Source organism: Procambarus clarkii, chromosome 62 (genome assembly GCF_040958095.1).
Source record: "Procambarus clarkii isolate CNS0578487 chromosome 62, FALCON_Pclarkii_2.0, whole genome shotgun sequence".
NCBI classification, from domain to species: domain Eukaryota; kingdom Metazoa; phylum Arthropoda; class Malacostraca; order Decapoda; family Cambaridae; genus Procambarus; species Procambarus clarkii.
In genome coordinates this window covers 2,118,276-2,189,967 of record NC_091211.1, presented here as the reverse complement: position 1 = coordinate 2,189,967, position 71,692 = coordinate 2,118,276, and the positions used below count along the sequence as shown (strand labels likewise).

Genomic DNA, 71,692 nt, shown 5'->3' with positions numbered 1-71,692 from the left:
GCTGGTCCAGTTGCCACTGTTGTCACCTCTGCTGGTCCAGCTGCAACTGTTGTCACCAATGCTGGTCCAACTACCACTGTTGTTGTCATCATTGCTAGACCAGCTTCCACTGAATTTGTCACCCGTGCTGGTCCAGCTGTCCCTATTATTGTCACCCGTGCTGGTACAGCTGTCACTATTATTGTCACCCGTGCTGGTACAGCTGTCACTATTGTTGTCTCTGGTACAGCTGCCAATGTTGTTTTTGTCACCCCTGCTGGTCTTGCTGCCTCTGTTGTTGTCCCCCGTTGCTGGTCCAGCTGCCTCTGTTGTTGTCACTGCTGGTCCAGCTGCCACTGTTGTTGTCTCCACTGTTGGTCCAGCTGCCTCTGTTGTTGTCACTGCTGGTCCAGCTGCCACTGTTGTTGTCACCACTGTTGGTCCAGCTGCTATTGTTGTTGTCACCCCTGCTGGTTCGGCTGCCACTGTTGTCATCACTGCTGGTCCAGCTGCCACTGTTGTAGTGACCCCTGCTGGTCCAGCTGCCACTGTTGTCACCACTGTATGTCCAGCTGCTATTGTTGTTGTCACCCCTGCTGGTTCGGCTGCCACTGTTGTCATCACTGCTGGTCCAGCTGCCACTGTTGTTGTCACCCCTGCCTGTCCAACTGCTACTGTTGTTGTCAACCCTGCTGGTCCAGCTGCCACTGTTGTTGTTGTCAACCCTGCTGGTTCGGCTGCCACTGTTGTCATCACTGCTGGTCCATTTGCTATTGTTGTTATCATCGCTGCTGGTCCAGCTGCCACTGTTGTCACCACTGCTGGTCCAGCTGCTATTGTTGTTGTCACCCCTACTGGTCCAGCAGTCACTTTTGTTATCACCACTGATTGTTCAGCTGCTAATGTTGTTGTTGTGACCACTGCTGGTCCAGCTGCCACTGTTGTCACCCCTGCTGGCTCGGCTGCCACTGTTGTCATCACTGCTGGTCCATTTGCTATTGTTGTTGTCATCGCTGCTGGTCCAGCTGCTGCTGTTTTTGTTGTCACCACTGCTGGTCAAGCTGCCACTGTTGTTGTCAAACCTGTTGGTCCAGCTGCTACTGTTGTTGTCACCCCTGCTGCTCAAGTTGACACTGTTGTTTTCACCCTTGCCTGTCCATCTGCTACTGTTGTTGTCAAACCTGCTGGTCCAGCTGCCTCTGATGTTGGTGTTAGTTCTGCTGGTCCAGCTGTCACTGTTGTTATCACCCCTGCTGGTCCAGCTTCCACTGTTGTTGTCACCCCTGCCTTTCCATCTGCTACTGTTGTTGTCAACCCTGCTGGCCCAGCTGCCACTTTTGTTGTTGTCACCATTATTGGCCTAGATGCCACTGTTGTTGTCACCAAAGCTGGTCCAGCTGTCACTGTTGTCACCCCTGCTGGTCCAGCTGTTACTGTTGTCACCACTGCTGGTTCAGCTGCCACTGTTATTTTCACCCTTGCTGGCTCAGCTGCCACTGTTGTCTCCTCTGCAGGTCCATCTGTCACTATTGTTGTCACCCCTGCTGGTACAGCTGTCACTATTGTTGTCACCTCTGTTGGTCCAGCTGACACTGTTGTTGTCACTCCTGCTCGTCCAGCTGCCACTGTTGTCACCGCTGCTGGGCCATCTGCCACAATTGTTGTCAACCCTGCTGGTGCAGCAGCCACTGTTGTTGTCACCGCTGCCTGTTCATCTGCTACAGTTGTTGTTACCACTGATGGTCCAGCTGCCACTGTTGTTGTCACCACCAATGGTCCGGCTGGCACTGTTGTTGTCACCACTGCTGGGCCCCTGCCACTGTTGTTGACACCCGTGCTGGTCCAGCTGCACCTGTTGTAGTGACCAGTGATGGTCTAGCTGCTACTGTTGTTGTCACACATGCTGGTCCAACTGCCACTGTTGTCATCCCTGCTGCTCCAGCTGCTACTATTGTTGTCATCTCTGCTGGTCCAGCTGCCACTGTTGTTGTCACTACTGCTGGTCCAGCTGCCACTGCTGTTGTCACCCATGTTGGTCCAGCTGCCACTGTTGTTGTCACCTCTGTTGGTCCAGCTGACACTGTTGTTGTCACTCCTGCTCGTCCAGCTGCCACTGTTTTCACCACTGCTGGGTCATCTGCCACTGTTGTCACCCCTGGTGGTCCACCTGCTACTGTTGTGTTTGTCACCACTGCTGGTCCACCTGCTGTTGCTGTTGTCACCACTGCTAGTCCAGCTGCCACTGATATTGTCACCTCTGCTTGTCTAGCAGCCACTGTTGACACCCTGCTGGTCCAGCAGCCACTGTTGTCACATCTGCTGGTACAGCTGCTACTGTTGTTGTTGTCACCCTTTCTGGTCCAGCTGCCACTGTTGTTGTTGTTGTCACCACTGCGAGTCCATTTGCCGGTGTAGTTGTCACCCCTGCTGGTTCAGCTGCCACTGTTGGTTTTGTTGTCATCCCTGCTGGCTAATCTGTCACTGTTGTCATCACTGCTGGTCCAGCTGCCACATATGTTGTCACCGTACTTGTCCAGCTGCCAATGTTGTTACCCCTGCTTGTCCAGCTGCTACTGTTGTTGTTATTGTCACCCTTGCTGGCTCAGCTGACACTGTTATCTCCTCTGCTGGTACAGCTGTCACTAGTGTTGCCATCTTTGCTGGTGCAGCGGTCACTACTGTTGTTGTCACCACTGCTGGTCCAGCTGTCACTGTTGTTGTCACCCCTGCTGGTCCAGCTGCCACTGTTGTTGTCACCCCTTGCTAGTCCAGCTGCCACTGTTGTTGTCACCACTGCTGGTCCATCTGCCTCTGTTGTAGTGACCCCTTCTGGTCCAGCTGTTACTGTTGCCACCACTGCTGGTCCAGCTGCCACTGTTGTTGTCACTATTGCTGGTTCAGCTGCCACTGTTGTCACCACTGCTGGTCCAGGTGCCACTGTTGTTGTCACCACTGCTGGTCCAGCTGTTACTGTTGCCACCACTGCTGGTCCAGCTGCCATTGTTGTTGTCACCATTGCTGGTTCAGCTGACACTGTTGTCACCACTGCTGGTCCAGCTGCCACTGTTGTTGTCACCATTGCTGGTTCAGCTGCCACTGTTGTTGTCACAACTGCTATTCCAGCTGCCACTTTGTTGTCACCACTGCTGGTCCAGCAGCCACTGTTGTTGTCACCACTGCTGGTCCATGTGCCTCTGTTGTAGTGGCCCCTGCTGGTCCAGCTGCAACTGTTGTCACCTTTGCTGGTCCAGCTTCTACTGTTGTTGTTACCCCTGCTGGTTCAGCTGTTACTGTTGTCACCACTGCTGGTCCAGCTGTTACTGTTGTTGTCTCCATTGCTGGTTCAGCTGCCACTTGTCACCACTGCTGGTTCAGCTGCCACTGTTGTCACCACTGTTGGTCCAGCTGCTACTGTTTTCGTCACCACTGCTGGTCCAGCTGCCATTGTTGTCACCACTGCTGGTCCAGCTGCCACTGTTGTAGTGACCCCTGCTGGTCCAGCTGCCACTGTTGTCACCACTGTTGGTCCAGCTGCTATTGTTGTTGTCACCCCTGCTGGTTCGGCTGCCACTGTTGTCATCACTGCTGGTCCAGCTGTCACTGTTGTTGCCACCAATGTTGGTCCAGCTGCCTCTGTTGTTGTCACTGCTGGTCCAGCTGCCACTGTTGTTGTCACCACTGTTGGTCCAGCTGCTATTGTTGTTGTCACCCCTGCTGGTTCGGCTGCCACTGTTGTCATCACTGCTGGTCCAGCTGCCACTGTTGTAGTGACCCCTGCTGGTCCAGCTGCCACTGTTGTCACCACTGTTGGTCCAGCTGCTATTGTTGTTGTCACCCCTGCTGGTTCGGCTGCCACTGTTGTCATCACTGCTGGTCCAGCTGCCACTGTTGTTGTCACCCCTGCCTGTCCAACTGCTACTGTTGTTGTCAACCCTGCTGGTCCAGCTGCCACTGTTGTTGTTGTCAACCCTGCTGGTTCGGCTGCCACTGTTGTCATCACTGCTGGTCCATTTGCTATTGTTGTTATCATCGCTGCTGGTCCAGCTGCCACTGTTGGCACCACTGCTGGTCCAGCTGCTATTGTTGTTGTCACTCCTACTGGTCCAGCAGTCACTTTTGTTATCACCACTGATTGTTCAGCTGCTAATGTTGTTGTTGTGACCACTGCTGGTCCAGCTGCCACTGTTGTCACCCCTGCTGGCTCGGCTGCCACTGTTATCATCACTGCTGGTCCATTTGCTATTGTTGTTGTCATCGCTGCTGGTCCAGCTGCTGCTGTTTTTGTTGTCACCACTGCTGGTCAAGCTGCCACTGTTGTTGTCAAACCTGTTGGTCCAGCTGCTACTGTTGTTGTCACCCCTGCTGCTCAAGTTGACACTGTTGTTTTCACCCTTGCCTGTCCATCTGCTACTGTTGTTGTCAAACCTGCTGGTCCAGCTGCCTCTGATGTTGGTGTTAGTTCCGCTGGTCCAGCTGTCACTGTTGTTATCACCCCTGCTGGTCCAGCTTCCACTGTTGTTGTCACCCCTGCCTTTCCATCTGCTACTGTTGTTGTCAACCCTGCTGGCCCAGCTGCCACTTTTGTTGTTGTCACCATTATTGACCTAGATGCCACTGTTGTTGTCACCAAAGCTGGTCCAGCTGTCACTGTTGTCACCCCTGCTGGTCCAGCTGTTACTGTTGTCACCACTGCTGGTTCAGCTGCCACTGTTATTTTCACCCTTGCTGGCTCAGCTGCCACTGTTGTCTCCTCTGCAGGTCCATCTGTCACTATTGTTGTCACCCCTGCTGGTACAGCTGTCACAATTGTTGTCACCTCTGTTGGTCCAGCTGACACTGTTGTTGTCACTCCTGCTCGTCCAGCTGCCACTGTTGTCACCACTGCTGGGCCATCTGCCACAATTGTTGTCAACAATGCTGGTGCAGCAGCCACTGTTGTTGTCACCGCTGCCTGTTCATCTGCTACAGTTGTTGTCAACCCTGCTGGTCCAGCTGCACCTGTTGTAGTGACCAGTGATGGTCTAGCTGCTACTGTTGTTGTCACACATGCTGGTCCAACTGCCACTGTTGTCATACCTGCTGCTCCAGCTGCTACTATTGTTGTCATCTCTGCTTGTCCAGCTGCCACTGTTGTTGTCACTACTGCTGGTCCAGCTGCCACTGCTGTTGTCACCCATGTTGGTCCAGCTGCCACTGTTGTTGTCACCTCTGTTGGTCCAGCTGACACTGCTGTTGTCACTCCTGCTCGTCCAGCTGCCACTGTTGTCACCACTGCTGGGTCATCTGCCACTGTTGTCACCCCTGGTGGTCCACCTTCTACTGTTGTGTTTGTCACCACTGCTGGTCCACCTGCTGTTGCTGTTGTCACCACTGCTGGTCCACCTGCTGTTGCTGTTGTCACCTCTGCCTGTCTAGCAGCCACTGTTGACACCCTGCTGGTCCAGCAGCCACTGTTGTCACATCTGCTGGTACAGCTGCTACTGTTGTTGTTGTCACCCTTTCTGGTCCAGCTGCCACTGTTGTTGTTGTTGTCACCACTGCGAGTCCATTTGCCGGTGTAGTTGTCACCCCTGCTGGTTCAGCTGCCACTGTTGTTATCACCCCTGCTGGTCCAGCTGCTACTGTTGTTGTCACCCCTGCTGGTCCAGCTGCCACTGTTGTTGTCACCCCTGCTGGTCCAGCTGCCACTGTTGTTGTCACCACTGCTGGACCAGCTGCCACTGTTGTTGTCACCATTGTTGGTGCAGCTGTCACTGTTGTTATCACCACTGTTGGTCCATCTGCTACTGTTGTTGTCACTTCTGCTGGTCAAGCTGCCACTTTTGATGTCGCCCCTGCCGGTTCAGTTGCAACTGTTGTGGTCACACCTGCTCTTCCAGCTGCCCCAGTTGTCATTACTGCTGGTCAAGCTGCCACTGTTTTTGTCACCACAGTTAGTTCAGCTGCCACTGTTGTCACTACATTTGGTCCATCTGCAAACGTTGTCACCACTGCTGGCTCAGCTGCCACTCTTGTTGTCAAAACTGCTGGTTCAGCTGCCACTGTTGTTGTCCCCCCTGCTGGTCCAGCTGCCACTGTTGTTGTCATCCCTGCCGGTTCAGCTGCCACTGTTGTCACCACTGCTGGTCCAGGTGCCACTGTTGTTGTCACCACTGCTGGTCCAGCTGTTACTGTTGCCACCACTGCTGGTCCAGCTGCCATTGTTGTTGTCACCATTGCTGGTTCAGCTGACACTGTTGTCACCACTGCTGGTCCAGCTGCCACTGTTGTTGTCACCACTGCTGGTCCAGCTGCCACTTTGTTGTCACCACTGCTTGTCCAGCAGCCACTGTTGTTGTCACCACTGCTGGTCCATGTGCCTCTCTTGTAGTGGCCCCTGCTGGTCCAGCTGCAACTGTTGTCACCATTGCTGGTCCAGCTTCTACTGTTGTTGTTACCCCTGCTGGTTCAGCTGTTACTGTTGTCACCACTGCTGGTCCAGCTGTTACTGTTGTTGTCTCCATTGCTGGTTCAGCTGCCACTTGTCACCACTGCTGGTTCAGCTGCCACTGTTGTCACCACTGTTGGTCCAGCTGCTACTGTTTTCATCACCACTGCTGGTACAGCTGCCATTGTTGTCACCACTGCTGGTCCAGCAGCCACTGTTGTTGTTGTTGTCATCCCTGCTGGCTCACCTGTCACTGTTGTCACCACTGCTGGTCCAGCTGCCACTGTGTTACGGCCCTATTGGGTCGCAACTGGGTTCTTTCTCTGATGTTATTAGAAATTGGGTATCCGGCCCCAAGTTAGTAGTGGCTTTCAAGGGGTGTGTTCCGTAACGCAAGTAAATTAAAGGAGAAGGGAGACAAAGGCACTAAACTTAAATATATTATTACACCACCACCATAAATAAATATATAAACCGTCACACGCGGTTACTATGACTACACTTATGTACAATGACTTCTTCTTCTCCCGAAGACTCAGGATGTTTCACGGTGCTCAAGACGAGTAGCCCTGGTCCTCTTCTTGTGGCCTCACGATGAATCCTTAGATTCCCTAGGCGAGTCTACCCTGGCCACAGGCCAGCCAAATCACAGTCCCACTGGGTGCACCATCGTGGAGGCCTTCAACCACAAATCCAGCCTGTAGCTGGCAGGTTCCAATCAGCTTTGCTGCGTAGGCCACTCCACGACCGATACTAGGGTTGCAAGCCCTAGGCAGGAGCCTCGTGTGATACCGTTGATCACTCTCCTCACCACAACACCCCAGTGGCTAGTCTTCTCCACCAGTCAGCCCCGGGTACGACAATTCCTGGTTCTGCCACCTCACAGGCAGGCTAACACAACAGTGTTCATCCGGGAGGGGGGGGGGGGGGTGACTCACAGCTGCTGCAGCAAACACGTGGAGATACTATGGCTGCCTTGGGTAGACTGCCCATCGTCCAATCCAGCAGTCCCAGGTCGACTCTGTAATCAGACACGTCATCAGAACTAGTTACACTCTAGGGCACCTCACTTACAGGCTTAGACGCAAACGCCCACCTATCCACTCCATAGATGGCGTTGCTGTTTAAGCGTCACCTCACCAGAGGTCAGCAGCGGCTATGTCACGAGCTGATTAGGACGGGAAACCAGCCCCTGTGGCCTGTATATCTCGTCCTCACTAGATGGCGTCGTCCAATTGGAGGGGGTTTCGGGAGCTGACCCACAGATGGCGCGGTCGTCACTGCTCCGTGCTCGGACGCTGGGCTCGGGTCCGTAACACACTGTTGTTGTTGTCACCTCTGCAGGTCCAGCTGCTACTGTTGTTGTCACCACTGCTGGTCCACCTGCTGTTGCTGTTGTCACCCCTGCCGGTCCAGCTGCCACTGTAGTTGTCACCCCTTGCTGGTCCAGCTGCCACTATAGTTGTCACCACTGCTGGTCCAGCTGCCACTGTTGTTCCCAGGAAACAATTTTAGGTTGGCACAACGTATCTGGAAAGTGTTGGAAAGTATTGGCAACGTTTGTTTTCACGCATTAAATGCATAATTATGAGTGGATGTAAATAAGTTTCTGAAACATATCGCACGAAACGTTGGCTAAAAAAAAATTGAAACCTTGTGGCAACCTTTAATGTTTCATAATCGTAGTTTTTTATTGCTGTTATTTATATAAATGTAGAAATATAAAAGTATATTTCTACATTTAGTAAAAAGAAAAGATCATAATAAAGGTTAATTCATAATTTTTATTCATTTTTTTAAGAAGAGCTCGAGGAGGAGGGAGGCGGAGATCGAGGAGGAAGGAGGAGGAGGGCGAGGAGGAGGAAGGAGGAAGGAGGAGGAGGGCGAGGAGGAAGAAGGAGGAGAGCAAGGAGGAAGGAGGAGGAGGGCGAAGAGGGAGGAGGAGGAGGCGAGCGAGGAGGAAGGAGGAAAGAGGAGGAGGAAGGAGGAGGAGGGCAAGGAGGAGGCGAGTAAGGAGGAATTGGAAAGAGGAGGAGAGCTAGGAGGAAGGAGGAAGAGGGCGAGGAGGAAGGAGGAAGAGGGCAAGGAAGAAGGAGGAGGGCGAGAAGAAAGGATTAATAGGTCGAGGAGGAAGGAGAAGGAGGAGAGCAAGGAGGAAAAAATAGGAGGAGGAAGGAAGAAGAGGGCGAGGAGGAGGAGAGCGAGGAGGAAGGAGGAGGGCGAGGAGGAAGGAGGAGGAGGAGGAGTGCGAGGAGGAAGGAGAAGGAGGGCGAGGAGGAGGGCAAGGAGGAAGGAGGAGGAAGGCGAGGAGGGAGGAAGGAGGAGGAGAGCGAGATGGAAGGAGGAGGAGGGCGAGATGGAAGGAGGAGGAGGGCGAGGATGAAGGAGGAGGAGGGCGAGAAGGAAGGAGGAGGGCGAGAAGGAAGGAGGAGGGCGAGGAGGTAGGAGGAGGAGGGCGAGGAGAAAGGAGGAGGGCGAGGCAGAGGAGGAAGGACGATGAAAAAGAGGAGGAAGGAGTAGGTCTAAGAGGAAGGAGGAAGAAAGGGGAGAGGAAAGGAGGAGGGGGGAAGGAGCAGGACGTCTGGGGGGGAAAGGGGGGAATTAAGTAACGGAGGAGAAGAGCAGGGGGAGGGGTAAGAGAAGGAAGGGGAAGAGCAGGGGGAGGGGTAAGAGAAGGAAGGGGAAGAGCAGGGGGAGGGGTAAGAGAAGGAAGGGGAAGAGCAGGGGGAGGGGTAAGAGCAGGGGGAGGGGTAAGAGAAGGAAGGGGAAGAGCAGGGGGAGGGGTAAGAGAAGGAAGGGGAAGAGCAGGGGAGGGGTAAGAGAAGGAAGGGGAAGAGCAGGGAAGGGAGGGGGTGATGGTCACTACCCGCGGGTATAAACACTGTCCCACCCGGGTGATGGTCAGCTGGGTACTAGCTGGCCGTCGCCTGGTGGGACCCACATCACAGCCGTCGCTGCCTCACCAACCTGCATGTTCACTTAATAATACTAATTTAATTCATTAGTAAAGTGAAATTAATGTAAAACATTATTATCTGATTCTTTATTTTTCTTGTTGTATTTTATGAAGATGAACACACCATAGTCATCTACCAAGACATGCCTGTATAATTCAGCGCCCTAACACGTCATGGCAACTCTGTAGGCCTATAGTGTACATGCCCCAGCCGTCACACAGATCCTGTTACACTCCCTCCCCATCTTCTCCTCCCCACCTTCCTCTTTTCCCTCCTACCCTCTTCCCCCCTCCTCTTCCCCTTCCTCCTTCTCATTCCCTTTCTCTTACCCCTCCTCTTTCCCTTCCTTCACATCCCCCCTTCTCTTACCCCCCTCCCCACTCCTCATCCCCCTTCCCTTACCCTTCCCCCTCCTCCTCCCCCTTCTCTTACCCCTACCCCATTCTCTTTCCCTTTCTCTTACCCCCTCCCTTCTTCCCCCTCCTCTTCCCATTCCTCCTCATCCCCCTTCTCTTTCCCCCTCCCCTCCTCCTCATCCACCCTTCTCTTACCCCTCCCCCCTTTTTACCCCCTTTCTTTTACCCCTCCCTCTCTTCTTCCCCTTCTCCTACCCCTCCTCTCTCCCCCTCCTCCTCATCCCCGTCTGTTAGCCCTCCTTTTCGCCCTCCTCCCCATCCCCCCTTCACTTACCCCTCCCCCCTCCTTACTGCCTCGTTCTCTTACTTCTTCCCCCTACCCTCACCTCCTCCCCTTCCCCTTCCTTCTCATCCCCCTTCCCTCACTTCTCCTCTTCGCCCTCTCCCGTTTCCCTCTACTACTTCTACCCCTGCTATTCTCCCCCCTCCTCTTCTCCGTCACTTAGTTCCCCCCCTCCCCGAGGTCCTCCTCCTTGCACCTCCTCTTTCCCCCTCCCCCCCTCTTCCTCCTTTCTCCTAGACCTACTCCTTCTCTTTCCTCCTCGTTCTGTTCCTTACTCCTCGCCTTCCTCCTCCTCGCCCTCTTCCTCCTTGCCCTCCTCATTCCACCTCTCCTTCCTCCTCGCCCACCTCCTCCTTCCTCCTCGCCCTCCTCCTCCTCCTTCCTCCTCGCCCTCCTATTCCTCTTTCCTCCTCGCTCTTCTTCTCCATCCTCCTCGTCCTCCTTCCTCCTCGCCCTCCTCCTAATTCCTCCTTCCTCCTAGCCATCCTCCTCCTTCCTCCTAGCCCTCCTCCTCCTCCTTTCTCCTTGCCCTCCTCCTCCTCGCCCTCCTCCTCCTCCTCCTCCTCCTTCCTCTTTGCTCTCCTCCAATATATAAGACATCAAAACGTTTTCAGATTCTTTCACGCCACTTTCCAGCAACATTTATAATTTATATCAATTATTTTAAGGAATAATACATAAATTATATATTTAAACATGATATTAGTGTTTAGTGGAATGCATAAGGAGTCAAATTGTGTTAAAAAGAGCGATTTTTAGAAAATTTGAAAAACTATTTTTTTCTGATCATACAATAACTAAATGTATTTTGAAGGTTTCATTCATCCATTAAATATCATTCACAATTTATTAATGAATATTACAAAAAACACCATATATTCTATATTTAAACATGTAAAAACAATCTGTAATACATTAGGAACAAAATAGTTGTAGAAAAACAATTTATTATTAAACCTATGTGTTTGGATTTTTGGATTAAATTAAAAGTTTCTCAAAGGCTCTCCTGCACCATTCTCAATGCAAGTCATTCCTACACCTATGGGAAGAGATAGATAAACGTTTTCTATATGATTTGTGTTTGCTGGGTTGTCACCACTGTTGGTCCAACTGCCACTTTTGTTCTCACCACTTCTGAGCAAGCTGCCACTGTTGTTTTAACGACAGTTGGTCCAGCTGCCACTGTTGTTAAAACCCCTACTGGTCCAGCTGCCACTGTTGTTGTCACCACTGCTGGTCCAACTGCCACTGATGTTTTCACCCCTGCTGGTCCATCTGCCTCTGTTGTAGTGACCCCTGCTGGTCGAGCTGCTACTGTTGTTGTTACCACCGCTCGTCCAGCTGTTACTGTTGTCACCACTGCTGGACCAGCTGTTACTGTTGTCACCACTGCTGGACCAGCTGTTGCTGTTGTTGTTGTCACCACTGCTGGTTCAGCTGCCACTGTTATTGTAACCCTTGTTGGCTCAGCTGCCACTGTTGTCTCTTCTGCTGGTCCATCTGTCACTATTGTTGTCACCCCTGCTGGTACAGCTGTCACTATTGTTGCCATCTATGCTGGTCCAGCTGCCACTGTTGTTGTCACCCCTGCCTGTTCATCTGCTACAGTTGTTGTCAACCCTGCTGGTCCAGCTGCTACTGTTGTTGTTGTTACGACTGCTGGTCCAGCTGCCACTGTTGTAGTCACCAGTGATGGTCTAGCTGCCACTGTTGTTGTCACACATGCTCGTCCAACTGCCACTGTTGTCATCCCTGCTGGTCCAGCTGCCACTGTTGTTGTCATCTCTGCTGGTCCAGCTGCCACTGATTTTGTCACCACTGCTGGTCCAGCTGCCACTGTTGTTGTCACCCATGCTGGTCTAGCTGCCACTGTTGTTGTCACCTCTGTTGGTCCAGCTGCCACTGTTGTTGTCACCCCCTGCTCGTCCAGCTGCCACTGTTGTCACCACTGCTGGGCCAGCTGACACTGTTGTTGTTGTTACCACTGCAGGTCCAGCTACAACTGTTGTTGTCACCACTGCTTGTCCATCTGCTGTTGCTGTTGTCACCCATGGTGGTCCAGCTGCCACTGTTGTTGTCACCTCTGTTGGTCCAGCTGCCACTGTTGTTGTCACCCCCTGCTCGTCCAGCTGCCACTGTTGTCACCACTACTGGGCCAGCTGACACTGTTGTCATCCCTGGTGGTCCACCTGCTACTGTTGTGTTTGTCACCACTGCTGGTCCAGCTGCTACTGTTGTTGTTACCCCTGCTGGTCCAGCTGTTACTGTTGTCACCACTGCTGGTTCAGCTGCCCCTGTTGTCACCACTGCTTGGCCAGCTGCCACTGTTGTCACCTCTGCTGGTCCAGATGCCACAGATTAAACACACAAAGGACTACCATGATGGTGAAATATGGATCTCAGAGTACAATCTTTTCAGATGTGATAGGAAACACCGGCTTCAGGGTGGGGTCAGCCTCTACATCAAAGACACACTCATCTGTACTGAGCTGCTAAACACCTCAAATGATATGGTGGAAGTGCTGATAATCAAAATAGAGATTCTAAATGTAGTTATTTTCCTTGTATATAAGTCACCGGAGGCAAACCCCCAGCAGTTTAAAGACCAACTAATGAAAATAGAACACTGCTTGGAAAACCTCACTAATCCAGCTCCGAACATCATCCTGCTGGGGGACTTCAACCTAGGGCACCTGAAATGGAAGCACCTGGCTAATACAGTAATATCAGAAAGAATACCAAGAAGTAGCCTAAATGAACAGGCACATGCAAATGACCTGCTACGGATGTGCGACAGGTTTGTCTTAAACCAGCAAATAGTAAAACCAACTAGGAAGGAGAACACGCTGGACCTCATTTTCACTAATAATGATGAATTGATCAGGAACATAATGATTACAAATACCTGTTACTCAGATCACAACTTAATTGAAGTTATGACAACCATGGGGAGTAGACCTTCAAAACCAGTCCAGATTCTCGGTGGAGATTTCAGCAAATTCAACTTCAATAATAAACAGATAAACTGGGAGCAAACAAACCAGGATTTCACAGAAATAAACTGGGAAGAACAGCTAGAAAATGCAAACCTGAACCAATGCCTGGAAAAAATATGCTCAGTAGCACTAGAAATATGTTCAAACCGCATACCCCTAAGAAAAAGAGAAAGAGATGCAGATTGGAACGGGAACGTCGTTCCCTATATAGGCGAAGAAAACGAATCGCGGAACAACTTGAGAGTCGCACCTTATCTCAAGAACGCCAAAGAAGGTTAGGTAGAGAAATAGAAACAATTGAACTCAAGCTATAAGAATCATACAAAACCCAGGAGAGGCAAAGAGAGCAAAAGGCCATCAGTGAAACAGAGAGAAATCCGAAATATTTTTTCTCCTATGCAAAATCAAGATAAAAAACCACATCTAGTATCGGGCCCCTGCGAAAGGGAGATGGAACTTTCACCGATGACAACAAAGAAATGAGCGAGCTACTGAGGAAGCAGTACGACTCTGTTTTCAGTGAGCCATTAAACGCACTAAAGATTCATAACCCAAATGATTTTTTCATGGATATGATACCAACATCAAATCATATATCAGACGTCACCCTATCCCCGCTAGATTTTGAAGAAGCCATAAACAGTATGCCTATGCACTATGCACCAGGCACGGATTCTTGGAACTCCATATTCATCAAGAACTGTAAAAAACCACTATTGCAGGCCCTCCACATTCTGTGGAGACAAAGCCTAGATACTGGCGTTATTCCTGATATACTAAAAACAGCAGAGATAGCACCACTTCATAAAGGAGGAAATAAGGCAGAGGCAAAAAATTACAGACCGATAGCACTAACATCGCACAATTTAAAAAATTTTGAGAGAGTGCTAAGAAGTAAGATCACAAAATACATGGAATCACAGCAACTCCATAACCCCGGACAACACGATTTCAGAACAGGGCGCTCTTGCCTGTCGCAGTTGCTGGACCACTATGACATGGCATTAGATGCTATGGAAGACAAACAAAACGCTGATGTAATTTACACAGATTTCGCAAAAGCTTTTGATAAATGTGATCATGGCGTTATTGCACATAAAATGCGTTCAAAAGGAATTACCGGAAAAATAGGCAGATGGATCTACAATTTCCTGACCAACAGAACCCAATGTGTAATAGTCAACAAAATAAAATCCAGCGCATCAACCGTGAAGAGCTCAGTCCCCCAGGGTACTGTGCTTGCTCCAGTACTTTTTCTCATCCTCATATCGGACATAGACAAGAACACAACCTATAGCACTGTATCATCCTTTGCAGATGACACTAGGATCTTCATGAGAGTAGGCAACATAGAGGACAAGGCAAAACCTCCAGTCAGATGTAGATCAGGTCTTTCTATGGGCTACAGAAAATAATATGGTGTTTAACGAAGATAAGTTCCAGCTCATGCGCTATGGAAAAAATGAAAATATAAAAACGGAAACCACGTACAAAACTCAGGCAAATCATGACATAGAACGAAAAGGCAATGTAAAGGATCTGGGTGTACTCATGTCGGAAGACCTTACCTTTAAAGAACACAATAAAGTAGCCGTCACAACTGCAAGAAAAATGACAGGTTGGATAACAAGAACTTTTCACACTAGAGATGCTATACCCCGATGATGACACTTTTCAAAACGCTTGTGCTCTCTAGAGTGGAGTACTGCTGAACAATGACAGCCCCTTTCAAAGCTGGAGAAATTGCTGACCTGGAGAGCGTGCAGAGATCCTATACTGCTAGAATTCACTCAGTAAAACACCTAAACTATTGGGACCGACTAAAGAGCCTAAATCTGTACTCCCTTGAGCGCAGGCGGGAGAGATATATAATAATTTACTCGTGGAAAATGTTAGAGGGGCTGGTCCCAAACCTGCACACATAAATAACATCACATGAGACCAGAAAACATGGCAGGATGTGCAGAATACCCCTGTTGAAAAGCGGAGGTGCAACAGGTACTCTGAGAGAGAACTCTATCAACATCAGAGGCCCGAGACTGTTCAATACGCTTCCACTACACATAAGGGGCATAAGTGGCCGACCCCTCACAGTGTTCAGGAGAGAACTGGATAAGCACCTCCAAAGGATACCTGCTCAACCAGGCTGCGACTCATACGTCAGGCTGCGAGCAGCCGCGTCCAACAGCCTGGTTGATCAGTCCAGCAACCAGGAGGCCTGGTTGACTACAGGGCCGCGGGGACGCTAAGCCCCGGAAGCACCTCAAGGTAACCTCAAGGTAAGGTAACCATTGCTTGTTCAGCTGCCACTGTTGTCACCACTACTGGTTCAGCTGCCACTGTTTTTGTCACCACCGTTGTTTCAGCTGCCACAGTTGTCACCAACTGTTGGTCCAGCTGCTACTGTTTTCGTCACCAATGCTGGTCCAGCTGCCTCTGTTGTTACCAATGCTGGTCCAGCAGCCACTGTTGTTGTTGTCACCACTGCAGGTCCAGCTGCTACTATTTTTGTCACCACTGCTGGTCCACCTGCTGTTGCTGTTGTCACCACTGCTGGTCCAGCTGCCACTGATGTTGTCACCCCTTGCTGGTCCAGCTGCCACTATTGTTGTCACCACTGCTGGTCTAGCTGACACTGTTGTTGTCACCACTGTTGGTCCAACTGCCACTGTTGTTGTCACCCGTGCTGGTCCAGCTACCACTGTTGTTGTCACCAGTGATGATCTAGCTGCCACTGTTTTTGTCACACATGCTAGTCCAGCTGCCACCGTTGTCATCCCTGCTGGTCCAGCTGCCACTGTCGTTGTCATCTCTGCTGGTCCAGCTGCCACTGCTGTTGTCACCCCTGCTGGTCCAGCTGCCACTGTTGTTGTCACCTCTGTTGGTCCAGCTACCACTGTTGTTGTCATCCCTGTTCTTCCAGCTGCCACTGTTGTCACCACTGCTGGGCCAGCTGCCAATGTTGTCACCCCTGCTGGTCCAGCTGCTACTGTTGTGTTTGTCACCCCTGCTGGTCCAGCTGCTACTGTTGTGTTTGTCACCCCTGTTGGCTCAACTGCCATTGTTGTCACTACTACTAGTCCAGCTGCTACGGTTGTTGTTGTCACCCCTGCTGGTCCACCTGACACTGTTGTTGTCACCACTGTTGGTCCAGCTGCCAATGTCGTTGTCACAACTGCTGGTCCAGCTGCCACTGTTGTTTTCACCCCTGCTGGTCCAGCTGCCACTGTTGCAGTGACCCCTGCTGGTCCAGCTGCCACTGTTGTCACCACTGCTGGTCCAGCTGCTACTGTTGTTGTTACCCCTGCTGGTCCAGCTGCCACTGTTGTCACCACTGCTGGTCCAGCTGCTACTGTTGTTGTTACCCCTGCTGGTCCAGCTGCTACTGTTGTTGTTGTCATCACTGCTGGTCCAGCTGTCACTATTGTTATCACCACTGCTGGTCCAGCTGTCACTATTGTTATCACCACTGCTGGTCCAGCTGCCACTGTTGTTGTTGTTGTCACCACTGCTTGTCCAACTGTTGTTGTCACCCCTGCTGGTTTAGCTGCTACTGATGTTGTCACCATTGCTGGTTTTGCTGCCACTGTTGTCACCACTGCTGGTTCACCTGCCACTGTTGTCACCACTGCTAGTCCAGCTACCTCCGTTGTTGTCACCACTGTTGGTTCAGCTGCCACTGTTATCACCACTGTTGGTCCAGCTACTACTGTTTTCGTCACCACTGCTGGTCCACCTGCCACTGTTGTCACCACTGCTGGTCCAGCAGCCACTGTTGTTGTTGTCATCCCTGCTGCTTCACCTGTCACTGTTGTCCCCACTGCTGGTCCAGCTGCCACTGTTGTTGTTGTCACCACTGCAGGTCCAGCTGCAACTGTTGTTGTCACCACTGCTGGTCCATCTGCTGTTGCTGTTTTCACCCCTGCTGGGCCAGCTGCCACTGTTGTCACCCCTGCTGGTCCAGCTGCCACAGTTGTCACATCTGCTGGTACAGCTGCTACTGTTGTTGTCACCCCTACTGGTCCAGCTGCTACTGTTGTTGTTGTTGTCACCCTTGCTGGTCCAGCTGCCAATGTTGTTGTTGTTGTTACCACTGCTAGTCCAGCTGCCCCTGTTGTTGACACCCCTGCTGGTTAAGCTTCCACTGTTATTGTCACCCCTGCTGGTCCAACTGCCACTGTTGTTGTTGTCACCACTGCAGGTCCAGCTACAACTGTTGTTGTCACCAATGCTTGTCCATCTGCTGTTGCTGTTGTCACCACTGCTGGTCCAGCTGGCACTGATGTTTTCACCCCTGCTGGGCCAGCTGCCACTGTTGTCACCCCTGCTGGTCCAGCTGCCACAGTTGTCACATCTGCTGGTACAGCTGCTACTGTTGTTGTCACCCCTACTGGTCCAGCTGCTACTGTTGTTGTTGTTGTCACCCTTGCTGGTCCAGCTGCCAATGTTGTTGTTGTTGTTACCACTGCTAGTCCAGCTGCCCCTGTTGTTGACACCCCTGCTGGTTAAGCTTCCACTGTTATTGTCACCCCTGCTGGTCCAACTGCCACTGTTGTTGTTGTCACCACTGCAGGTCCAGCTACAACTGTTGTTGTCACCAATGCTTGTCCATCTGCTGTTGCTGTTGTCAACACTGCTGGTCCAGCTGCCACTGATGTTGTCACCTCTGCTAGTCCCGCTGCCACTGTTGTTGTCACCACTGCTGGTCCAGCTGTCACTGTCGTTGTCACCATTGTTGGTGCAGCTGCCACTGTTGGTCCAGCTGCTACTGTTGTTGTCACCCCTGCTGTTCAAGCTGCTACTGTTGTTTTCACCCCTGCTGGTCCTACTGCCACTGTTGTTGTCATTCCTGCTGGTCCAGTTGCCATTGTTTTTGTCACATCTATTTGTCCAGCTGCTACTGTTGCTGTCACCCCAGCTGGTCCTGCTGCCCTGCTGTTGTCACCTATGCCTGTCCATCTGCTACAGTTGTTGTCAACCCTGCTGGTCCAGCTGGCACTGTTGTTTTTGTTACCACTGATGGTCTAGCTGTCACTGTTGTTGTCACCACCACTGGTCCGGCTGGCACTGTTGTTGTCACCACTGCTGGGCCCGTGCCACTGTTGTTGTCACCCGCGCCGGTCCAGCTGCCACTGTTGTTGTCACCAGTGATGGTCTAGCTGCCACTATTATTGTCACACATGCTGTTCCAGCTGCCACTGTTGTCACCCCTGCTGGTCCAGCTGCCACTGTTGTAGTCATCTCTGCTGGTCCAGCAGCCACTGTTGTTGTCACCACTGCTGGTCCAGCTGCCACTGCTGTTGTCACCCCTGCTGGTCCAGCTGCCACTGTTGTTTTCAACTGTGTTGGTCCAGCTGCCACTATTGTTGTCACCCCTGCTCGTCCAACTGTCACTCTTGTCACCACGGCTGGGCCAGCTGCCACCGTTGTCACCCCTGCTGGTCCAGCTGCTACTGTTGTTGTTGTCACCACTGCTGGTCCAGCTGCCACTGTTGTCACCACTGCTGGTCCAGCTGCTATTGATGCTGTCACCCATGCTGGTACAACTGTCACTATTGTTGTCATCCCTGCTGGTCCAGCTACCTCTGTTTTTGTCACCACTGCTGGTCAGAGCTGCCACTGTTGTTGACGCCGCTGCTGGTCCAGCTGCCACTGTTGTTGTCACCACTGCTGGTTCAGCTGCCACTGTTGTTGTTGTCATCCCTGCTGGCTCACCTGTCACTTTTGTTACCACTGCTGGTCCAACTGCCACTGTTGTTGTTGTCACCACTGTAGGTCCAGCTGCTACTGTTGTTGTCACCACTGCTGGTCCACCTGCTGTTGCTGTTTTCACCTCTGCTGGTCTAGCTGCCACAGATGTTATCACCCCTTGCTGGTCCAGCTGCCACTATTGGTGTCACCAGTGCTGATCCAGCTGTCATTGTTGTTGTCACCACTGTTGTTCCAACAGCCACTGTTGTTGACACCCGTGCTGGTCCAGCTGCCACTGTTGTTGTCACCAGTGATGGTCTAGCTGCCACTGTTTTTATCACACATGCTAGTCCAGCTGCCATTGTTGTCATCCCTGCTGGTCCAGCTGCCACTGTCGTTGTCATCTCTGCTGGTCCAGCTGCCACTGCTATTGTCACTACTGCTGGTCCAGCTGCCACTGCTGTTGTCACCCCTGCTGGTCCAGCTGCCACTGTTGTGGTCACCACTGTTGGTCCAGCTACCACTGTTGTTGTCACACCTGCTCTTCCAGCTGCCACTGTTGTCACCCCTGCTGGTCCAACTGCTACTGTTTTGCTTGTCACCACTGCTGGTCCAGCTGCTACTGTTGTGTTTGTCACCACTGCTGGTCCAGCTGCCACTGTTGTCACCACTGCTGGTCCAGCTGCCACTGTTGTCACCACTGCTGGTCCAGGTGCTATTGATGTTGTCACCCATGCTGGTACAGCTATCACAATTGTTGTCACCCCTGCTGGTCCAGCTGACACTATTGTAGTTGTCACCCCTGCTGGTCCAGCTGTCACTATTGTTGTCATCCCTGCTGGTACAGCTGTCACTATTGTTGTCACCCCTGCTGGTCCCGCTACCTCTGTTCTTGTCACCACTGCTGGTTAAGCTGCCACTGTTGTTGTCACCCCTGCTGGCTAACCTGCCACTGTTGTAACCACTGCTGATCCTGCTGCCACTGTTGTTATCACCACTGCTGGTCGAGCTGCCACTGTTGTTGCCCCCCCTGCTGGTCCAGCTGACACTGTTGTTATCACCACTGCTGGCTCAGCCGCCACTGTTGTTATCACCCCTGCTGGTACAGTTACCACTGTTGTTGTCACCACCGCTGGTTCAGCTGCCACTGTTGTTGTCACCCTTGCTGGCTCAACTGCCATTGTTGTCACTAATACTGGTCCAGCTGGTATGGTTGTTGTTGTCATCACTGCTGGTCCACTTGACACTGTTGTTCTCACCACTGTTGGTCCAGCTGACACCCTGGTTGAAACCCCTGGTGGTCCAGCTGCCAATGTTGTTGTCACAACTGCTGGTCCAGCTGCCACTGTTGTCACCACTGCTGGTCCAGCTGCTACTGTTGTTGTTACCTCTGGTGGTCCAGCTGCGACTGTTGTCACCACTGCTGGTCCAGCTGCTACTGTTGTTGTTGTCAGCACTGCTAGTCCAGCTGCCACTGTTGTTGTCACCCCTGCTGGTTCAGCTGCTACTGTTATTGTCACCTTTGCTTGTTCAGCTGCCACTGTTGTCACCACTGCTGGTTCAGCTGCCACTGTTGTCACCACTGCTGGTCCAGCTGCCTCTGTGGTTCTCACCACTGCTGGTTCAGCTGCCACTGTTATCACCACTGTTGGTCCAGCAGCCATTGTTGTTGTTGTCACCACTGCAGGTCCACCTGCAACTGTTGTTGTCACCACTGCAGGTCCACCTGCAACTGTTGTTGTCACCACTGCTGGTCCATCTGCTGTTGCTGTTGTCACTACTGTTGGTCCAGCTGGCACTGATGTTTTCACCTCTGCTGATCCAGCTGCCACTGTTGTCACCCCTGCTGGTCCAGCTGCCACAGTTGTCACATCTACTGGTACAGCTGCTACTGTTGTTGTCACCTCTGCTGATCCAGCTCTTACTGTTGTTGTTGTTGTCACCCTTGCTGGTCCAGACCCCACTGTTCTTGTTGTTGTTACCACTGCTAGCCCAGCTGCCCCTGTTGTTGACACCCCTGCTGGTTAAGCTGCCACTGTTATTGTCACCTCTGCTGGTCCAGCTGCCACTATTGTTGTTGTCACCACGGCAGGTGCAGCTGCGAATGTTGTTGTCACCACTGCTTGTCCATCTGCTGTCGCTCTTGTCAACGCTGATGGTCCAGCTGCCACTGATGTTGTCACCTCTGCTAGTCCCGCTGCCACTGTTGTTGTCACCACTGCTGGTCCAGCTGCCACTGTTGTTGTCACCATTGTTGGTGCAGCTGCCACTGTTGTTGTCACCACTGTTGGTCCAGCTGCTACTGATGTTGTCACCTCTGCTAGTCCCGCTGCCACTGTTGTTGTCACCCCTGCTGGTCCTGCTGCCACTGTTGTTGTCATTCCTGCTGGTCCAGCTGCCATTGTTGTTGTCACATCTATTGGTCCAGCTGCTACTGTTGCTGTCACCCCAGCTGGTCCAGCTTTCCTGTTGTTGTCACCCATGCCTTTCCATCTGCTACAGTTGTTGTCAACATTGCTGGTCCAGCTGGCACTGTTTTTTTGTTACCACTGATGGTCCAACTGCCACTGTTGTTGTCACCACAACTGGTCCGGCTGGAACTGTTGTTGTCACCACTGCTGGGCCCCTGCCACTGTTGTTGTCACCAGTGATGGTCTAGCTGCCATTGTTGTTGTCACACATGCCGGTCCAGCTGCCACTGTTGTTGTCAACTCTGTTGGTCCAGCTGCCACTGTTGTTGTCACCCCTGCTCGTCCAACTGCCACTCTTGTCACCACGGCTGGGCCAGCTGCCACTGTTGTCACCCCTGCTGGTCCAGCTGCTACTGTAGTTGTTGTCACCACTGCAGGTCCAGCTGCCACTGTTGTCACCACTACTGGTCCAGCTGCTATTGATGTTGTCACCCATGCTGGTACATCTGTCACTATTGTTGTCACCACTGCTGGTCCAGCTGCCACTGTTGTCACCAGTGCTGGTCCAGCTGCTATTGATGTTGTCATCCCTGCTGGTACAGCTGTCACTATTGTTGTCACCCCTGCTGGTCCAGCTGCCTCTGTTTTTGTCACCACTGCTGGTCCAGCTGCCACTGTTGTTGTCAACAATGCTGGTTCAGCTGCCACTGTTGTTGTCACCCCTGATGGTACAGTTGCCATTGTTGTTGTCACCACCGCAGGTTCAGCTGCCACTGTTGTTGTCACCCCTGCTCGCTCAACTGCCACTGTTGTCACTACTGCTGGTCCAGCTGCCACTGTTGTTGTCAACAATGCTGGTTCAGCTGCCACTGTTGTTGTCACCCCTGATGGTACAGTTGCCACTGTTGTTGTCACCACCGCAGGTTCAGCTGCCACTGTTGTTGTCACCCCTGCTCGCTAAACTGCCACTGTTGTCACTACTGCTGGTCCAGCTGCTACTGTTGTTGTTGTCACCACTGCTGGTCCAGGTGACACTGTTGTTGTCAACACTGTTGGTCCAACTGCCACTTTTGTTCTCACCTCTGCTGGTCCAGCTGCCACTGTTGTTGTCACCCTTGCCTGTCTATCTGCTACTGTTCTTTTCAACCCTGCTGGTCCAGCTGCTACTGTTGTTGTTGTCAGCATCGCTGGTCGAGCTGCCACTGTTGTTGTCACCCCCGTTGGTCCCGCTCCCACTGTTGTTGTCACCACTGTTGGACCCCCTGCCACTGTTGTTGTCACCCGTACTGTTTAAGCTGCCACTGTAGTTGACACAAGTGTTGGTCTAGCTGCTACTTTTGTTCTCACCTCTGCTGGTCCAGCTGCCACTGTTGTTGTCACCCCTGCTCGCGCAACTGCCACTGTTGTCACTTCTGCTGGTTCAGCCGCCATTGTTGTTGTCACCCCTGATGGTACAGTTGCCACTGTTGTTGTCACCACCGCTGGTTCAGCTGCCACTGTTGTCACTACTGCTGGTCCAGCTGCCTCTGTGGTTGTCACCACTGCTGGTTCAGCTGCCACTGTTATCACCACTGTTGGTCCAGCAGCCATTGTTGTTGTTGTCACCACTGCAGGTCCACCTGCAACTGTTGTTGTCACCACTGCTGGTCCATCTGCTGTTGCTGTTGTCACTACTGCTGGTCCAGCTGGCACTGATGTTTTCACCTCTGCTGATCCAGCTGCCACTGTTGTCACCCCTGCTGGTCCAGCTGCCACAGTTGTCACATCTGCTGGTACAGCTGCTACTGTTGTTGTCACCTCTGCTGATCCAGCTCTTACTGTTGTTGTTGTTGTCACCCTTGCTGGTCCAGACCCCACTGTTCTTGTTGTTGTTACCACTGCTAGCCCAGCTGCCCCTGTTGTTGACACCCCTGCTGGTTAAGCTGCCACTGTTATTGTCACCTCTGTTGGTCCAGCTGCCACTATTGTTGTTGTCACCACGGCAGGTCCAGCTGCGACTGTTGTTGTCACCACTGCTTGTCCATCTGCTGTCGCTGTTGTCAACACTGATGGTCCAGCTGCCACTGATGTTGTCACCTCTGCTAGTCCCGCTGCCACAGTTGTTGTCACCACTGCTGGTCCAGCTGCCACTGTTGTTGTCACCATTGTTGGTGCAGCTGCCACTGTTGTTGTCACCACTGTTGGTCCAGCTGCTACTGATGTTGTCACCTCTGCTAGTCCCGCTGCCACTGTTGTTGTCACCCCTGCTGGTCCTGCTGCCACTGTTGTTGTCATTCCTGCTGGTCCAGCTGCCATTGTTGTTGTCACATCTATTGGTCCAGCTGCTACTGTTGCTGTCACCCCAGCTGGTCCAGCTTTCCTGTTGTTGTCACCCATGCCTTTCCATCTGCTACAGTTGTTGTCAACAATGCTGGTCCAGCTGGCACTGTTTTTTTTGTTACCACTGATGGTCCAACTGCCACTGTTGTTGTCACCACCACTGGTCCGGCTGGAACTGTTGTTGTCACCACTGCTGGGCCCCTGCCACTGTTGTTGTCACCAGTGATGGTCTAGCTGCCATTGTTGTTGTCACACGTGCTGGTCCAGCTGCCACTGTTGTTGTCAACTCTGTTGGTCCAGCTGCCACTGTTGTTGTCACCCCTGCTCGTCCAACTGCCACTCTTGTCACCACGGCTGGGCCAGCTGCCACTGTTGTCACCCCTGCTGGTCCAACTGCTACTGTAGTTGTTGTCACCACTGCAGGTCCAGCTGCCACTGTTGTCACCACTACTGGTCCAGCTGCTATTGATGTTGTCACCCATGCTGGTACAGCTGTCACTATTGTTGTCACCACTGCTGGTCCAGCTGCCACTGTTATCACCACTGCTGGTCCAGCTGCTATTGATGTTGTCATCCCTGCTGGTACAGCTGTCACTATTGTTGTCACCCCTGCTGGTCCAGCTGCCTCTGTTTTTGTCACCACTGCTGGTCCAGCTGCCACTGTTGTTGTCAACAATGCTGGTTCAGCTGCCACTGTTGTTGTCACCCCTGATGGTACAGTTGCCACTGTTGTTGTCACCACCGCAGGTTCAGCTGCCACTGTTGTTGTCACCCCTGCTCGCTCAACTGCCACTGTTGTCACTACTGCTGGTCCAGCTGCTACTGTTGTTGTTGTCACTACTGCTGGTCCAGGTGACACTGTTGTTGTCAACACTGTTGGTCCAACTGCCACTTTTGTTCTCACCTCTGCTGGTCCAGCTGCCACTGTTGTTGTCACCCTTGCCTGTCTATCTGCTACTGTTCTTTTCAAAACTGCTCGTCCAGCTGCTACTGTTGTTGTTGTCAGCACCGCTGGTCGAGCTGCCACTGTTGTTGTCACCCCCGTTGGTCCCGCTCCCACTGTTGTTGTCACCACTGTTGGACCCCCTGCCACTGTTGTTGTCACCCGTACTGTTTAAGCTGCCACTGTAGTTGTCACAAGTGTTGATCTAGCTGCTACTTTTGTTCTCACCTCTGCTGGTCCAGCTGCCACTGTTGTTGTCACCCCTGCTCGCTCAACTGCCACTGTTGTCACCTCTGCTGGAGTAGTAGGGTGTAAGACTCACAGGGGAATTTTTTTTTCTGGGAGAAAATTCCCCTGTGAGTCGTGGGGGTTTCAGGTGAATTTGGAAATTCCCCTGTGAGTCGTGGGGGTTTCAGGTGAATTTGGAAATTCCCCTGTGAGTCGTACATCTCACAGACGATTTTTTTTTTTGGCGAGAGGACCCCTGTGAGATGTACATCTCACAGACGATTTTTTTTTTTCAGGCCAGAGGACCCCTGTGGACTGTACAGTCCACAGGTAACTTTTTTTTTTTTCTTGGAAATATCCCGCGTGTGAGCCAGGGTTTTCAGGTAAATTTTGTCAGTCACAGATTTTAGAAGTATGGAATTCTTATGAGAAAAATAATTTCCGAGACTTAGAAGTTTGTTAAGGTCTTATGGGAGAAATTCAAATATCGAATGTAGCGCTTTAGGGTTTTCAGGAGAACTCTACGGACATATTTTATATGTTTTCAACTTACAAAAATCGTCTATGTAAGCCATAGTTTTTCAGGTAAATTTAGAAAATCACCTGTGCGGACCAAGGTTTTCAGGTCTCGTACCTCACATCACCTCCCTCCCCCCTTACCTCGCAATCTCTCGCGTCACCTTTATTTACCTTACGCCCGGCCAACCAGACGCTGCATACAGGTTACCTCTTGTCTTATCTTCTCCATAATAATATCTGGACCGTCCCTCCACTCTCTCTCTCTCTCCTTTCATTCAGTTCAGCTATTTTCCAACATTGTATGTTTGCTCCTTTTCATTAAGCAAGTCAGTTTTACACAAATAAATCGTGTTAGTAAGCATGTTCTAGCTCACGTTCCCCGCCTTAGTCCCCTGTCGTATAATGAATACTATCATTCCAATCCCTCTAAAATTTAAAAATAATCATATTTCAAACGTATTTCAATACAGTAATTTAGTTACCGAGCTCCAGCGCTTGTCCCCCGCCTTAGCTCTCTCTCGTATCTTCGTTAATACCTATTAAAATTCCCTGAAATTTCTACCCGCTGTATTTCAGACATAGTTTAGTAAATGCAAACAATTATCAAACTCTAGCTCTTGTCCCGAGCTTAGTTCATTTTTACAAGATCGTTAATACCTATTCAAATTCCCCGAAATTTCTACCCGCTGTATTTCAGACATAGTTTAGTAAATGCAAACAATTATCGAGCTCCAGCTCTTGTCCCCAGCTTAGTTCATTTGTACAAGATCGTTAGTAACAGTCCAAATTCCCTGAATTTTTATCCCTCTGTATTTCAGACACAGTAAATAAGATCAAGTCCATTACCGAGCTCCAGCTCTCGTACCCCACCTTACTCCCCTCGCGTGTCTTCAGTAATATCCTATCAAATTCCCTGAAATTTATACTCTCTGTATTTCGGACATAGTAAATAGGATCCAAACAATTATCGAGCTCCAGCTCTCGTCCTCCGCCTTAGTTCATTTATACAAGATCGTTAGTAACAGACCAATTTTCCCGAAATTTAAAGCAGACATACTTCAAAGTTAGTAAATAAAACCAAGTAAGTTATCGAGCTCCAGCTCTCATCCCCGCCTTAGTTCTCTCTCGTATATTTGTAAATAACCCATCAATTTCCCGAAATTTAAAAGCAGACATACTTCAAAGTTAGTAAATAAGATCAAGTCAGTTACTGAGCTCCAGCTCTCGTCCCCACCTTAGTTCTCTTTCGTATCTTTGTAAATAACCCATCAATTTCCCTGAAATTTTTACCCTCTGTATTTCAGACATAGTAAATATGAAGTAAACAATTATAAAACTCTAGCTCTTGTCCTCTGTCCAAGCTCACTTTTGTAAATTCATTACTCTCAGTCCAAATCCCCCTGAGATTTAAACACCCAACTACATTTTCAGACATAGTAAATAAAAACCAGTTCAGTTATCAAGTTTCAACTCTTGTCCCCCCCAGCTTAGTTCATTTTGTACAAGTTCTTTATTTTCCAACTAAATCACCCTGAGATTTAAGATCACCTTATTTCTAACGTAGTAAAATTAATCCGGACATTAGCCAAGCTCCATTTCCTCAGCCTTAGATCATCAGACATAAATATATTCGATCAAGTCCGTCTCCAGCCTAACTCTTATCCGAGTACACACATAACCCCAACCTGTGTAATTATCTTTCACCCCCTCCCACCTTCCTCCATCTCATCTCATCTCACCTTATCCTTTCCCTCCCTTACCTTCTCATCCCCAACTTATCCAAACCTTCAATAATCGTACTGTATTTGCATATTTTCTCTTTATTCACTGTGTTCTTCGTATTCTCATCCGTGTTCACTCCATGTTCTTCAAATGTTCACAGTCCCATTCAGTTCATATTTTCACAAGTATCTCCATTTTTTCTGTAATCTTTCTCTTAGTCTCATTATGTTCTCTACAAATTCTAGTCATATTTTCTATGTTTTCATGTTCATCATATGTTCTCTGTATAACTTTTATACTCAATATTCATGTTCTCAATGTTCTTAGCTTGTTCTTCACATGTTCAGTGTTCATTCTTTGTATTCCCTATGTTCCTTATCATGTCTTCATATTCTCTATAAGTTCATATTCCCTGCATGTTCACTCTATTCATCAACTTTTTCTTACATGTTTTCTGTGTTCACCGTATGTTCACTGTGTTCATTCCCCTACATAACCTCAATTTTTTATGTTCTTTGTTTCTTTAAACTAATTTGTTTCTTCCATTCACTAACTAGTTCTTTGTCAAATATTAGCATCAGCAATACAGTTTCCTCAACAATTTTAGTCACCAAGTTTTTATTAGCAAAACTATGTCAAAGTAATTCTCGTAGTCAACTTAATAGTTCTACCAGCCATGTTCTTAAACAAATCTACACTTTATTCAGTTCCAAATTTACAAAGACAAACCTTTCTTGTAACTTCTTAACTAAAACTCTTTCCCCAATCAACTAAAACATAGTCACTTTCGTCATTTTTCAACTAAACTTATTATCCAGTCAACTAAAAATAGTCAGAAATAGCCTCGTTCAACACTGTTCTTAACTAAAACAACCTTTCTCTTAGCTAAAAATTGTCAAAGGAAACTTCTTTCAGCACTTTCTTAACAGCCGCTACGTTTCATCAAGTAAGAAAAAATTGTCAAAGGAAACTTTCCAAAACTGTTCTTAACTAAAAATCTTTCGCCAATCAACTAAAACATAGTCACTTTCGTCATTTCTCAACTAAACTTATTATCCAATCAACCAAAAACAGTCAAGATTAATCTCATTCAACACCGTTCTTAATTAAAACAACCTTTCTCTTAGCTAAAAATTGTCAAAGAAATCTTATCATCACTGTTCTTAACTAAAATAACCTTTCTCTTAGCAAAAATAGTCAAGGGAAACGTTTCCAATACTGTTCATAACTAACTTTATCCATCGTCATTCAACTAAAAATAATAACTTTCATCATTTCCTAACTAAACTTATTCCATAGTCATCAGAAAATAACCGTGTTCATCATATTTCATTATCATTTCTTGTCTAAAAAAATTATCCGCCAATCATCAGAAAAGTCATGTTCATCATGTTTTGTCTTTTTGCTTAACTAAAATTATGTTTTGTCAAGTAAGAAAAAATAACCAAAGATATCTTTCATCGCTGTTCTTAACTGACATTATACTTTGGGGAGCACAAAAAATAGTCTCCCTCGTCATGTTTTGTCTTTTTCCTTAACTAAAAGTATTCATCAGTCAACTAAAAATAGTTACTTCATTCATGTTTCCCTGTCGTTTCTTAACTGAAATATCACTTCTCTCATTTAAAATAGTCATGTGTAGCCTCTTTCCAACACTGTTCTAACTAAAGCAACCTTTCACATCGCTAAAATAGTCATATTCATCATTGTTCCTAACTAAAATTATATGACGTTAAGTAAGAAATATAGTCAAATCATTTAAAATAGTCATGTGTAGCCTCTTTCCAACACTGTTCTTAACTAAAGTAACCTTTCACTTCGCTAAAATAGTCATATTCATCGTTGTTCCTAACTAAAATTATATGTCGTTAAGTAAGAAATATAGTCAAAGACACTCTTCGAGACATCAAGGACTTACTCAAAGACATCAAAGTTGCACTCAAAGACATCCTTTGAGACATCAAAGACATCCTTTAAGACTTCAATGGGACTCTTCGAGATATCAAAAGACACTCTCAAACACTCAAAAATTTACTTGCATCCTCAAAGTTATTCTCAGAGGCATAAAAGTCATTCTCAGAGCTATCAAACTTGTTCTCGACGCCATCAAAAAGTATTTTCTCGTTCATCAAAGTTAATCTCAGAGTTAACAAAGGTAATCTCTAATTCACCTTCGTTCTCCAAAAGTTGTTTCAAAGACATCAAAGTTAATCTCAGAGTTATCCAAAGATATTCTCATGTCCACAAAAGTTATTCAAAGAGACGTCAAAGTTAATCTCAGACATCTTCGTTCATAAAAGTTATTCTCAGAGACATCTAAAGTTATTCTCAGAGACATCTAAAGTTATTCTCTAAGACATCAAAGTTATTCTAAGAGCTATCAAAAGTTATTCTCAGTCATGATATGTTATTCTCTAAGTAACCTTCCATTCATCTAAGACATTCTCTATGTCCTGAAAGTTATTCTCTAAGACAGCAAAGTTATTCTCAGTCATCAAAGTTATTCTCTATGTCATCAAAAAGTTATTCTCTGAGCTAACAAAATACTACTCATGTTCTCAGAAGTCATTCTCAAACTCGTCAAAGTTATTCTCAGAGTCATCAAAAGTTGTTCTCTAAGACATCAATGTTGTTATCTACGACATCAAAGATGTTCTGTAAATCATAAAAGTTTATCTTAACTCACCTTCGTTCATTAGAGAAACTTTCCAATCCATATTCGTTGACCCGAGTTATTCTCAGAGTCATCAAAGCGATCTCTAATTCATCTTCGTTCTCCAAAAAGTTGTTCTCTAAGACACCTTCATTCATCAAAGAAACTCTCCTTCTTCCATCATGTTATTCTTTAAGACATCTTCAGTCATAAAATTTTCTCTAACAAAATGTAACTAGTTCAGCTTTTCATACCAAACCTGCACTTGTTAAAATATATTTCCTTAGTCGCTTTACCCTAAAACTGTTCTCTGAACTACACTGTTCAAACCTACGTAACCTATCATCTCCACCCAATGTTACTTAGTTAACTTAACCTGCATAACCTAACTTTACCTATCTTACCTTACCTTACCTATCTTACCTAACCTAACCTAACTTTACCTATCTTACCTTACCTATCTTACCTAACCTAACCTAACTTATCCTGCTTAACCTAACTTACCTATCTTACCTAACTTTACCTATCTTACCTAACTTAACCTGCATAACCTAACTTTACCTATCCTAACATATCTTACCTTACCTTACCTATCTTACCTAACTTTACCTATCTTACCTAACTTAACCTGCATAACCTAACTTTACCTATCCTAACATAACTTACCTTACCTTACCTATCTTACCTAACTTTACCTATCTTACCTAACTTACCTACATTACCTAACTTAACCTGCTTAACCTAACTTACCTAACCTTACCTAACTTAACCTGCATAACCTTACCTTACCTATCTTACCTAACTTACCTACATTACCTAACTTAAACTGCTTAACCTAACTTATTTAACTTATCTTACCTATCCTAACGTAACCTAACTTGCTTTACCTAACTTAATCTTACATTCCTAAACTGATGTATCCTAACTTATCTAGTCAAACCAGACATGATCTAACTTACATAATTATTCCTTCTTGTCTTTTGTGTTTCGTCAATCATTGTCTCATATTCATTTACTCATTTCATTAGTTAATTTCTCAAATGGTCACTTATGCATTTCAAGTGCTATTTGTTAGAGATTGGATATTTAAGCATTTCAAAGAATTTTTGTTATATATGGGCATTTACTCATTTCATTAGTTAATTTCTCAAATGGTCACTTATGCATTTCAAGTGCTATTTGTTAGAGATTGGATATTTAAGCATTTCAAAGGATGTTTGTTATATATGGGCATTTACTCATTTCAAGGGTTAATTTCTCAAATGGACGTTTTTGCATTTCAAGTGTTATTTGTTTAAGATTTGGTGTTTAACCATTTCAAAGGATTTTTGTTATATATGGGAACTTACTCGTTTCAAGGGCTAATTTCTCAAATGGTCATTTTTGCAGATCAAGGGTTATTTGTTAAAGTTCATCAAGTTGCTCATAAGTTGTATTTATTATGTTTGTTATCATATGTTCTTATTCCCCAACCCTTTAACCTAACCTTTCAGATGTAGTTTATTTGGTAGGTTCTATCATATGTTCTTATTCCCCAACCCTTTAACCTAACCTTTCAGATGTAGTTTTGTTTCTCCTTTTTGTATATTTTTACCCAAACCCACCATCCCACTTAACCTTCTTTCCTTCTTTTACTTTGTTTCTCCTACTCCTTCTATCCCCCTTTCTCTTTATCTCCCTCCTTCTAACCCTCCTTTTCTATCTCTCTCCCTTATTCTCTCTCTTCCTCCCCCTCTCTCTCCCTCATTTGCTCAAATGCTCTCTTCTTTCTCAAATTCAAGTCTTAATGCCCCCATTCTCACACCCTCACTCTCATTCACTTAGTTTTTCTTTTTCTCAAATTCAAGTCTTAGTGCTCCCATGCTCTTCCTCCCCCCCTCTCTTACTCTTTTCTCCTCTTTTCATGCTCTCACTCACTTGCTCTCTTGTTTTTCTCAATTTCAAGTCTTAGTAGATCTGATTCTTTACTATTGTAATTTTATTTTTACTAAGATAAAGAATGAACTTATATGTGAAATCAAAGTAAAAGAAGGAAAGAAGGTTAAGTGGGATAAGTTAGGTAAGATAGGTAAGGTAAGGTAAGATATGTTAGGATAGGTAAAGTTAGGTTATGCAGGTTAAGTTAGGTAAGATAGGTAAAGTTAGGTAAGATAGGTAAGTTAGGTTAAGCAGGATAAGTTAGGTTAGGTTAGGTAAGATAGGTAAGGTAAGATAGGTAAAGTTAGGTTAGGTTAGGTAAGATAGGTAAGGTAAGGTAAGATAGGTAAAGTTAGGTTATGCAGGTTAAGTTAACTAAGTAACATTGGGTGGAGATGATAGGTTACGTAGGTTTGAACAGTGTAGTTCAGAGAAGAGTTTTAGGGTAAAGCGACTAAGGAAATATATTTTAACAAGTGCAGGTTTGGTATGAAAAGCTGAACTAGTTACATTTTGTTAGAGAAAATTTTATGACTGAAGATGTCTTAAAGAATAACATGATGGAAGAAGGAGAGTTTCTTTGATGAATGAAGGTGTCTTAGAGAACAACTTTTTGGAGAACGAAGATGAATTAGAGATCGCTTTGATGACTCTGAGAATAATTCGGGTCAACGAATATGGATTGGAAAGTTTCTCTAATGAACGAAGGTGAGTTAAGATAAACTTTTATGATTTACAGAACATCTTTGATGTCGTAGATAACAACATTGATGTCTTAGAGAACAACTTTTGATGACTCTGAGAATAACTTTGACGAGTTTGAGAATGACTTCTGAGAACATGAGTAGTATTTTGTTAGCTCAGAGAATAACTTTTTGATGACATAGAGAATAACTTTGATGACTCTGAGAATAACTTTGCTGTCTTAGAGAATAACTTTCAGGACATAGAGAATGTCTTTGATGAATGGAAGGTTACTTAGAGAATAACATATCATGACTGAGAATAACTTTTGATAGCTCTTAGAATAACTTTGATGTCTTAGAGAATAACTTTAGATGTCTCTGAGAATAACTTTTATGAACGAAGATGTCTGAGATTAACTTTGACGTCTCTTGGAATAACTTTTGTGGACATGAGAATATCTTTGGATAACTCTGAGATTAACTTTGATGTCTTTGAAACAACTTTTGGAGAACGAAGGTGAATTAGAGATTACCTTTGTTAACTCTGAGATTAACTTTGATGAACGAGAAAATACTTTTTGATGGCATCGAGAACAAGTTTGATAGCTCTGAGAATGACTTTTATGCCTCTGAGAATAACTTTGAGGATGCAAGTAAATTTTTGAGTGTTTGAGAGTGTCTTTTGATATCTCGAAGAGTCCCATTGAAGTCTTAAAGGATGTCTTTGATGTCTCAAAGGATGTCTTTGAGTGCAACTTTGATGTCTTTGAGTAAGTCCTTGATGTCTCGAAGAGTGTCTTTGACTATATTTCTTACTTAACGACATATAATTTTAGTTAGGAACAACGATGAATATGACTATTTTAGCGAAGTGAAAGGTTACTTTAGTTGAGAACAGTGTTGGAAAGAGGCTACACATGACTATTTTAAATGATTTGACTATATTTCTTACTTAACGTCTTATAATTTTAGTTAGGAACAATGATGAATATGACTATTTTAGCGATGTGAAAGGTTGCTTTAGTTAGAACAGTGTTGGAAAGAGGCTACACATGACTATTTTAAATGAGAGAAGTAATATTTCAGTTAAGAAACGACAGGGAAACATGATGAAGTAACTATTTTTAGTTGACTGATGAATACTTTTAGTTAAGGAAAAAGACAAAACATGACGAGGGAGACTATTTTTTGTGCTCCCCAAAGTATAATGTCAGTTAAGAACAGCGATGAAAGATATCTTTGGTTATTTTTTCTTACTTGACAAAACATAATTTTAGTTAAGCAAAAAGACAAAACATGATGAACATGACTTTTCTGATGATTGGCGGATAATTTTTTTAGACAAGAAATGATAATGAAATATGATGAACACGATTATTTTCTGATGACTATGGAATAAGTTTAGTTAGGAAATGATGAAAGTTATTATTTTTAGTTGAATGACGATGGATAAAGTTAGTTATGAACAGTATTGGAAACGTTTCCCTTGACTATTTTTGCTAAGAGAAAGGTTATTTTAGTTAAGAACAGTGATGATAAGATTTCTTTGACAATTTTTAGCTAAGAGAAAGGTTGTTTTAATTAAGAACGGTGTTGAATGAGATTAATCCTGACTGTTTTTGGTTGATTGGATAATAAGTTTAGTTGAGAAATGACGAAAGTGACTATGTTTTAGTTGATTGGCGAAAGATTTTTAGTTAAGAACAGTTTTGGAAAGTTTCCTTTGACAATTTTTTCTTACTTGATGAAACGTAGCGGCAGTTAAGAAAGTGCTGAAAGAACTTTCCTTTGACAATTTTTAGCTAAGAGAAAGGTTGTTTTAGTTAAGAACAGTGTTGAACGAGGCTATTTCTGACTATTTTTAGTTGACTGGATAATAAGTTTAGTTGAAAAATGACGAAAGTGACTATGTTTTAGTTGATTGGGGAAAGAGTTTTAGTTAAGAAGTTACAAGAAAGGTTTGTCTTTGTAAATTTGGAACTGAATAAAGTGTAGATTTGTTTAAGAACATGGCTGGTAGAACTATTAAGTTGACTACGAGAATTACTTTGACATAGTTTTGCAAATAAAAACTTGGTGACTAAAATTGTTGAGGAAACTGTATTGCTGATGCTAATATTTGACAAAGAACTAGTTAGTGAATGGAAGAAACAAATTAGTTTAAAGAAACAAAGAACATAAAAAATTGAGGTTATGTAGGGGAATGAACACAGTGAACATACGGTGAACACAGAAAACATGTAAGAAAAAGTTGATGAATAGAGTGAACATGCAGGGAATATGAACTTATAGAGAATATGAAGACATGATAAGGAACATAGGGAATACAAAGAATGAACACTGAACATGTGAAGAACAAGCTAAGAACATTGAGAACATGAATATTGAGTATAAAAGTTATACAGAGAACATATGATGAACATGAAAACATAGAAAATATGACTAGAATTTGTAGAGAACATAATGAGACTAAGAGAAAGATTACAGAAAAAATGGAGATACTTGTGAAAATATGAACTGAATGGGACTGTGAACATTTGAAGAACATGGAGTGAACACGGATGAGAATACGAAGAACACAGTGAATAAAGAGAAAATATGCAAATACAGTACGATTATTGAAGGTTTGGATAAGTTGGGGATGAGAAGGTAAGGGAGGGAAAGGGTAAGGTGAGATGAGATGAGATGGAGGAAGGTGGGAGGGGGTGAAAGATAATTACACAGGTTGGGGTTATGTGTGTACTCGGATAAGAGTTAGGCTGGAGACGGACTTGATCGAATATATTTATGTCTGATGATCTAAGGCTGAGGAAATGGAGCTTGGCTAATGTCCGGATTAATTTTACTACATTAGAAATAAGGTGATCTTAAATCTCAGGGTGATTTAGTTGGAAAATAAAGAACTTGTACAAAATGAACTAAGCTGGGGGGGACAAGAGTTGAAACTTGATAACTGAACTGGTTTTTATTTACTATGTCTGAAAATGTAGTTGGGTGTTTAAATCTCAGGGGGATTTGGACTGAGAGTAATGAATTTACAAAAGTGAGCTTGGACAGAGGACAAGAGCTAGAGTTTTATAATTGTTTACTTCATATTTACTATGTCTGAAATACAGAGGGTAAAAATTTCAGGGAAATTGATGGGTTATTTACAAAGATACGAAAGAGAACTAAGGTGGGGACGAGAGCTGGAGCTCAGTAACTGACTTGATCTTATTTACTAACTTTGAAGTATGTCTGCTTTTAAATTTCGGGAAATTGATGGGTTATTTACAAATATACGAGAGAGAACTAAGGCGGGGATGAGAGCTGGAGCTCGATAACTTACTTGATTTTATTTACTAACTTTGAAGTATGTCTGCTTTAAATTTCGGGAAAATTGGTCTGTTACTAACGATCTTGTATAAATGAACTAAGGCGGAGGACGAGAGCTGGAGCTCGATAATTGTTTGGATCCTATTTACTATGTCCGAAATACAGAGAGTATAAATTTCAGGGAATTTGATAGGATATTACTGAAGACACGCGAGGGGAGTAAGGTGGGGTACGAGAGCTGGAGCTCGGTAATGGACTTGATCTTATTTACTGTGTCTGAAATACAGAGGGATAAAAATTCAGGGAATTTGGACTGTTACTAACGATCTTGTACAAATGAACTAAGCTGGGGACAAGAGCTGGAGCTCGATAATTGTTTGCATTTACTAAACTATGTCTGAAATACAGCGGGTAGAAATTTTGGGGAATTTGAATAGGTATTAACGATCTTGTAAAAATGAACTAAGCTGGGGACAAGAGCTAGAGTTTGATAATTGTTTGCATTTACTAAACTATGTCTGAAATACAGCAGGTAGAAATTTCAGGGAATTTTAATAGGTATTAACGAAGATACGGGAGAGAGAGCTAAGGCGGAGGACAAGCGCTGGAGCTCGGTAACTAAAATACTGTATTGAAATACGTTTGAAATATGATTATTTTTAAATTTTAGAGGGATTGGAATGATAGTATTCATTATACGACAGGGGACTAAGGCGGGGAACGTGAGCTAGAACATGCTTACTAACACGATTTATTTGTGTAAAACTGACTTGCTTAATGAAAAGGAGCAAACATACGATGTTGGAAAATAGCTGAACTGAATGAAAGGAGAGAGAGAGAGAGTGGAGGGACGGTCCAGATATTATTATGGAGAAGATAAGACAAGAGGTAACCTGTATGCAGCGTCTGGCTGGCTGGGCGTAAGGTAAATAAAGGTGACGCGAGAGATTGCGAGGTAAGGGGGGAGGGAGGTGATGTGAGGTATGAGACCTGAAAACCTTGGTCCGCACAGGTGATTTTCTAAATTTACCTGAAAAACTATGGCTTACATAGACGATTTTTGTAAGTTGAAAACATGTAAAATATGTCCGTAGAGTTCTCCTGAAAACCCTAAAGCGCTACATACGATATTTGAATTTCTCCCATAAGACCTTAACAAACTTCTAAGTCTCGGAAATTATTTTTCTCATAAGAATTCCATACTTCTAAAATCTGTGACTGACAAAATTTACCTGAAAACCCTGGCTCACACGCGGGATATTTCTAAGAAAAAAAAAAGTTAGCTGTGGACTGTACAGTCCACAGGGGTCCTCTGGCCAGAAAAAAAAATCGTCTGTGAGATGTACATCTCACAGGGGTCCTCTCGCCAAAAAAAAAAAATCGTCTGTGAGATGTACGACTCACAGGGGAATTTCCAAATTCACCTGAAACCCCCACGACTTTTTTCTCCCAGAAAAAAAAATTCCCCTGTGAGTCTTACACCCTACTACTTGCTGGTTCAGCCGCCACTGTTGTTGTCACCCCTGATGGTACAGTTGCCACTGTTGTTGTCACCACCGCTGGTTCAGCTGCCACTGTTGTTGTTACCCCTGCTGGCTCAACTGCCATTGTTGTCACTATTACTGGTCCAGCTGGTATGGTTGTTGTTGTCATCACTGCTGGTCCACATGACACTGTTGTTCTCACCACTGTTGGTCCAGCTGACATCCTGGTTGAAACCCCTGGTGGTCCAGCTGCCAATATTGTTGTCACAAGTGCTGGTCCAACTGCCACTGTTGTTTTCACCCCTGCTGGTCCAGCTGCCACTGTTGTCACCACTGCTGATCCAGCTGCCACTGTTGTCACCACTGCTGATCCAGCTGCCACTGTTGTCACCACTGCTCGTCCAGCTGCCACTGTTGTAGTGACCCCTGCTGGTCCAGCTGCCACTGTTGTCACCCCTGCTGATCCATCTGCCACTGTTGTCACCACTGCTAGTCCAGCTGCTACTGTTGTTGTTACCTCTGCTGGTCCAGCTGCCACTGTTGTCACCACTGCTGGTCTAGCTGCTACTATTGTTGTTGTCATCACTGCTGGTCCAGCTGTCACTGCTGTAGTTGTCACACCTGCTGGTCCAGCTGTCACTACTGTTGTCACCCCTGTTGGTCCAGCTGCCTCTGTTGTTGTTGTTGTCAGCACTGCTAGTCCAGCTGCCACTGTTGTTGTCACCCTTGCTGGTTCAGCTGCTACTGTTATTGTTACTTTTGCTTCTTCAGCTGCCACTGTTGTCACCACTGCTGGTTCAGCTGCCACTGTTGTCACCACTGCTGATCCAGCTGCTACTGTTTTCCTCACCACTGCTGGTCCAGCTGCCACTGTTGTCACCACTGCTGGTCCAGCAGCCACTGTTGTTGTTGTTGTCATCCCTGCTGGTTCACCTGTCACTGTTGTCACCACTGCTGGTCCAGCTGCCGCTGTTGTTGTTGTCACCACTGCAGGTCCACCTGCAACTGTTGTTGTCACCACTGCTGGTCCATCTGCTGTTGCTGTTGTTACTACTGCTAGTCCAGCTGGCACTGATTTTTCACCTCTGCTGATCCAGCTGCCACTGTTGTCACCCCTGCTGGTCCAGCTGCCACAGTTGTCACATCTGCTGGTACAGCTGCTATTGTTGTTGTCACCCCTGCTGATCCAGCTCCTACTGTTGTTGTTGTTGACACCCCTGCTGGTTCAGCTGCCACTGTTATTGTCACCCCTGCTGGTCCAACTGCCACTGTTGTTGTTGTCACCACTGAAGGTCCAGCTGCGACTGTTGTTGTCTCCACTGCTTGTCCATCTGCTCTCGCTGTTGTCAACACTGATGGTCCAGCTGCCACTGATGTTGTCACCTCTGCTAGTCCCGCTGCCACTGTTGTTGTCACCACTGCTGGTCCAGCTGCCACTGTTGTTGTCACCATTGTTGGTGCAGCTGCCACTGTTGTTGTCACCACTGTTTGTGCAGCTGCTACTGTTGTTGTCACCCCTGCTGGTCAAGCTGCTACTGTTGTTTTCACCCCTGCTGGTCCTCCTGCCACTGTTGTTGTCAATCCTGCTGGTCCAGCTGCCATTGTTGTTGTCACATATATTGGTCCAGCTGCTACTGTTGCTGTCACCCCAGCTGGTCCAGCTTTCCTGTTGTTGTCACCCATGCCTTTCCATCTGCTACAGTTGTTGTCAACCCTGCTGGACCAGCTGGCACTGTTGTTTTTGTTACCACTGATGGTCCAATTGCCACTGTTGTTGTCACAACCACTGGCACTGTTGTCACCACTGCTGGGCCCCTGCCACTGTTGTTGTCACCAGTGATGGTCTAGCTGCCACTGTTGTTGTCACACATGCTGTTTCAGCTGCCACTGTTGTAGTCATCTCTGCGGGTCCAACTGCCACTGATGTTGTCACCACTGCTATTCCAGCTGCCACTGCTGTTGTCACGCCTGCTGGTCCAACTGCCACTGTTGTTGTCATCTCTGTTGATCCAGCTGCCACTGTTGTTGTCACCCCTGCTCGTCCAACTGCCACTCTTGTCACCACGGCTGGGCCAGCTGCCACTGTTGTCACCCCTGCTGGTCCAGCTGCTACTGTTGTTGTTGTCACCACTGCAGGTCCTGCTGCCACTGTTGTCACCACTGCTGTTCTAGCTGCTATTGATGTTGTCACCACTGCTGGTACAGCTGTCACTATTGTTGTCACCACTGCTGGTCCAGCTGCCACTGTTGTCACCACTGCTGGTCCAGCTGCTATTGATGTTGTCATCCCTGCTGGTACAGCTGTCACTGTTGTTGATTCCCCTGCTGGCCCAGCTGTCAACAATGCTGGTTCGGCTGCCACTGTTGTTTTCACCGCTGATGGTACAGCTGTCACTGTTGTTGACTCCCCTGCTGGTCCAGTTGCCACTGTTGCTGTCAACAATGCTGGTTCAGCTGCCACTGTTGTTGTCACCCCTGATGGTACAGTTGCCACTGTTGTTGTCACCACCGCTGGTTCAGCTGCCACTGTTGTTGTCACCCCTGCTCGCTCAACTGCCACTATTTTCACTAGCCACTGTTGTTGTCACCCCTGCTCGCTCAACTGCCACTATTTTCACTACTGCTGGTCCAGCTGCTACTGTTGTTGTTGTCACCACTGCTGGTCCAGCTGACACTGTTGTTGTCCACACTGTTGGTCCAACTGCCACTTTTGTTCTCACCTCTGCTGGTCCAGCTGCCACTGTTGTTGTCACACCTGTGGGTCCAGCTGCTACTGTTGTGCTCACCTCTGCTGGTCCAGCTGCCACTGTTGTTGTCGCCCCTGCCTGTCCATCTGCCACTGTTGTTTTCAACCCTTCTGGTCCAGCTGCCACTGTTGTTGTTGTCAGCACCGCTGGTCGAGCTGCCACTGTTGTTGTCACACCCGTTGGTCCCGCTCCCACTTTTGTTGTCACCACTGTTGGACCCCCTGCCTCTGTTGTTGTCACCCGTCCTGTTTCAGCTGCCACTGTTGTTGTCACAAGTGATGGTCTACCTGCTACTTTTGTTGTCACCACTATTCGACTAGTTGACACTGTTGTTGTCACCCCTGCTGGTCCAGCTGCCACTGTTGTCACCCCTGCCTGTCCATCTGCTACTGTTGTTTTCAACCCTGCTGGTCCAGCTGCCACTGTTGTTGTTGTAACCACTGTTGGCCCAGCTTCCACTGTTGTTGTCAACACTGTTGGTCCCCCTGCCGCTGTTGTTGTCACCCGTGCTGGTTCAGCTGACACTGTTCTTGTCACAAGTGTTGGTCTAGCAACCACTTTTGCTGTCACCACTGTTGGTCTAGCTGCCACTGTTGTTGTCACATCTGCTGGTCCAGCTGCCACTGTTTTTGTCACCACTACTGGTCCAGCTGTCACTGCTCTTATCACCCCTGCTTGTCCAGCTGCCACTATTATTATCACCCCTGCTGGTCCAGCTGCCACTGTTGTCACCACTGCTGGTCCATTTCCTACTGTTGTTGTTGTCACCCCTGCTGGTCCAGCTGTCACTTTTGTTGTCACCCCTGCTGGTACAGCTTTCACTATTGTTGTCACCCCTTCTGGTCCAGCTGCCACTTTTGTAGTTGTCACCCCAGCTGGTCCAGCTGCCACTCATGTTGTCACCACTGCTGGTCTAACTGCCGATTTTGTAATTGTCACCCCAGCTGGTCCAACTGCAACTGTTGTTGTCACCACTGCTTGTCCATCTGCTGTTGCTGTTGTCAACACTGTTGGTCCAGCTGCCACTGTTGTTGTCACCATTGTTGGTGCAGCTGCCACTTTTGTTCGCACCACTTATGGTCCAGCTGCCAGTGTTGTTGTCACAACTGCTGGTCTAGCTGCCACTCATGTTTTCACCCTTGCTGGTCCAGCTGCCACTGTTGTAGTGACCACTGCTGGTCCAGCTGCCACTGTTGTCACCACTGCTGGTCCAGCTGCTACTGTTGTTGTTACCCCTGCTGGTCCAGCTGCTACTGTTGTTGTTACCCCTGCTGGTCCAGCTGCCCTGTTATCACCACTGTTGGTCGAGCTGCTACTGTTGTTGTTACCCCTGCTGGTCCAGCTGCTACTGTTGTTGTTGTCATCACTGCTGGTCCAGCGGTCACTATTGTTGTCACCCCTGTTGGTCCAGGTGCCACTGTTGTTGTTGTTGTCACCACTGCTAGTCCAGCTGCCACTGTTGATGTCACCCCTGCTTGTTCAGCTGCTACTGTTATTGTCACCTTTGCTTGTTCAGCTGCCACTGTTGTCTCCACGCTGGTCTAGCAGCCACTGTTGTCACCACTGCTGGTTCAGCTGCCACTGTTTTCACCACTGGTGGTCCAGCGGCCTCTGTTGTTGTCACCACTGCTGGTTCAGCTGCCACTGTTATCACCACTGTTGGTCCAACTGCTACAGTTTTCGTCACCACTGCTGGTCCAGCTGCCACTGTTGTCACCACTGCTGGTCCAGCAGCCACTGTTGTTGTTGTTGTTATCCCTGCTGGTTCACCTGTCACTGTTGTCACCACTGCTGGTCCAGCTGCCGCTGTTGTTGTTGTCACCACTGTAGGTCCAGCTGCAACTGTTGTTGTCACCACTGCTGGTCCGTCTGCTGTTGCTGTTTTCACCACTGCTGGTCCAGCAGCCACTTTTGTCATCCCTGCTGGTCCAGCTGCCACAGTTGTCACATCTGCTGGAACAGCTGCTACTGTTGTTGTCACCCCTGCTGGTAAAGCTGCTACTGTTGTTGTTGTTGTCACCCTTGCTGGTCCAGCTGCCACAGTTGTCACACCTGCTTGTACAGCTGCTGCTGTTGTTGTCACCCCTGCTGGTCAAGCTGCTACTGTTGTTGTTGTCACCCTTGCTAGTCCACCTGCCCCTGTTGTTGTCACCCCTGCTGGTTAAGCTGCCACTGTTATTGTCACCCCTGCTGGTCCAACTGCCACTGTTGATGTTGTCACCACTGCAGGTCCAGCTGCAACTGTTGTTGTCACCACTGCTTGTCCGTCTGCTGTTGTTGTTGTCAACACTGCTGGTCCAGCTGCCACTGATGTTGTCACCTCTGCTGGTCCAGCTACCACTGTTGTTGTCATCATTGTTGGTGCAGATGCCACTGTTGTTGTCACTACTGTTTGTCCAGCTGCTACTGTGTTTGTCACCCCTGCCTGTCAAGCTGCTACTGTTGTTTTCACCCCTGCTGGTCCTGCTGCCACTGTTGTTGTCATTCCTGCTTGTCCAGCTGCCATTGTTGTTGTCACATCTATTGGTCCAGCTGCTACTGTTGCTGTCACCCCAGCTGATCCAGCTTCCCTGTTGTTGTCACCCATGCCTGTCCATCTGCTACAGTTGTTGTCAACCCTGCTGTTCCAGCTGGCAATGTTGTTTTTGTTACCACTGATGGTCCAGCTGCCAATGTTGTTGTCACCACCACTGGTCCGGCTGGCACTGTTGTTGTCACCACTGCTGGGCCCCTGCCACTGTTGTTGTCACCTGTGCTGGTCCAGCTGCCACTGTTGTTGTCATCAGTGATGGTCCAGCTGCCACTGTTGTTGTCACCTGTGCTGGTCCAGCTGCCACTGTTGTTGTCACCTGTGCTGGTCCAGCTGCCACTGTTGTTGTCACCTGTGCTGGTCCAGCTGCCACTGTTGTTGTCATCAGTGATGGTCTAGCTGCCACTGTTGTTGTCACCTGTGCTGGTCCAGCTGCCACTGTTGTTGTCACCAGTGATGGTCCAGCTGCCACTGTTGCTGTCACCAGTGATGGTCTAGCTGCCACTGTTGTTGTCACACATGCTGTTCCAGCTGCCACTGTTGTCACTCTTGCTGGTCCAGCTGCCACTGTTGTAGTCATCTCTGCTGGTCCAGCTCCCACTGTTGTTGTCACCACTGCTGGTCCAGCTGCCACTGCTGTTGTCACCACTGCTTGTCCAGCTGCCACTGCTGTTGTCACCCCTGCTGGTCCAGCTGCCACTGTTATTGTCAACTCTGTTGGTCCAGCTGCCACTGTTGTTGTCACCCCTGCTCATCCAACTTGTCACCAACTTGTCACTTGTCATTCTTGTCACCACGGCTGGGCCAGCTGCCACTATTGTCACCCCTGCTGGTCCAGCTGCTACTGTTGTTGTGGTCACCACTGCTGGTCCAGCTGCCACTGTTGTCACCACTGCTGGTCCAGCTGCTATTGATGTTGTCACCCATGCTGGTACAGCTGTCACTATTGTTGTCACTACTACTGGTCTAGCTGCCACTGTTGTCACCACTGCTGGTCCAGCTGCTATTGATGTTGTCATCCTTGGTGGTACAGCTGTCACTATTGTTGTCACCCCTGTTGGTCCAGCTACCTCTGTTTTTGTCACCACTGCTGGTTCAGCTGCCACTGTTGTTGTCACCTCTGATGGTAGAGTTGCCACTGTTGTTGTCACCACCGCTGGTTCAGCTGCCACTGTTGTTGTCACCCCTGCTCGCTCAACTGCCACTGTTGTCACTACTGCTGGTCCAGCTGCTACTGTTGTTGTTCTCACCACTGCTGGTCCAGCTGACACTGTTGCTGTCACCACTGTTGGTCCAACTGCCACTTTTGTTCCCACCACTTCTGGTACAGCTGCCACTGTTGTTGTCACACTTGTGGGTCCAGCTGCTACTGTTGTTCTCACCTTTGCTGGTCCAGCTGCCACTGTTGTTGTTGTCAGCACCGCTGGTCGAGCTGCCACTGTTGTTGTCACCCCCGTTGGTCCGGCTCCCACTGTTGTTGTCACCACTGTTGGACCCCCTGCTACTGTTGGTGTCACCCGTGCTGTTCAAGCTGCCACTGTAGTTGTCACAAGTATTGGTCAAGCTGCTACTTTTGTTGTCACCATTGTTGGTCTAGCTGCCACTGTTGTTGTCACCCCTACTGGTCCAGCTGCCACTTTTGTTGTCACCTCTGCTGGTCCAGCTGCCATTGTGTTCACCACTGCTGGTCCAGCTGCCACTGTTGTTGTCACCATTGCTGGTTCAACTGCCACTGTTATCACCACTGTTGGTCCAGCAGCTACTGTTTTCATCACTACTGCTCGTCCAGCTGCCACAGTTGTCCCCACTGCTGGTCCAGAAGCCATTGTTGTTGTTGTTGTCACCACTGCTGGGTCATCTGTCACTGTTGTCACCACTGCTGGTCCAGCTACCACTGTTGTTGTCATCATTGTTGGTGCAGATGCCACTGTTGTTGTCACTACTGTTTGTCCAGCTGCTACTGTGTTTGTCACCCCTGCCTGTCAAGCTGCTACTGTTGTTTTCACCCCTGCTGGTCCTGCTGCCACTGTTGTTGTCATTCCTGCTTGTCCAGCTGCCATTGTTGTTGTCACATCTATTGGTCCAGCTGCTACTGTTGCTGTCACCCCAGCTGATCCAGCTTCCCTGTTGTTGTCACCCATGCCTGTCCATCTGCTACAGTTGTTGTCAACCCTGCTGTTCCAGCTGGCAATGTTGTTTTTGTTACCACTGATGGTCCAGCTGCCAATGTTGTTGTCACCACCACTGGTCCGGCTGGCACTGTTGTTGTCACCACTGCTGGGCCCCTGCCACTGTTGTTGTCACCTGTGCTGGTCCAGCTGCCACTGTTGTTGTCATCAGTGATGGTCCAGCTGCCACTGTTGTTGTCACCTGTGCTGGTCCAGCTGCCACTGTTGTTGTCACCTGTGCTGGTCCAGCTGCCACTGTTGTTGTCACCTGTGCTGGTCCAGCTGCCACTGTTGTTGTCATCAGTGATGGTCTAGCTGCCACTGTTGTTGTCACCTGTGCTGGTCCAGCTGCCACTGTTGTTGTCACCAGTGATGGTCCAGCTGCCACTGTTGCTGTCACCAGTGATGGTCTAGCTGCCACTGTTGTTGTCACACATGCTGTTCCAGCTGCCACTGTTGTCACTCTTGCTGGTCCAGCTGCCACTGTTGTAGTCATCTCTGCTGGTCCAGCTCCCACTGTTGTTGTCACCACTGCTGGTCCAGCTGCCACTGCTGTTGTCACCACTGCTTGTCCAGCTGCCACTGCTGTTGTCACCCCTGCTGGTCCAGCTGCCACTGTTATTGTCAACTCTGTTGGTCCAGCTGCCACTGTTGTTGTCACCCCTGCTCATCCAACTTGTCACCAACTTGTCACTCGTCATTCTTGTCACCACGGCTGGGCCAGCTGCCACTATTGTCACCCCTGCTGGTCCAGCTGCTACTGTTGTTGTGGTCACCACTGCTGGTCCAGCTGCCACTGTTGTCACCACTGCTGGTCCAGCTGCTATTGATGTTGTCACCCATGCTGGTACAGCTGTCACTATTGTTGTCACTACTACTGGTCTAGCTGCCACTGTTGTCACCACTGCTGGTCCAGCTGCTATTGATGTTGTCATCCTTGGTGGTACAGCTGTCACTATTGTTGTCACCCCTGTTGGTCCAGCTACCTCTGTTTTTGTCACCACTGCTGGTTCAGCTGCCACTGTTGTTGTCACCTCTGATGGTAGAGTTGCCACTGTTGTTGTCACCACCGCTGGTTCAGCTGCCACTGTTGTTGTCACCCCTGCTCGCTCAACTGCCACTGTTGTCACTACTGCTGGTCCAGCTGCTACTGTTGTTGTTCTCACCACTGCTGGTCCAGCTGACACTGTTGCTGTCACCACTGTTGGTCCAACTGCCACTTTTGTTCCCACCACTTCTGGTACAGCTGCCACTGTTGTTGTCACACTTGTGGGTCCAGCTGCTACTGTTGTTCTCACCTTTGCTGGTCCAGCTGCCACTGTTGTTGTTGTCAGCACCGCTGGTCGAGCTACCACTGTTGTTGTCACCCCCGTTGGTCCGGCTCCCACTGTTGTCACCACTGTTGGACCCCCTGCCACTGTTGGTGTCACCCGTGCTGTTCAAGCTGCCACTGTAGTTGTCACAAGTATTGGTCTAGCTGCTACTTTTGTTGTCACCATTGTTGGTCTAGCTGCCACTGTTGTTGTCACCCCTACTGGTCCAGCTGCCACTTTTGTTGTCACCTCTGCTGGTCCAGCTGCCATTGTGTTCACCACTGCTGGTCCAGCTGCCACTGTTGTTGTCACCATTGCTGGTTCAACTGCCACTGTTATCACCACTGTTGGTCCAGCAGCTACTGTTTTCATCACTACTGCTCGTCCAGCTGCCACTGTTGTCCCCACTGCTGGTCCAGAAGCCATTGTTGTTGTTGTTGTCACCACTGCTGGGTCATCTGTCACTGTTGTCACCACTGCTGGTCCAGCTTCCACTGTTGTTGTTGTCACCACTGCAGGTTCAGCTGCAACTGTTGTTGTCACCCCTGCTGGTCCAGCTGCAACTGTTGTTGTCACCCCTGCTCGTCAGCTGCCACTGATATCAGCCCCGGCTGGTCCAGCTGCCACAGTTGTCACATCTGCTGGTACAGCTGCTACTGTTGTTGTCACCCCTGCTGGTCCAGCTGCTACTGTTGTTGTTGTTGTCACCCTTGCTGGTCCAGCTGCCACTGTTGTTGTTGTTGTTACCACTGCTAGTCCAGCTGCCTCTGTTGTTGACACCCCTGCTGGTTCAGCTGCCACTGTTATTGTCACCCCTGCTGATCCAACTGCCACTGTTGTTGTTGTCACCACTGCAGGTCCAGCTACAACTGTTGTTTTCACCACTGCTTTTCCATCTGCTGTTGCTGTTGTCAACACTGCTGGTCCAGCTGCCACTGATTTTGTCACCTCTGCTAGTCCCCCTGCCACTGTTGTTGTTACCACCGCTGGTCCAGCTGCCACTGTTTTTGTCACCAGCGATGGTCTAGCTGCCACTGTTGTCACCCTTACTGGTCCAACTTCCACTGTTGTTGTCGCCCCTGCCTGTCCATCTGCTACTGTTGTTTTCAACCCTTCTGGTCCAGCTGCCACTGTTGTTGTTGTCACCACCGCTGGTCGAGCTGCCACTGTAGTTGTCACCCCCGTTGGTCCCGCTCCCACTGTTGTTGTCACCACTGTTGGACCCCCTGCCACTGTTGTTGTCACCCGTGCTGTTTCAGCTGCCACTATTGTTGTCACAATTGTTGGTCTAGCTGCTACTTTTGTTGCCACCACTGTTGGTCTAGCTGACACTGTTGTTGTCACCCCTGCTGGTCCAGCTGCCACTGTTGTCACCCCTGCCTTTCCATCTGCTACTGTTGTTTTCAATCCTGCTGGTCCAGCTGCTACTGTTGTTGTTGTCACCACTTCTGGTCCAGCTCCCACTGTTGTTGTCACCACTGTTGGTCCCCCTGCCGCTGTTGTTGTCACCCGTGCTGGTTCAGCTGACACTGTTGTTGTGACAAGTGTAGGTCTACCTGCCACTTTTGTTGTCACCACTCTTGGTGTAGCTGCCACTGTGGTTGTCACCCCTGCTGGTCCAGCTGTTATTGTTGTCACCACTGCTGGTGTAGCTGCCACTGTTGTTATCACCTCTACTGGTCAACCTGCCACTGTTGTCACCACTGCTGGTTCAGCTGCTATTGTTGTTGTCACCCCTGCTGGTCCAGCTGTTATTGTTGTCACCACTGCTGGTGTAGCTGCCACTGTTGTTGTCACATCTGCTGGTCCAGCTGCCACTGCTGTCACCTCTGCTGGTCCAGCTCCCACTGTTGTTGTCACCACTGTTGGTCCAGCTGCCACTGTGGTTTTCACCCCTGCTGGTTCAGCTGCCACTGTTGTTGTTGTTGTCACCACTGCTGGTTCAGCTGCCACTGTTGTCACACCTGCTGGTTTAGCTACCACTGGTGTCACCAATGCTGGTCCAGCTGCCACTGTTGTTGTCACTGTTACGAATCTAGCATAGATTCTAACATTATCATGATAGTTGTGCATAGCAATTAATAATTTCCTTGTTCTCTTTTATTATTAGTATAGTATCCATTTGTGTTCCATTTAATATTGTATGATTTATTTAATATTGTATGAAGTATATTGTATCATGCTGTAGTGTGCCTGAGTTGCATTTATTTTGATAGACTTGTGCAAGTTATTTCTCGTTGGAGGGAGTGTGGTTTCTCCTTTGGGGGGATGACCATATTTGGATGTGTCCAGAGTTCGGCTTAATGTCAAGCTAGCGTTTATATTTCAACCTTGATTATTTCCCTGTTATTGAGTGTAAGAAATTCGTGTGATTCCTGTAACAGTATTATATACTCTTATGATTACTGATTATATGGTTCTTAGTGCTACACTTTGTTAGTAGAGTTTTTTCAGTCTTACCTGTGACGCGGTCGGGTCAAGATACCTGCTCCGCACCTTCGTCCCCCCTCCCCCCATGCTGGGTACTGAGATGGAGACTCAGTCACCAGAAGAAGTGGCTACTTCCCACGACGATATTAACATGGACTCTGAAAGCAGCCAGTCAGTCGAGGAGAGTGAGTATCAAGAAGGTCTCACAAGGCAACAGAAGAAACGAAGAAGACAGGAGGCAAGGCGTAGTGTTGACAGTAATGGTACACTTAACGGAAACGACAAGAGAATGAAGAACGACGCCGAGACTGATGCAGACAAACGGACGGAACGATGTCAGGAAGGTGAGGGTCAGGGGAGATGGAGGCTTCTCTTCCCTGCCTCATGCACGCTGGCCTATCATCAGAAGCTGCTGTGGACAGCCAGACTCGGAAGAGAACACCGCAAGTTCGAGCCCCTGCTGAAGGAAGGTGTCAACAGACCTTACTTAACGGTAGGTTCTATGGAGGCAGTGGAGTATCTTAGCCAGCAAGGATATGATGGAATTGTTATGGAAATACCGGAGGGGAACAAGAAGCTGACGAAGGTAATTATCTATAAATACCCTCAGATTCTAGACCCCGAGTTCATCCTCGACGACCAACGATTTGTGTGGGCCAAGCGTCACCGTATTAAAGGTGAAGCTAGGAGTCAGGTGGTGGCTCTAGTGAGAGGTGAAGTTCCCGAGAGAGTGTTCATCACCGGGGCTGGCTACAGGCATGTAGCAAAGTATGTAGAAGAGCCCATAATATGCCTGAAGTGCTGCAGATGGGGGCATAAATCCTGGAGCTGTCAACATGATCCACGATGTCGTTTCTGCGGAAAGTCTCACCTCTCTAATGTGTGTAGAAACAGACTTAATCTGGGTGAGAAAATAGTTCCCAGATGCTGCAACTGTGGAGGTGTTCACAATGCCAGCTCGGCTGTGTGTAGCAAGAGGCCGAGTATGGATGTTCCCCGGCCAGTGAATGTTACAGAGCAAGCAAGAGCTCTTACCCAGACACCGGGAGCACAGCAAAACAGTCTGCCCCAAACAGTGCCAGTGAACCGGACGAATGCGTGGGTAAAGGAGTCACCTTTACTTAGGCAGGCTCAAGCAACAAGCAGCCACGCCATCACTCAGGACTCCGGCAGTGACAGTGTAACGGTGAGTGAAGTGGCTACTGTGGCTCAGAAAGAGGGTCATAATGATTTGGTCAAGGAAGTGTGGGCTGAACTAAGAAAAGTTGGTGAGTTCCTCCAAAATCTTGGGCAGAGAATCGAGTCCATCGAGGCGAAATTAAACGTTCAGGAGGTCAAGGAAAATCACAAAACGGTGAAGGATAATCTGGATATAGTGGTTGAGGACAATAATGAAATATTGAGTGATGAAATGAAGGAAAGTGAAGTGTGTGTGAATGATGATAGTCGTAGTGAAAGGAAGAACCCTATAATTACACATAAAATGAAGGAATCATTTGGGCCAATAATGGAAGTCACAGGCCTGAAAAAATCTCTTGAGAATCGCAATGTCGCTTTTACTGGTGAACTTGGGAGGAGGTGGGAGATGTTATACAAGGTATGGCTATCATTTAGTGAACTTATTGGGGATGACTTAGACAGTGAATTGACTAATAATGGATCACCCTAGACTGAAAGTGTTGTCATGGAATGTTAATGGTTTAAGAAACAGGGTTACAGATGTTCATTGTTATGTGATGGGAAATGATATTGATGTTGTGGCTCTCCAAGAGACAGGGGATAGGAATGAAGGATTATTGAAATTAAATGGCTATAAAGGGTTTAACCTCTTCGCCGCAAATAACATCAGAGGCACGTCGATTTATGTTAAGAACTCCATACCAGCAAAGTTAGTAGAACCGCCATCAAAAACGCAAGGTATAGAGAGTGTCTGTGTTAAACTATCATTAAGGGAAGGGGAATTTATTGTAGTTAATTTGTATGTATCCAGGAACTGCTTCGACGCTAACTATTTACCTGACTGCATTTATACTAATCCTTCACTGGTCATTGGGGACCTTAATGCTCGGCACACAAGCCTTGGGACAGTGGGTAGTATTAATGCTAGTGGGGTCAAGTGGTTACAGTTTCTACAAGATCATCCAGATACCTGTCTCTTGGGAAACAATGAACCAACTCACATCAGGGGAGGACGGCTTGACTATGCCTGCCTTTTAAACTCTCAGGGGATTATGGGGGAGGCTCGGGTTGTTCGGGAACTATTTAGTGACCACTTTGCCTTGAACGTTGAATTACCACTGGGGAAAAAACAAGTCTACTTTCAAAGGAAAAGGCTAAATATTAATAAAGATATGAAAAATTATTTTATTCAGAATATGGGAGATTGGTATCAACAATACACGCCGCTCTGCGTTGATAGTTTTTACGAGGACATGGTCGAGAACATAGAGAAATTAGTACAGAGGGAAAATAACGGGGGCAGGGGAAGCAAGACGCATGGACCTAAGAAATTTAAATATTCCAATGATCAGCAAGTCAAGGGGTGGGAGAGAATGCTACGGAGTGCACATAAAGAATGGTTAAAAAATGGAATGAGGGATGAAGAGAAAAATACAATGTTGGAAGTGGCTAGGGAATGCAGTCAGGTGAGGAAGGAGGCGCGGGACAGATACTGGCAAGACTTTGCTCAGTCCATTGGTAATACTAAGAACGTTAGACATATGGAGAGCAGTAAACAAAATCAGGGGTTGTACGATCAAATTCATTGCTCACTCAGATCCAGGGAAAGTTGCTAATGAGTTAGTAGATAAATGGGCTAGTGCTGCTGGTATGGAGTCCTTACCTGAAGACACGAGAGTCACCATTGAGTCATGGGAAAATATTAGAAATGGAGTAACTTTATGTGCCTTAAATACAAGATCTATAACATGCACTGAGATAACTCACGATGAGCTACTGGATGCTATAAAAAGTGGCAGCTCTACTGCTCCGGGGAAAGATGGAGTAACGTATGACATTCTTAATTATTTAGCCGGTATGAAACCTAGTCCCTTACTTGATTTGTTTAATATGAGTTATAGGGAGGGAAAGTTACCAAGAAAATGGAAAGAGGCTGTCATCATTCCTATTCATAAGTTAAACGGATTCTACAGGCCTGTCTCCTTAACATCCTGCTTTTGTAAAATGATGGAATGGATTTTGTTAAATAGGCTACTCTACCTTGTAGGTGATAACATGTCCAGTAATCTCTTTGGTTTTATCAAAGGCAAAAGTACTGCGGATTGTCTCTTAAAGTGTTTGTCTAATGTGGATGACAATTGTAGAGTTTTTGTTGATCTGCAAGGAGCATTTGATAAAGCCAATGGGGAAGTAATCTTATACGAATTAGCCAATCTGGGAATAACAGGGAGATTGCTACACTGGATAATTGATTATCTACAAGGCAGAAAAGGTCAGGTGTATTACCAGGGATACATGTCTGAGGAACGGAGGTTTCAGTTAGGTAACCCACAAGGGGGAGTATTAAGTCCCACCTTATTCAATGTATTAATGAACAGATTAGCATCAGAGATGTATCCTCCAGGGGTCACGACGATCATATATGCTGATGACATTCTTATACAAGGCACTTCTGGGGACAAAATTCAAACTGCTCTTAACATACTTGGTACAACCTGTCACAAGTTAGGCTTAGTTATAAATGCAGATAAAACCAAATACGAGTATAGGAAACGAAGAAATATAACACTTACTCTAAATGGTGTGGAACTGAGCCGTGTTCAGAAGTACAAGTATCTGGGCATGTATGTTGGATACACATGTGAGAGTAAAAATGCTGAAATAAATCATATCAGCACCTTATGTAAAGCCCGTCTGCATCCTCTGAAAGCACTGGCTTTTTCTGGTAAAGGTGTTGGGGTACCTATCTTGCGGATGTTATACATAAGCACTGTTCGGTCCCTGATAGACTACGCAGCACCCGTATTGTCTTACACAGGCCAAGGCAGAATTCAAAAAATAGAGCTGATACAGAACGAGGCTATGAGGATTATTCTTGGATGTCAAAGAAATGCAATGATTGAAATAATGAGAATGGAATTAAATTTACAGAGTGTGTGTGATAGAGTCCGTGACATTAACACTAGAGTATCTATTCGTTTCATGCGGAGAAAAGGAGGGGATAAGCTGTTTGAGAGCATTCAGACCTGCCTGAGTGACGTACACACTTCCAGGAAACTGAGGGAGACACACTACACGAGGGGATTAGCTCATGACCTCAGGGAATACGACGTACTTGACTGCTGTAAACCCTCTCGACAGTGTAATGTGTCTGTTCCCTGGAAAGTACAGAAAATAGACGTCGAAATTGTACCCCTCAAGGTTAAAAAGATTCATCATGAACCGGGACAATTACGGTGTTTGTATGGAAGCATGATATCTCGGTTACCAAGAGGCAACAGTTTACATGTATATTGCGACGGGTCGGTGGCGGAGGATGGCAGGGCAGGGTGTGGTGTCCTAATAAAGGAATATACAGAGTTTGGGACTGTGGACAGGATAATTGAACTCCGGCTTAGTAATTATATATCATCCACACAAGCTGAACTGCAGGCCATTCTGGCGTGTTTGGAGGAAGTACGTCATGACAAAAATGTTTTTGTATTTGTCGATAGCCGAGGAGCACTGGAGTCCTTAAACAGTCGAAACCCAGTCTTCATGTCTATAGTTGAGGACTGTAAGAGAAGAATAACCGAGATACAGCTGAAAGGTTATAGTGTGAAATTCATGTGGATTCCATCTCATGTTGGAATAGTGCTCAACGAGGTGGCGGATGACTTGGCCAAACGTGCCACATCAAAACCACAAGTTGACATTGAATGTGAATTCACAATGAGACAAATAAGAAGCAAAATCAGAAATATTCAGGCACAGGCGGGAGTGGAGAGGAGAGAGATAATGTATGAGAGAAGTCAAACCATGCAACACTACATGTATGTGAGTCAAAACACCCATTTCACTTATGGTAAAAGGAGAAATGCTTGGAGTGACTCTGTGTACATGCGGCTCAGGCTTGGGTACAAATATTACTGGGAATATGGGATAGATGTTCATGATAATGACACGAAGTGTAAACTATGTGGTATGTTAAGGTCTCACACCCTTGCCCATTATGTTCTTGATTGTCCGTTGATTAATGTATATAGAAACACTGAGATAAGGACTGTTCCTGAACAAATAGCCTGGATGTGTCACAACGGAAAGGTTGATGATATTCTTGAGAGATATAAAAATTTTGCACCAAGATTGTAATATTTTGTTGAATTATCTGCATGTCTCTTGCAAATTGTCTATACAGTATACCTAGGTCATAAAAGTATTTGTGTGTACGTCTGATAACATACTACTTGTGAAGGAGGAACTTTATATGTGTTTATCTCTCAGAATGTTTGGTAATATGTTTATTTGTGATGTGTGTCTATGTATATATTAACACGTTGTACTGAATGGGGTGAGAATAGCTTGAGCTACCTCATCCCTTTGTGTGTATTTTACCTCAATAAACTTATTTCAATTTCAATTTCAATTTCAGTAGAGTTTTCACATGAGTTCATGTGGATGCTTAGTTGATGTTTTGGTAGGATGCCTGCTGTGCTGGCAGGAGGCTAGGTAGTCGCGTGGGTGAGCTGCATGGGGAGGAGACATGTATTGAAGTTAAGTCGGTGGATATTGTTTATTTAGCTTATTACATAGGTAATTCTCTTGGTAAGACTATTTTGTGATACCCCATTTATTAATTCATGTGTTTAAGAAGATTGTCAAAGAAGAAGAAGAAGAAGAAGAAGACTTTAAGAAGAATATTTTTGGCCACAAACTCGACTCTGGCGAATTTCTGCCGTTAATTGGACTCTGATTATTTTGGGTATAAACTGGAACTCTGAATAATTTTCACAGATTACAGGTCTCTGGCGAATTTTGCTCACAAAGTGGACTCTGTAAATTTTCAGGGTAAAACTTGACTCTGATTATTTTCAGCATAAACTGGACTCTGATGAACTTTGAGCTTTAAATTGTCTCTGACTAATTTTGCTAACAAAGTGGACTCTGAAAAATTTTGAGCTTAAACTAGTTTTTGACTAATTTTCGGTCTTAAATGCATATAAAACTAAATGTCATGGCTAAGTTGTCTGTTTTCCTTAACAAAACATCTAAGACAATATTTTCTGAAAATGGTCTTTTTACAAAATTTGGTCATAAACATATAAATAAACTTCTATGATTATTTGAAACTCTGAAATATTTTCTTAAAACTGGACTCTGAAGAATTTTGCTAACAAAGTGGACTCTGAAGAATTTTGCTAACAAAGTGGACTCTGAAGAATTTTGCTAACAAAGTGGACTCTGAAGAATTTTGAGCTTAAACTGGTTTCTGACTAATTTTCTGTCTTAAATGCATATAAAACTAAATGTTATGGCTAAGATGTCTGTTTTCCTTAACAAAACGTCTAAGACAATATTCTTTGAAAATGCTCTTTGAAAAATGTGTGATTGAAAACGGGTAAAGGTTGTCCGTAGAGTTTACATGGAAATGCTGGGTCCTAAAGGGGATTTTTTTTCCTGAATTTTTCTTTAAGATTTTCGTACTTATTTTTCCTCATAAGAATTCTTAACAATCCTCTAAAATCTCAGAAATTATTTTCCTCATACAAATTCCTTAATTCCACATCAGTGACGGCTCAAATTCACCTGAAAACCCTGGCAGTCTAAACGGGATTTTTTTAATTTCTCCCGTAAGATCTCTTAACAAACTCGTATGAACTTATTTTCATCATAAGAACTTTTAACAAACTTCTAAAATCTCAGAAATTATTTTTCTCATAAGAATTCCTTAATTCCAAATCTGTGACTGTCCAAATTCGCCTGAAAACCCTGGTAGTCTAAATGGGATTTTTTAATTTCTCCCATAAGAACTTTTAACAAACTTGTATGAACTTATTTTCATCATAAGAACTTTTAACAAACTTATGAAGTCTCGGAAATTACTTTTCTCATAAGAATTCATTAATTCCAAATCTGTGACTAGCCAAATTCACCTGAAAACCCTAACAGTCAAAACGGGATTTTTTCCCAAAAGAAAAAATCCTCTTTAGACTGCCATCTCTACTACTACAGTGGCATCTGTACCAGCAGTGGTGACGACAACAGTAGCAGCTGGACCAACATTGGTGACAACAGTGGCAGCTGAACCAGCAGTGGTGACTGTTACAGCCCTTGACGCCTTGGTATGGTTCTTTGCCTGCAGTGATCAACTATATATGTTTCGGCCTCATCTTAAATTTACGTCTAGGGGATAGTAATATATAAAAAGGATATTAAATATGAAACACTCCTTTAAAAGGGGCAAACAATATAGTGTACATAGGAGTGACAAACATATCAACATATAAATGGTAAAAAATTAACACCCATAAATATTCTTCAGCATACCACTGCTGCTGAAAAGCCTTGTGTTAGTACGGCACCTGAGATGAATGTGAGTGGTCTTATTTACTGTAACTTGTGATCAAGAGTCCTATAGTTACTTGCTACTAATACAAACCTTCTTCTACCTCCTCAGCCCGAGATATACCTGGAGATCATGGGTGGATCTGTGTGGGCGAGGGTGTGGGTGTGGGCGCTCGTCATCATTCAAGTTGGAGCACAGAAAACCATGTTTGCTACCTGGGGCCCCAGTAGTTGCTTGTCCACGGTGACGGCGCCACAGACCACCTACTCCGCCTCCTCCACCATACAGTGTGCCGCCCTTGGCAAACTTAAGGGCGCCCAGAAGTATATATATAACGGTGAGTTCACTGCTCACAGATGGAGTGAGATCTGTTCTGAAGTACACAGCACCAGCATGGATCCCTCGCCATAATAAGTATATAGAGAACGTTAAAAAAGTCGTCTCCTGTAAGAATTGTTGCAGCCTACGAGGAGTACACAGGTGCACATACCTAAATACATGTTGAAAGGGCCATTCAATTAACAGATTTGTAAGATGCAGCTAGACCCTTCCTACCCGTAAACACACATAAACAAGCAGGCAATCAACGTCCACTAAGCAGTAAATACACAACACACACCGTAACACACACACTCAACATCCACCAAGAAATACATATGACGCACACCTAGTAACACAAACACTCAATATTCCCGAAACAATATTCAACATACACCCAGTAACACATACTCAAGGTTCAGGAAGCAAAATATCCCATCATTAGCATTGATCTAACTGTTGTTCCCTCTCCCCATCATCACAGGGTCCAACACTTGTACGCTGGTGGGGGAAGGACTGGTCGCCGCAACCACTGGCCAGCGCACCTTCTTCAGCTTTTCCAGCCGGCAGCAGGTGGCTACAGGCAAGCCCACCTACGGCAGTCCTTATCTCTCTGGTTCACCGTAAGTTGACACCCACCTATGCCAGTCTTTATCTCTCTGGTTCATCATAAGTTGACTCCCACCAACTCCAGTCTTTATCTCTCTGGTACACTGTAAGTTGACGCTCACCTATGCCAGTCCTTATCTCTCTGGTTCTCTGTAACTTAACTTCTTCATTCGCCAGACCTTATCTCTTTGTTCACCATAAGTAACGCATGGTGAACTGTGTAACGTATAACTGTGACATATTATTGTTCTATATCTGATCTGAGAATAAGAAAAAGCAGTGGTGAAATAGCTGCCCTGAGATACAGAACTTTTCACTGTACTGGGACTCCACTTTATTTGATTGACTGTTACTCTTTACATTCTCCTTGACAGAAAATTTAATATCCGTCTTAGAAGAAGAAAGTAGGACTACGATCGTCCCCTCCTTTTGGAAGGGCGTGCAAAGCCGTGGACTTAAATTGGGGTTGAAAAATCTATTGACTTCGTTTCTTTTTTGTTAAAGTGTGCAAAACCGTAGACTTAAATGAGAACAAACTTGCAAGGTTGTGGATTTAAATAAGAACTAGGAAGCAAGTCTAAAATATGATGTGCACGCCCATAGACTTAATACAAGAAGAGGTAAGCAGGGGTATAGAGTTAAATAAGAACTAGTGTGCAAGTCCGTTGACTAAAATGAGAAGAATAGTATCCAAGGCCATAGACTTAAAAAATAAATAGTGTGCAAATGTGCATCTAAAATGAGAAGTAATGGTGAACAAGTCCTTAGTAAAGAATAATAACTTAAAGTCAAAATAGTTCATATAAAAAAATAGAGTGCATAGAGGAATGGTAGATTTAGTGAAAACGATGATGATTATAGGAGGATCTTTATGAGGTGAGAGGTTACAAAGTAAAAGATGTGAGAAAAAAAGTACAAATTATGATTGAAGAAACAAGGGAAAAAGAAGAAAAATGACATATGTGTGAAACTCACAGGAGACTGCAATCGTATCTTCGCTTCAGTAGTAACGAAGGGGTATAACTGTTTACTCAGGAGCAGTACCTACACCAGACTGATAAAGATTAAGCCACCCAATAGGTGGCACGGGCATGAATAGCCCGTAAAACCTACACCCAACTACCTTTCGAGGAGTGATCTATCAAACTGTTAAGTAGGTATCACGGTCATTCTCGGCAACCACCAGCTCAGGGCATCCATCCGCCCACACTGTCTGTCCGTTTGGCCACCTGCATGCGGCCACCCACACTCCACTTGCTCGCTTCTGTCTGCACACCATCCAACCACTCACTTGTTCCTCCCTGCCAGCATGTGTCAGTACATTGATTTTGACTACAGACAGACTTAAACCTCAGATCTTGTTTGGTTTAACCAATCTGGTAATACATGCTTAACATGAGTATAAATATCAAGTTATATACAGAGTAAAAGATATTAGAAAAAAACACCTTGTGCATTGAGGCTTAGACCCGATTCCGGTCGCAGGAGGGCTGTCCAGTATAATGCTTTTGTCGTCAGAAACGAGCTTCGCATCTTAGTTTTTCCTTGCTTTGAACAAACTGTAATACACGCTTAACATGAGAATATAAATAAAGAACTTATATAATCTTCACTCACGTTGTTGTGTGCTGCCGCTCGAGTCCTCATCTAGCCAACAACTAACAGGGTATGTGATAAGAGTATCTGCCCAGTCCTTGGACTTATTACTAGGGTTATGGGAAATTGGTCATTAATGACATTTGATATGTCAAACACTGTGAGGCGGTGTTTACTATATATATCTCACTTAAAGTAAGAGAGAGAGAGAGAGAGAGAGAGAGAGAGAGAGAGAGAGAGAGAGAGAGAGAGAGAGAGAGAGAGAGAGAGAGAGAGAGAGAGAGACAAACAGATAGACAGAGAGAGATCACCATAACAAATACCTTGTCATCCTTTAAAGTCAGTCTTCTTCTTATTCCATCTATCAAACACATCCATGTTATATGTAAATTAATGAATATTATGATTAATGCAAGCTTAGGTTTTTTTGGAAGATGACTTAATCTTTATTGATTGTGAAACACACCACCACCGCTGTCACCTTACTACTTAATGACAGCTATTCATCTGCACACGTCTAGTTTTCCAAGGAGCTTAACATATGAATTATTATCAACTTCATCATATGATCTTAAATTAGATTCTCTTACAGAGAGAGAGAGAGAGAGTCCAAGCATCTATCCATCAATTCTTCCCATTTTTCCCTCAAACTAGGGTAAATAGTGATATTATATGCATGTATGTATGAATGTATGTATGTGTGTGTGTGTGTGTGTGTGTGTGTGTGTGTGTGTGTGTGTGTGTGTGTGTGTGTGTGTGTGTGTATGTATGTATATATGTATGTATGTATGTGTATATGTATGAGTGAAAGATATTTGATCTTAGAGTTGGAAACAATTACCATTCACCTTCCTTGGTGAATGGGTATTCACCAAGGGGGTATTAAACTTTGGGGTATTATTCCTCTATACTCCTTGGGTCCCCCACTCTTAAATCTATAAGCAAGAGAGGGAGACATATATCTTTCCCTCCTCCTGCTCCACCCCACATAAGTAATTAATGGTCCACCACCACCAACTTCTGTTCATCAGGACTTAGAGTAACCCCCCTTCCCCAACTCGCTCTCACATCTCTCACAAGATCCCAGTAAAGAATTCAGTCAAACGTTATCGGTGTATCACTACTTACTTATCATTATCATGTCTCGTTTTTCTCCTTATCATATTTTTTTCATTTTTCTTTCATATCCCATCTTCTTATGTATTAGTATACCAAGTACTAAACGGTGAACTTTACATTGTGTCTTTATTCATCATCAAATGGTAACACTATATATAACAAAGTTTGACTCTCGATAGTTTTTCAGTCTGGCTTTTTTTTCAGAGCGAGCTATTTGTTTAGAATAACTTAGTTGCCCAGAGTAAATTGTGGAAAGACTCTTAGCTAAATTACATCAATGTGGAGTTAGAAACAAGGTGCTGGTGATTGAACTTCAGTAAGAGAGGATAGGTTGAGATCTCTTACTATATGAGAAATTTCTTATTGTATCTCTATAGTGAGTCAAATGGGGAAAAATGAAGATTGACTTAGCAATAAGCTACAAGGGAAATCTTACAGTCCATTAACGAAATGAACTTTAGATGATATAATTTGTTAATGGAAATAACACCACCTCATGAGTGATAATAAGGATTGTACTGAGATCTTGATATACAAACCTATATTTGGGAAGAGATGTGCAGGTAGACATGTTAACTAAACTAAGTCTGACTAATCAGTGGAAGAGAATCTCAAGAGATTCTCAAGCTCAAGAGAATCCGGTATGATCATGCAGTTAAAACAAAGATATCTCACACATACCACACACAAAGTGGAAGTAATTATCAAAGAAGGCACCAAGCCGGGAAGGCTATGTAGCACCATTAGCACACACAAACACGCTTACAGAAGTGTATGAATGTGTCTTAGTGTAAGTGATTTGTGGATACAAAACTTTGTGCGAGATCGGCAAATGAATATGTAAGATGAGTTGAGATTACAGAGATGATTTTTTTTTATCATATGATATCCATGAGAGATGTATGATGGCAACAGTTAAATAAGTGTTCATCTTTTTGAAAGCAGGTTATCTTATTCAAACATACATTCATTCTTACATACATATGCCCCACCAAGTGATTGACAGTTGAGAGGCAGGACCAAAACCCAAAGCTCAACCCCCTCAAGCACAACTTGGTGAGTACATACATACAGGCATTGGAAGTCAGTGAAGCTGGGAGAGTGGAAGAGTACTTGGGTCGACCTGGAGTGGCTAGATAAGTAGGCTAGTTGAGCGCTGTGGACTTTACTCCTGGAGGGGCTGGCCAAGTGGGCTAGTTGAGCGTTGTGGACTTCACTCCTAGAGGAACTAGCCAGTGGGGCTAGATGATAGCTGTGATTGAGTGCTGTGGACTTTTATGAATTTTTCCCACAAGCCCCTCCTGGAGGGGCTTGTGGGGAAAATTTTATTCAAATATATTAATCATATATTCGATAATCTAGGAGGCTGATAAATAATCATATATTCGATAGCTGTGAAGGACCACCACTTTTGTGAAAAAGTTGAAAACTAAATATAGCAAATATATTTAAATTAAATTCATGAACTAGTGCCTATAGATTTTATGACTGTATATTATAATTAAATTAAAAGTCAAACTCACTTGCATAAATGGGGGGTACAGGTGCTAAGAAAATACTGAGTTACAAGCGCAATCATTCGATGCTGGTTCTTCATCAGAGTAGAACATAGATATGAAATTATATTATTATACAAAGAAATAAATGTGAATTAATTTCATTATGCCATTAAGATATGAAGAATATCTGTAAATATTAAATAGCTAATTAATGGTTATTAAATGAAAAAAAAGATCCTGTTTGGAAGATCAAAAATGCAATAATGGTTAGTACTACAAACTAATAAAGACAGCTTAGCTGTGTGGGCGAAAAAGGAGTGCAAATCAAAGGCGACGTGTCACTATGCTTGTCTGAGCATGCGGTCCTGGATCACACATGGAAGAAAAGGCTTATCTTTTCTCGGGTCGCTCTGCCACAAGCTGAAATTACAATGGATTTGTTAAAACTGTCTAATTCGAGATTATATTCTCTATCTCTAAATAAATGGGAGAGTGGAATCTAGGATAGAGCTTACTTTTTGGTTAAGAGGAGGCCTGTGTCGTAACGACGAGGAAGTTTACACGTTTGTCATAAAGGGCTCAATAAGAATCAAACTATGCAATTTGACCGATTTGGTGTTCGTCGAAATGATCGTATAAATTGTTATTGGAGTGTCTGGGTAATTGCGGTACCCAGACACTCGCTGCTGCCTGAATGTCCTTTGAATGTCCACCAAATTACATGCTCCATGCAACCTTTGATTGGTAAGATGGCCGCCTCTCGATGTCTGGTAGTAAAATGGTGCTCCTCTCCTCCCCTACCTCTTCCGAGTCTCATTCATGCATGCACAAAGGCACATAGAAGTACAATGGAGAATTCTTCTAATAATGATTACTCTATTTAGTGAGACAATAAGGCTGGGTTTGATAATATAAGGAGGTGATGTTATATATTTTCTCATCATATAATAATTAATATGAACAGAGTTCATATAGACTAGAAGTTGAGGTAGAATTTCATTTCTCTGTGTTAACTGTGGGACAAGAGAGATTACTGCTTCATGTGATCTTCAGCTAATAACACAAATTAATGTGATCACTGGTTTATGTAGTATCATTCTATAATTCTAAGCAGAGAATACTGATACGTAGTGAGAATAGAATTTAATTCTCTGCTATGTAGAGATTATCTTTCCCTATGCTACGTGACTGGTCGCACCCACGTCATGAAGTACAAATATTAGGTGAATTATTTGTGCAGTAGGAAAGGAATTAATGATTATTCTACAAGTTAGTAATATTAGTAAATTACTATGGTTAATGCGAGAATCATTTATCAAAATATTCAATTGAAAAGTAAGTGTTGGATATTTCCAACATAACTCCAGGGGGAGAGATCTCGTGTCGCAGTTCAGGTCTTAGTACTCACGTACCTGTCTCAATAGGTCAATGGTCAGATAGGTCAATGGTCTGTTATTGACTCGTGCCTCAATTTCGGTGACAATGGTTTGCAACTCGGTAAGGCTAATTTTCTGTCTGTGTAGAGCTTTTTTTAAGCATTTCTTAACAGATCCTTACCATGTGCTCATTAAAGCCGTTTTGTAACGGTGCTCGTGGAGGTATAAATTTCCAGTGGCACTGTCTCTGTTTTAGCACTGAATGCACCTCTGGATGGTTCCATATTTCTTGTAAGCATGCTGTCCTGCAACAAAATTAGATCCATTATCTGAGATCATCAGTTTGGGGCAAGATCTGTATGCAGCAAACCTGCGAAAGGCTTGCAGAAACGCTTCTGCACTCATGTCAAAATTTACTTCTAAGTGTATGCCTCGTGTAGTTGCACACGTGAAGAGGCAAATATAGGCTTTCACCGAAATATTATTTAGAGTGCCTGTTAAAATAAGTGCTCCTGTGTAATCAACACCTGTGGCCTCAAATGGACGATGGTGGACAACTCGTACCTTGGGAAGTGGCGGAGGTCCTGGATAAGAACACACTCGAGCATCATACCTCCTGCAGATCACATAAGACTTAATTAGGGATTTGACAGTTTAGCAACCTTAAGAAAGCCAGAATTTCTGTCTAAGATCAGTGAGAGTGTCTAATACTCCACCGAGTAGTGTACCATGTTCATGGTAATGTAGAACTATGCGTATAGTTATGATGTGGTGACATGGAAGAAGCATAGAAATCTTGGCTTCAAAGTCAGTTTCTGCATGAAGCAGACGTTCTCCACACCTTAGGATATTGTAATTATCGGAATCAAACCAAATGCCTAAAGACTTGGTTAATTTATCTGGAAGGTGTTCATATTCTCTCCCAAAAGTCTCTTGTTGAGCGTGTTTGACCCAGTATTTGATTGGACTGGGAAATTGATACTTAATCCCTATTTTGTTGAGGAAGTCAAATAGAATTTCGGTAACTCTGAGCAATTTACCTAAGTTGGAATAATGATGAGGATTGATAGCTAAAGTTTGGGGGGGGGGGTTCTGTATCTACAACGGGGGTAGTGATATTGGTCACAATGACTTGTGGCTTTTGTTTAGGCCACTGACCACTAACCAACCATAGGGGTCCAGTAAACCTCATCTCGGTTTTAACTAATTGTTTTCGAGTTAAACGTCTGGATAAATAGTCAGCTGGATTGTCCTTGGTGGGGGACATGTCTCAATTTGTAACCAGCAGACAGTTCTCGAATTTCCCTGACTCAGTTGCTGACGTAGGGAGTTTTGTTGTTGTTTTCCTCCCTTTGTAAGACCGCTTCATTGTCTGACCACACTACTATCTCACCAAAGTGAATATTATTGAGTGTTTTGATCAGGCAATGAGCCAGCCTACACCTACTAATAAGGCAGTTAATTTAATTCCATTTGGGGTAATGACCTCCTTTTAATTGGGGCTACCCGCGCCTTAGATGTTAGCAAAAATGATTGTTGAGAGTTAACTAGATAGGCTACTGCACCATACGCTTTGCCTGAGGCATCCCAGAACACATGTAAATTTGTGGGTAAATTTTGTCCATAGGCATGGAAGTTTCACAATACTGAGTTTACTATAATCTGGAATTAATTGTTGTCATTTTTCTTCGAGATCATCTGGCAGTGGTTCATCCCAACCCATATTAATTTGCCAGCACTCCTGCATGAGGAGTTTTCCCTTTATTGAAATAGAACTAAGTAGGCCTAAAGGGTCAAATGGTATACGGACATGTAAGAGTACCTTTCTCATGGTTAAGGGGGAAATCGTTGATTTTTACCGACTTAATATTTAATTCGTCCGTGGAAGTATTCCATTCCATACCTAGAACTTTCTGTTTGTTTGGTACTTTATAATCGGGAAATTCTTTTTCGATTATCTGATTCAATTGTTGGTTATTTGAGGCCCACGACTGGGCATACTGGCTCCTAATAGTACACGGTAAGCGTCATGATGAATTTCCATTAATTTGTTTTCATCATTAGTGGTTCCCTGGAAATTATCGACGTACAGGTTGTTTCTAATCTCAGCCTTGTAGGAGCTATTAAATTTCTTCAGATGAGTATTCAAGGTGGTTTAGAGTAAAAATGGTGAAGTTGCCCCTTATAGAACTGACACGAATCTGTTTGTGATGATGTCACTATTAGGATCCTGTGGATCCTTTACCCAGAGAAATTTAGTAAAGTCGCAAGTTTTCTCATGCAAGCCTACTCTTAAAAAGGCTTTACTTATGTCAGCCGTATAGACAAAAATGCCGAAATTGTAACGAAACATCTTGTAGTCTTTGGGTTAGACTAGCTCCAGTTTGTAGATAATCATTTAATGACACGCTGTCTGCCCTTATTTTGACATTGCAGTTGAACACAATTCTAATCAGTGTCGTCACTGAATCTTTCATGACAGCATGATGTGGCAAATTAATGGCCTAATTTATGGTTGTCTTGGTCAGCAACTTCTATAAATTTGTTAGCAAATTGTTGCTGTATCAATTCATGATACAGTTGTAATTTGTCAGGTTGCTTCAGTAGCCTAACTAACTGTGATTTTAATTGAGTTGATTCCCTCCCCCCCCCCCCCCAAAAAAAATGCAGGAAGCTGGGGGTGGATCAGCTTCCAAAGCAATTTTACCCAATATTGGTTATCTATATAGATAACAGTATCAAGATATTGTTGGTAAGTCCATGTGTCGTCTAGGCTAGGTTGATCCGGGACTATACCCAAGGTGTCTAAATCCCTTAATTTGTGTACAGGGGGATTAGACTTATCATCCTCAGTTACGTCTCTGATTTGTAGTGATGACTACTCTAAGCCTAGTCACGTTGGTCTAAGCCTAATCTAAGGATAAGTCTAAGCCTAATTTTTGTTCATCACTGTTAGATTTAGATTTTTGCTGGATCAGCACCAGTCCTGTGAGTAATTTCCTTCCAGCTGACAGCAACAAATTCATACCTCGTTGCCTGGTACATCTGGTAATAAATCTATAGTAGTAGTCAGCTCCAATGAGAATACCAACGTTGCTGAGAGAGTCTAAGTTTATTTTATAATCCGCTAGCTTAACACCGCTGTGTTTAAGAAGTTTGACTGTGTGCTCAAGACCTGTAACATATAATTGAGAGGGGGATCTTGTCGACGACTATGGCTTGTATTGGGCTGGTGCAGCCTCCTAGATGTACCAACAATTTGACAACTTGGCAGTCATGAGGTCCACTGTTTGTTAAGAATCCAGAAATATTTAAATTAACTCGATTTGTAGTTTTCAGTTTTAACTGATCAATTAAATGTTTAGAAATGAAGGAGTTCTGTAAACCTTGGTCAAGAAACCACGAGTGGAAATCCTAGATTCCTTGTTGATTAACTTTAATTGAGCCGTTGGTAATGTAGTTGTGTTACATGACTCTGTTGTAAGTACACTTATGTCCTGATGTACTTTACAATACTGTATAGATGTAGATTTAGTGGAATTTTTAAGAGAATTCGTTGATCTTGATTGATCATAACCACATAAGGTATAATGATGTCTACCTTTGTTGCACACACGTAAGGTGACGTTACAGTCATTAGGGTCATGAGAACCCATGCATTTGGTGCATTTGTGTATTTCTTGGAGACGATGAATCCTAAAACTACAGTCTGGGTAGGTACTACACTTGTAAGTGAGGTGTTCATTATTACAGAATAGATACTTCTTCATCGTAGAAAGAGTGTTAGGAGTTACACTCACTACTGGGGTTGAGGGGTTTACTGTAAATGTACCCCACATTACCAGACTTCCATTTAGGAGATGATTTAGTTAAGTTTGGTTTTACTACAGTAGTTGTAGCACTTTGGGGTTTATGATGAAAATTAGTAGAAGGGTTTGAAGCACCTTTCCCATCTTGATTAGCTCTTTTTCTCTCGACTAGGGAGCGTAAACCTTCTGTGATCTCAGACATAGTCAGCGAGGTTTTGTTGTACAAAGTACACAGTTTGTCCAAAGTTTCCCTTGGTAACTTACGTCTCACAACTACTCGTGTCATCCATTCAGCAGTCTGAAGTTTGACCTCTAGGCTTAAGGCTTTGAGTAGAGACTTGAGTTCTAACCTAAAGGTTTGAAGAGAATCTGTAGAATTATTAGTGGCTGGTAGATCCAGTAATTTTTGGACTAAAATAGTAATAGACCTTTCTTTGTTGTCATAGTTGCTCTTAAGCAATTGAACAGCTAGGTCGTAACCATTTGGTCAGGTTTAAGTTTGAGATTACTTTCAAAGCTTCATCTCGTAATAGATCTTGCAAATAGGTGAACTTGGTTGTTTTGGGAATGTTAGATTTGGAGCCTACAGCATCCACAAATTTGTTCCAGAAATCATCCCAACTTTCATTCTCACTACCAGAAAATGTGGGTAGACTAATCTGGGGTAATTTGACTTCTGGTTCTTGAAGAGTTGTGGATGATGTGATTATTTGATTTTTTAGCAATTAACTTTTTTACGGGTTGTAGTTTAACCTGTACATCATCTTCGTACTGGGTTAAATTACTTACAATGCCATCAAGTTCAGTTTCACCTATTGAAGTTTGTAAATGTGAGACAAGTATAAATTCATATGTTCTTTAATATGTCCAAATCTATTTTTGGCAACTTGAAGGTAGCTTTCTAGCTCTATATAGTCAACAGGTGACTGTTGAGACAGATCTTTACATATGTTAATCTGCCGGGTCAAGTGATCTTTCAGACCTGTAAGGGTCCTTTTCATTCGTCCAGCTGTATCCATCAAGGTGGTTAAAGGCTGATTGGATATAATAAAGTTGTTACTAATGTAACTGGGATATTGGTTCAAGTGACAGAGCTCAATATCAATATAATAGCCTAATATATTCTTGACAAGGCTACACACTACCTCGTTTGGAGGTTGGGTTACCTACCTAATAATGGATAACTATTATTTGAGTAGTATAAGGGGTATTGAGTAGTATAAGGGGAGCCGGTCGGCCGAGCGGACAGCACGCAGAACTTGTGATCCTGTGGTCCTGGGTTCGATCCCAGGCGCCAGCGAGAAACAATGGGCAGAGTTTCTTTCACCCTATGCCCCTGTTACCTAGCAGTAAATAGGTACCTGGGTGTTAATCAGCTGTCACGGGCTGCTTCCTGGGGGTGGAGGCCTGGTCGAGGACCGGGCCGTGGGGACACTAAAAAGCCCCGAAATCATCTCAACATAACCTCAAGATAGTACTTAAATTGGGATTCTATTGGGATTCGTCTGGTTAGCTCATCAAAATCACCATTCGATGGGATAGTGACATTCAGTAGCACTCAAAGGATACACGAGATAATGGTAAATACAATTAATACTAATAGATTCTACCCTGCTTAGGGTCAGTACAGTGGGAAATAATATATACACACCAGTACTGTCTAGTACAGGACTAGTTGAAATAATTCCTATCTAGGAAAATGACTAAATAATTTAGGCTGCGCTTGTACATGCCTCAGTACAATTACAGTCTAAAAATATCCTACCTATTAGAGGTGGGTATAAATGTAAGTAATGATGCATTAAAATGTAAAGAATAGTGCTATGTTATTGTAGATTTTTTTTTTTTAATTTTGATATATAGATGATATATGATTTGTGCACTTATGAACACAAGTATAAATTATAAGTATATACAACTAAGTTTGGCTTGCTAGCCACACCCTTCTATGGTGGTTGATAGTATGGACTAATTTGTTTACCACATGGGTCCTGGACTCTCCTGACATATGTACACCGTCTGGGGCCAAGCTCTGTTGATATGGTCCAGCTGTAAAGTGAATATAAGTGGCTTCCAGCCTTACTCTTTTTCTCAGCCAAAAAAGATATATTTAGCAGAACATTGATAGTATTCAGGATTTACTCCCAAACAAACAAATCCACAATGGCCATGAGGAGGAATCGAACCTGTGTCCGAGAGCATCCCAGACGCTGCCTTAGTCGACTGAGCTACGACATGGTTTTGACCATGTCATAGCTCAGTCGATTAAGGCAGTGTCTGGGATGCTCTCGGACACAGGTTCGAATCCTCGTTCCGGGCCTTGTGGATTTGTTCATTTGACGCATCATGCAGTTTTGATTTCTGTGTGTTACTCCCAAACGGTTATCACTTCTCAGTTGGCGAGGTTCCACTAATGTAAATATTTACAGAGTTGCTAATCTGTTAGAATGAACTGATATTAGTTTTTAAATGATTAATTATTTCAGCTGGTTGGAGAGTAGGATGGTTATCATTACCACCTAAATAAATTATGACTAGATGGTGAGGCCAGTCTAAAGCAATGTTAATATTGGATTATTATAAAAAAATAAGCAGTTGCTCCTGGTGACCTAAAACTTCTTATGTCTGTGTGAGGTATAGGTCTAAGGGTTGTGGGCAATTGGCTATGACCCACTAAGGCTACTTTATACATGAAGTATTTGTAGAAAATATTAATAATAATTAATGTGGTTTAGGCTTCAATATGGACAGTCTGCTGTCAGCTGTAAATAATGGAATATATGTATATATAGCCTAATAAGGATAACACACAATAGTTAGTGTTAGTAAATAATTAGTTATGTCTCATCCGGTTTGATAAGGACCAAATTTTGTGTGGGAGAATTTGACTCAAATATACCAATCAAAATAATCATATATTCGATAGCTGACGTACCACCACTTTTTGTGAAAAAGTGGAAAACTAAAGGAGAAAATATATTGAAATTAAATCTACGAACTAGTGCCTATGGATTTTAAGACTGCATATTATAATTAAATTAAGAGTCAAACTCACTCGCACAAATGGAGGGTACAGACGCTAAGAAAATACTGAGTTACTAGTGCACTCATCCGATGCTGGCTCTTCATCAAAGTAGAACACTGATTTGAAATTTTATTATTATTCAAAGACATAAATGTGAATTAATTTCATTTCACCATTAAGATATGAAGAATATCTGTATATATTAAATTGCTAATAAATGGTTAATAAGTGAAAAAAAAGATCTTGTTTGGAAGATTAGTAATGCAATAATGGTTAGTACTACAAACTAATAAAGACAGATTAGCTGTGTGGGTGAGGTAGGAGTGCGAATCAAAGGGGACACGTCACTAGGCTTGTCTGAGCATGCGGTCCAGGATCACACGTGGAAGAAAAGGCTTATCTTCTCTCGGGATGCCCTGGCACATGCTGAAATTACAATGGATTTGTAAAAACTGTCTAATTCGAGATTATATTTTTTTATCTCTAAATAAATGGGAGAGTGTAATCTAGAATGGGGCATACTTTTTTTGTTATGAAGAGGCCCGCATCATAACGATGAGCACGTTTACATGTTTGTCATAAAGAGCTCAATAAGAATCAAACATTGCTGTCTTCTTATATGTGCTGCCAATCTGCTGTATGGTGTTTATTAATCTTGTTTATCTGTATCAATTGCTACCCAGTCTCCCAATCTTTATGTACCCAATCTGAACATCTTTACCATTGTGATCATTGCTGTCTTATATGTGCTGTCAATCTGCTGTATGGTGTCTATTAATCTTGTTTAAATTACTAATCAAGCTGTCAATGTAATCAATCAGAGCTTTAATATAACAATGTGCTTTAATATACTTACTAAGCTCTCTCATCTCATTTTTCTCTTGCAATGTATCTTTATCATTTATCAATTCTGATAGAAATTACCTACTTAAAATTATCTGTTGGATTAAGGACCTGCCCGAAACGCTGCGCGTACTAGTGGCTTTACAAGAGTGTGAATACTGTACTATCCAATGTATTCTCACAAACCCAATGTACCTTCTTGTATATATAAATACAATAAATAAAATAAAATAACTAGGCAACTTAACGTGTTTGGTGCTCACCGAAACTATTGTCTGATCGTTATTGGAGTCACTGCGGTACCCAGACACTCGCTGTTGCCTGAATGTCCTCTGTATGGTCCGCCAAATTACATGCTAAATGCAACCTTCGATCGGTAAGATGGCCGCCTCTCGATGTTTGGTAGTATAATGGCACTCCTCTCCTCCCTCTTTCCAGTCTCATCGACACATGTGCAAAGGCATGTAGAAGTAAAACGGAGAATTCTTCTCTTAATGGTTACTCTATTTAGTGAGACAATAAAGCTGGGTTTGATAAATTAAGGTGGTCATGATATATATTTTCTCGTCATATAATAATTAATATGAACACAGTTCATATAGACTAGAAGTGGAGGTAGAATTTCATTTCTCCATGTTAACTGTGGGACAACATAAATTACTTTTATCTTGTGATCTTCAGCTAATAAAGTGAATTAATGTGATGACTGGTTTATGTAGTATCAGTCAATAATTCTAAGCAATGAATACTGATACTTAGTGAGAATAGAATTTAATTCTCTGGTATGTAGAGATTATCTTTCCCTATGCTAAGTGACTGGACGTACCCATGCCATGAAGTACAAATATTCGGTAAATTAATTGTGCAGTAAGAAAGGAATTAATATGATTAATCTACAAGTTAGTAGTATTAGTAAATTAATATGGTTAATGCAAGAATCATTTATCAGAATATTAAAATGAAAAATAAGTGTTGGATATTTCCAACAGGGCAAGCCAGTTGGGCTAGTTGAGCACTGTGGACTTCACTCCTAGAGGTAATAGCCAGTGGGGCTAGGTGATAGGTGTGGTTGGGCACTGTGGACTTCACTCTTGGAAGGTGCTAGCTAGTGGGGCTAGGTGAGCGCTGTGAACTTTGCTGCTTGAGCATTCTAGCAAGTGTACTAAGGAGGGGAAGCGTTTGAAGATGTCTCTATAATTGCAGCTAGTGTAAGGGCTATTGAAAACCTCGTCATAGGCATAGTGTCCGTCATCTGTGAAGCTAGCTAGCGTTAGGGCTAGTTTCGCCGTTCTGGATGACCTCTGATAGTGTAACGTACGATTATGTTATGTTGTTGGGTAGATTAGATACACAGAGTTTAGTGAGTTTCATATTTATTTAGTAGTCTTGGATACAGCAGTGTCGTAGACGTTGAGACGGAGCTTGGAGCAGAGCAGAGAGCTGAGTGTGGCCTGAGTCGCGGAGCTCATGCGGGAGAGCATTGTAGCTCGATGCGGTCCTAGTCTGCTGTCTGTTGTGTGTCAAAGCTATTGCGTCTTGGGGTCGATGAGAACTTCTTACGCCGAGTGCTACATTCTTGACTGTGGAAATTGTACTGTCGGCTATTCACTTTATGCTTGCTTATATTCAGTGACTACACCTTAGCTTCCTCCACTAGGATAGGAGGATGGAAGAACTGTTATTTGTAATTAGGGAAGAGATTATAGCTGCTGTAATTAGTGCTAATTAGTTATGTCATTAAGCTAATGAGAAGTTGGAGCGAGTATATTGTTTGTACTCGCTACAGAACTCTCCCTGCCAGGAAATGAAAGAAAAGAAATACAACAAAAAATATGAGGCTAGTGTTCCCTGGGTCGCTGT

The 71,692-nt window shown here is 45.1% G+C and overlaps 3 protein-coding genes across 3 annotated transcripts in view; all 3 read left to right on the top strand.

Annotated features, from left to right (window-relative positions):
- The window catches only part of LOC138354228 (mucin-2-like), a 19,563-nt gene extending 2,368 nt beyond the window's left edge, over positions 1-17,195 (top strand). The window contains exons 3-6 of the mRNA XM_069308114.1: positions 230-1,813; positions 3,327-5,447; positions 6,940-7,021; positions 16,606-17,195. Of these exons, the coding sequence (XP_069164215.1) occupies positions 230-1,813; positions 3,327-5,447; positions 6,940-7,021; positions 16,606-17,195 (4,377 nt within the window). The remainder of the gene's footprint in view (positions 1-229; positions 1,814-3,326; positions 5,448-6,939; positions 7,022-16,605) is intronic.
- A 1,719-nt stretch (positions 17,196-18,914) lies between these two features.
- On the top strand, positions 18,915-19,661 carry LOC138354227 (uncharacterized). Its single transcript, XM_069308113.1, has one exon. The coding sequence runs from the start codon at positions 18,915-18,917 to the stop codon at positions 19,659-19,661; it is 747 nt and encodes a 248-aa protein (XP_069164214.1).
- Positions 19,662-19,958: 297 nt separating this feature from the next.
- LOC138354226 (mucin-19-like) lies at positions 19,959-47,748 on the top strand. The gene is made up of 15 exons (XM_069308112.1): positions 19,959-20,772; positions 20,812-21,223; positions 21,398-22,083; positions 22,468-23,076; positions 23,116-23,527; positions 23,703-24,586; positions 36,965-37,216; positions 37,352-37,939; positions 38,044-38,601; positions 38,828-39,427; positions 39,519-40,992; positions 41,210-41,853; positions 41,923-42,326; positions 42,950-44,410; positions 45,034-47,748. Exons 1-15 carry the CDS (start codon positions 19,959-19,961, stop codon positions 47,746-47,748), a joined length of 12,513 nt encoding a protein of 4,170 aa, XP_069164213.1.
- Positions 47,749-71,692: the final 23,944 nt, after the last annotated feature.

Coding starts and splice junctions, on each gene's coding strand:
- LOC138354227 (XM_069308113.1), top strand. CDS start 18,915: ATGTTATCACCCCTTGCTGGTCCAGCTGCCACTATTGGTGTCACCAGT.
- LOC138354226 (XM_069308112.1), top strand. CDS start 19,959: ATGGTTGTTGTTGTCATCACTGCTGGTCCACTTGACACTGTTGTTCTC. Junction 37,217..37,351: donor TGCCAATATTGTTGTCACAA/GTGCTGGTCCAA, acceptor CTGCTCGTCCAG/CTGCCACTGTTGTAGTGACC. Junction 37,940..38,043: donor TGTTGTTGTCACCACTGCAG/GTCCACCTGCAA, acceptor CTGCTGATCCAG/CTGCCACTGTTGTCACCCCT.